At 41.7% G+C, this 62,600-nt stretch overlaps 1 protein-coding gene across 1 annotated transcript; it reads left to right on the forward strand.

Annotated features, from left to right (window-relative positions):
* The first annotated feature begins 7,300 nt into the window (after positions 1-7,300).
* Positions 7,301-60,685, forward strand: ADA (adenosine deaminase). The gene is made up of 11 exons (XM_084853997.1): positions 7,301-7,444; positions 18,133-18,194; positions 21,203-21,325; positions 25,778-25,921; positions 30,029-30,144; positions 47,049-47,173; positions 50,708-50,779; positions 51,624-51,725; positions 53,930-53,997; positions 54,503-54,632; positions 56,208-60,685. The coding sequence occupies exons 1-11, from the start codon at positions 7,409-7,411 to the stop codon at positions 56,310-56,312; spliced, it is 1,083 nt and encodes a 360-aa protein (XP_084710123.1). The 5' UTR covers positions 7,301-7,408; the 3' UTR covers positions 56,313-60,685.
* Positions 60,686-62,600: the final 1,915 nt, after the last annotated feature.

Consider the following 62,600-nt stretch of genomic DNA (forward strand, 5'->3'; position numbering starts at 1 on the left):
GGCGTTGACGTCAAGCATCCAGCAAGCCTACTTCCCTCACTCTCTCACTGCCAGGGTCACTATCTATCTCAGGAATGCTGGCAGGAGGAATCTCTGCCAGCTGCTGTGCCTGTGAGAGATGAGCGAGCTCCTCTCCCACGGATTGCTGTTCCTCCTCAGAATCAGAACTGCTCTGGGGTTCTATTGGCTCAGTTTCTACCCTGACACCAACTACTGACCCTGCTTAGCTTCCGAGATCAGACAAGCGTGCACACATCCAGCCCTTTGGTTGTTGCTGAGGAAATGTTGAGTGCTGAGGAAATGTTGAGTGCTGAGGAAGCTATGCAATCAGTAGCCGGAAGATGACATGGGGCCATCGAGAGCTGTGATTGGACAGGAGGGAAAAACAAACATCGCTGTAGATGGACAGGTGTGGGAGGGGACTACGACCAGATACGCTAACGAACATGGAAAATCAGAGCACATTAATGGGAAATACCAGGATATCAGGGTATTGAAAGCAGGAGCACGGAAACGGGAAATTCCGGTTCCAATTCGAGGCAGGTACTGCGTAGTGTGAAAGATGGGCAGTGAAACCTCATTGGAAGCGAAAAAAAATGTAAGTGTAGATCGGCCTGAAGTTGGCAACAAAAACAACGTTCCCCCCTCCTTTGTACACATGCCAGGGAGGGAGGGAGGCACTCCCTCAGCTCAAACCACGTGGCTGCCATGTAAAGAAGCCCTTCCTAATCCTGCAAAGAAACAGAAAGCAGGAAGCTCCGGAAAGGATGTGGGTTTTTGCTTAATGTAGAAACACCCTCAGTCTCTCCAAGATATATCCAACAGTGAATCTGGTGTGGCATCAAGTGTGGCTTGAGGGGCAGGGGGATGGAGTGGCCATGATCACTAACAGGAGTGGGTAACTTGGGCCCTCTAGATGTTTGGTCCCAAAACTCCTATCAGCCCTAGCCAGCATAGCCCAGTTGTTGTGAAGGATCATGGGAGATGTAGGCCAAAACATGTGGAGGGCCACAAGTTGCCCACCTCTTGCTTTAGATTGATACATCAGCTACAACCCTGTTTAGACATGTAGGATTTTGGCTCAGTAATTCATGCCCTGGTCACATCCACCCAGACAGCTTCGGCTATTGGGCATTTTGGAAATTAAATATATTTTTTTTAAAATCCAGATTAGACTACTGCAATGTGCTTTACATGGTGCTGCCTTTAAAGATGAGCTTCAGCTGGTTCAGAATGCAGCAGCCTGGATTTCAGGAGGGGCAAAATGTTTGGATCACATGACGCTAATTATTTTACTGCTTTTCTTGTTTATTATTGCTCTTAATGTTTATCTTGGTTGTTCTTTTAATGTTGACATAGGGTTTTATTATTGTTTGTATTATTTTGAGTACAGTGCTTTGGGAAAATTTGTATTTTGAAAGGCTGCTTATAAACCTTATAAATTAAAATAAATAGATAAATAAATGTAGCCATGTCAGACCATTCGGGTTTATTATTTTTATATATTATTTATCACATATAATGTTCCTAAAATGTACTAAGAGCTCAGAAATTAAAGAACAAGACAGACCCTGTCCACAGGTTTACAATATAAAATACATGATACTCCACCTTTCCCTTTAAAAAAAAAAATACCCAAGGCAAATTTTAAAACCAAAACCATCACAGAAATAAAACATTTTTATATATTATAAAAGTTTTTGTGATTTGTCTGTTCTGGTGCATCAGTTGTAACTTGTTGAAAGTGAGGAACTTTATCTTTTTATCCTACATCAGTGGTTCCTAAACTATGAGAGAGATTGATACACACAACCTGAAGGGAGAGCACAAATCACCAAAGAGGGATAAGACCTTGAGGCAGGTTGTCTTCATCCTCCAATCTGCCAAAATCTAGGTGAACTGAATGCCTCCTGGCAGACGGATTTCTGAGTTGACTACACCCTCACCATCTGATAATCCCGAAGTAAAAGGGGAAGGGGGAGGGGAAGGGGGAGGGACAACTTGGAAAGAGCGGCAGCTTTCTTATGTCTCTCTAGGCATTATTTTAGGAAAAGATCATAGATGTTAGCCTTCTTTATTATGCTTTTAAGGGCGCAATCCTATGCATGTTTAGACAGAAGAAAGTCCTACAACTCCCAGCATTCCCCAGCCGCATAGCTAAAATGTTAATGGTTTTATAATGAAATTTTATTTGCAGCCCCTGAGGAAGAAATTATCTTTCCAAAATATGTTGGGCTTATTAAAGCATTTTTTGGCACTTGAGAACACATTGACCTGGTTCGCACATAACAGCTGAATTCATCAGCAAATTAACCCATGTCACTTCTGATTTACAGTAACTTATGAATGCCCCATCTGTAGGTTGTTAGTGTGACGGTCAAACCCAAACACATTGGGTTATTTGTGAGTTAAACAACCCATAGTTAACTCAAGGACAAACCATGAGGTGTTCATAGGTTCCTGCTGCAAATTAGAAGCGGTTTGCGCACAGTGTGTGTCCCCAGAAATTGTGGATTTGCTTGTGGGGTTTGCTGCTGAATGCCAATATTATGTGCAAAACAGATATTTCTTTCTGTTTTTTGGCCTTCTGCTGCAGTGTTAATCCTGTACAGGAAGAACTTTGGCCTTTGGATGCTGGAATGTTATTGCTTACCTACCATAATTATAAGCAATCCTTCTGTTCTTTTACTTTGTTTTTTTACTCTGGCTTTTTCTTGTTTTATGATGCTTCTTACTACAGTTGCTTTTAAACTGCTTTAGTGCTAACTTTTATTGTTTGTTCCTTTTATATATTGCTGTTTTATTTGGGTTGTATTTTAATATCGCTATTGTGTTGTATTTTACTATTTCTGTAGGCCATCTTGAACTCTATGAGGAAAGGCAGGGTATAAATATTTTAAATATTATGAATGAATGGTCCAGATTGGGACCACAACCTAGGCGGGTTAAACCTTTTCCCTTCACCACTTTCCCAACCAAAATTGCCTCTCCCTCCAGAGCTGCTATTTGCCACGGGAGGTTCCAGGTAAGCCACTCTCGGGGAGGGTATTCCACAAGTCTCTCTCTCCTGTAGCCACCCACACCTCAGTTGGTGGGAGCACTCGAAGAAGGGCCTCTGGAGGTCTTGATAAGTACATGTGAAGAGATATGTGGTCCTTCAGATATGCAGGTCCCAAACCATGAAAATCCTTAAAGGACAAAAACAGGCAGCTTCTTATGTTCCTATGCCTCAAGGTGCCTGGAGCAGCTCCATCTTTGTCACTGCTCACCTGTTTCCTGAACAGTGGATGTAGGGATTGTGGAAAAGGGTGGTTCACACACACACACCCCGCCCCCAGCTGAGCAGGATTGAAGCTAGCCCAGTTGGCGATATATTCCAGTCTGTCCCTGCTTTGCCAGCTCAATCAGCTGTGAGAATGAATGTGTATAAATGGGTGTATTGATGTGTGTGTATGGAAGAGGCCTCACCTTTTAAAGGCCTGATGAACCCAGAAGGTGAGGGCCAAAACAGACATGACTTTAAATCTGTATCTAGCAGCTATCTCCTTTTCATTTTTACTCTAGAGTAGGCACAGGGCCCCAATCCAGATCTTAAAAGTCTCCCTACCACCCATGCTAAAGCCCGATCTGGATTAGTTTTAGAGAACAAGCAACATCCTGAACAATAAACTGCTGTTTTACAGGCTCAAAATATATGTAAGTGCAATCTTATGAATGGCTACTCAGAAGTAAGTTCCATAGCATTCAGTAGGGCTTGTTCTCAAGTAAGGGGTATTGGATTGCAACCTAAACATTTAGTGTTCTCTCATTCTCACACACTTTCACATGCGATATTGCCATGTCTAGATAATCGGGCCACAAGTAAGGAGGTAAACAAAGGGAAATAAACAAAGGTAAAGAATGCCCAATCAATTGCCCAGTTTTGCAAAACAGATAAGGCCTTTTTGTGGTCTGGCTTAAGCAACACACTGATTAGGGAACTGATGAACAAAAACAAGTTGAAAATTAATATAGAGACTGTGTCTATTAAGAGTTTGCAACTCCATTGGTCTGTAATAAAAACAAACAGGGTAAAACCATTTTTAGGACCAACCACAAAGTTACAAAATAGTCAGCAAGCTCTGTAGGAATGCTACAGGATCTCCTTCTACAAAAGTTGGTGTAAGGATTCTAAAAGTGCTACAGGATTTACGAGGAATCCATGGTATTCATTTAACACATGTAAGTAGGCCCGGAACTCTAATGTATTTTGCAATACACCCATTTCATTTCAAAATACTTTGGCCTCAGGACCATATTGCAGATTTGTTTCCTAATCATATGCACATCTACTAAGAAGTAAGAGTTAAGTTCACTGAGTTCTAGGAGTTCATTGAGTTCTAGGAGTCTTACCCCCAGATAAGTGTATATAGGATTGCAGCTGTAAATAGTTTAAGAGGCTTCACTTCTGATATAAACTGATGAGGGTGACCAACAAGGAAAGAGATCCTGAGATCATGGATATATAATTGAAACAGTTAATTCATTATGGTAAAAAAGGCAAAGTCCATGCTAGGAAAGGGACTGAAAATAAAACTGCCAGAATCCATAATGTCTTTATATAAATCTATATGGCTGCATTTGGAATACTGTGTACATTTGTGGTCTCCGTATCTCAAGAGTTATATATACACGAGAAGAACGTTCTTACAGAAGCATTGGAAAAAATGAGACTAGTATCTGCTTAGAAGCTAACGCCTACCACTCTTAAAACACAAAGGCACATACAGTGAGACAAAAGTTTGCTAATGTGAAGTCTTTTTACAGAAATATGCCACAAACCAAACAGTACAGAATCAGGAAAAGGTCAGCTAACTGTGACATAAGCTACAAGAACATATCTTTTCTTTCTAATACAAATGAGGAACATTTCTAGAGTTGGATGACTCTTCTAATTAAACATTAAAAACACACACAAAAGGCCTTTGATAATTCAATCTCATTTGAAGTGTTGTTAGTTTTATTCACATCCTTTATATTAAATAGCATTCTTAGCTGTCACTTAAATTGTAAATAGTACCACATGTTGTTGAACGCACCTCATAACACATAATTCAAATATCTCATTATGCATTCGTGTAGCTGAAACCTGTTCAGCTAGTATCCTGACAAATGACATACCTGCTGTCAGTGCCTTACACTTTTCCTCCCTATAAAATTTCATGACAAGTTCTGGGTGTTTTATAATTATGAGTACTGAAATAACTGCAAAACTAAGTTTCTCAGCACATACAAAACAAAGGTAGCCATGTTGGCCATAAGCAAACTCAGGAAGTCCATATAGTGTACTAGCTTTATTATGCCAACCAAAAGATCACCAAAGAAGTGAGCAAGCTTTCAAGATCTCCAGCAAACTTCATCAGGCAAGATGTTACAAAAAGCAGGGCAGGGGAAGAGGAGGAAAAAAAACTTACTTGATATTGAAGTCTGGTGTCTGCATGATCACAATCATGTGATAGAATGAGGGAGGAATGGTCTGCAGGCATTCAAATAAGCTAGTCTAGCAGGTGAAGTCATGGTTTCACCTACACTTGCTGGAGCTGCCCAGGGCTGCTGGGAGAAAGCGTGGCTGGTGCAGTGCACTAGCTTGTGGAGCTCTGCGCAAACACAAGCGCACCAAAACCAATCCCTTGGAAAAATCTGCATAATCCTCCATTCACTTCTCCTTCCGTTGTCATGGAGAAAACCCCCTTGTCATCACCTTTTTGCCAAAAGAGGATTACAAGATTGTTGTGTATCCTAGGGGGAGTATGGTGGCTTGGTTATTGTTTTGAACCTTGGCAGTTCCTGTAGTGCTGGGAGTAGCAAAGGTGGGTTGAGCTTCTGCTAAGTGTTCAGTTCTGTGTGAGAAATACAGAACAGCTGTGTTTGAAGCCTGCTGAGTCTTACAGTCATTCCCTCTACCTGTACAACAAAGAGAGTGCTCAGAGGACTGAGATCCAGATATCAATTTTTTACTTAGAAGCTTGTCTTGAAGTCCCAATTATTTGACCTAGAAGCTGTAGGTTCTGCAGTTGAGAGGGAAGTGTGGGGTTTCACCATCAACAATGGGTAGGGTCAGGCATTTGCAAGCACCCAACTACAGTTGAGGGCCTCACATTGATCCCTATTGCTAATCCACTTATGTGGACTATAATCAATCATGCACATTATCAGCAGGAAACTGTGGTTGCAACCCACAGCTGGCCAGAGAAGCAGCAGCTGCAGAGAGCTTTATTTGCCCCTCCCTGTCAGAAAAAAACACTTGGGGACAAACTACTTGTTACTTTTATGACATAGCTGCTAGCTACATCCTGGGGCTTTAAAAAAATTTTCTAAGGTGAGTGTGGAGGAGGAGGTAGGGGCTTAACTGTTTGCCCACACTGTGTGTGTGTGGTGGTGGGGGGGTGCGTCTGTAATTTATATTGCCAAAAAATGATCCCCATGTATCAGCCAGAGAAGGAACAACAGCTTGCTTCTCCCTTTCCTGCTGGAAAGAACACCTGTAATAGTTTTATAACTAAGAACTAGTGCCTGAGTTTGGCTTTTTCCTCCTCCCTCCCAACTTTTTTCCTTTTGCGTGTGGACTTCTAAATGTAAGCCTGAGGGCAAGAACTGTCTTACTAAAATTTGTAAACCACTTTGGGAGCCTTTTGGGGTTGAAGGGTAGGGTAAAAATGCTGTAAGTAAATAACTAATAACGTTACTCATGCTCAAGGAGGGCATTGCCTTTTGGGTTTTGCACATGTAGGGTCAAAATGAGAGTAGGAGTTCCCACTATTCCTTCTCTTTCGCCTGCAAAACCGTGGAAGCACCTCCAGCCAGCGGTGCGAGAAATGAACTCTGTGCGTGCTCAGAGGGGCATGCTCCACCAACTCTGCAATTATTGTGTGCGTCTCTGGCGTTCTGATAGCTCTGGTTCGAATTGAGCTCAAAAGCAGAGGTGGGCAGAAGGCAGATCTCCAGATGTTTGGGGCTTCAACTCCCAGGAGCCCCTGCCAGCCTGGCTAATGGTGAGGAATGCTGGGAGCTGCGGTCCCGAACATCTGGAGATCCGCTTTCCGCTCTCGAGGGTCTCGCTCCCTCGCACACTTGCATACCTACACTACACCCCCACATATTCGTGGTGAGGGAAACCCTCCTTGCATGCGTCGGAGATGAGCAGGATTTGCTGAGTTGGAGCGCTTGGCGGTGGCCGTGATTGGCGCCCTCTGCTCCTGGCGGGGAAGCAAAAGCGCGGGGCGGATTTTCGCTTTCGCCGCCCCTCCAGCTCGCCGAACACGAGGCGGGCCGGTCCCTGAAGAGACCGCTGGGCGGAGCCAGCCCTGCAAAAGCGCGGCGGGGCGAGCTGGCGGCCGCAGAAGCCCTGGCTGGCGGCGGAGGCGGCGGCATGGAGAGCAGCCCGCCCGTCTTCGACAAGCCAAAGGTGAGCGAGCAGCTGGGCGCCTGAGGCGCGGAGGCAGCCCCGGCGGCTGTCCCGGAGGGCGGAGGAGCTGCCCCTGCCCGGGCGAGGGGGCTTCAGGGGCTGACGCGCGTCGCGCCTGCCCTCCCGAGGCCACCCGTGGCCCTCCCCTGCGCCGCCGCCCCTTTTGCCCTTCCGCGGCTCCTGGGCGCCCCGCGCAATCCTCCGAGGCGCGTTTCCTCGGGAGAAAGTCGCACTGTGGCTGGCTCACTGGGGGCGTAAGCGCGCATAGGGTGGTCGCCTCGGGCGCCCTCGTCGCGCTGTCCTCCACATGCTCTCTCCTTTCTAGTTGATCCGAGGCAGGGGCGCCGCTCCTTTTGCTTTACCCCAAGCAGCCGCCCCGCCCCGCCGATACCCTACGCACCGGCCCCCAATTTGCTTGTACTCGAAGAGCCCTTCGCTTCGCCCCCTCCTTGCCCCCGGGCTCTGCCCGTTTCGCCTTTGCCCAGTCACCCTCTTCTGGTCCACCCCGGCTGGAAACCTGTCGCACGGTGTTCTGGTGCCCGAGTCAGATAATCCCAACGGCAACCCCACCCCAAGTTCGGTGGTAAAAATAATGCGCCCTTTGAATGGTGCCTCGAGATTGCTGCCAGAGGTGAGCTCCCGCATTCTGCCTGATCTGCCCCTTTATTAACCTCTGCATAAGTTCCCCTTTATTTTTCATATTTCCTACCTTAATTGTCATGCTAAGACGCCACCCGCTCTTGTCTTACCCTTTGCCCCTTCCTTGCCTCTGTTACCCTTCATTTTGCCCTGCCTGCCTGAGTTACTTCACATCTCTTACATCCTATCTGCATTTGTACAAATTCCTCTTGCACCTTACTGTTCCAGGCACATGTGTTGTTTTACTTTATCCATCCTATCAGTGCTACTGCCCAAGAGCTTTCCCCCTAATCCTTTCCCTTACCCCTTCTTTGGCATCCAATTCTCTTTTTTTCCCCAGAAGGGTGGTGTTTTTTTTCTAAAGCTTTCTTTGGATTTCTGCCAGCCTTGGGGCTCCTCGGGTATGCTGATACTTCCCTCATGTGCATGGATGGTACTGTTTTGGCTACATAAGGATAGGCACTTGAGAATGTATTTACTTTTAGTATATAGGATTAATAAGTAATATTTGTTTTATTGAGATATCTTTATTATGTGACTTGTTAGTTATTCAACACATGTAGGCTTGACAAAATTCATTTTTTAGGCCAGGTAATCTGCTTTTGGCCAGTGATGTGATCTGAATGTATGCCTAGACATTCGTGTGGATGTGTATATCTACATTTTATAATGTGGTGTGAGTCGGTGAGCATTAATCTAGAATTGCAGTACCCTTTTTGTGTGTTTTAGCAGCTTCTGCTGCATCTGAACTGAACCTGCTAGCTTCAAGCATATAACTTTGCATGTATCATTTAGTTGAAACAGTGATAAACATATATTTTTCTTTGTCTAATATATGGATTTAATCCATTCATCCACTGCTGATGGTCCTGCAACTTTTTGCTGGATCAGCTGATTTATCTTCAACATGGCTCTGGAAATGAGTAGGAATATTTAACAACAACAACAAAAGAATCCATGTTAGTCTAAGCAATAATTATGAGTTGTATCTCTGACACTTTCCTTGTTTAACATTCAGTGACAACACATCCTGTCAGTCTGTAAGTTTCCAAATCATGGCAGGAGGAAGTTAATATATATAATACTAGCTTATAAAAATAACACATGTAGTAAGTTTACACATGCAGTAAGTTTAATCATAAAACAAAAACTATTGTAATTGCCATTATGAAGCACAGGATCTTCAGGTTTCTGAACAGATCTGATAAATATGTTGCTTATTTATAATAAATAATAGTGCCATCAGCCTAATACATAGCATATATGAAATTACATTTCAGTGGGAGCAATTAAACTTAGAGGTTGTTTGGTTGAACTGAGTTGGGATGGTACTGGGTTGTGTCAGCCCACCGCACTCCTTTGTTTGTCAACTTCTTCCGAAGTAATCTGAGTCAGTATATAAGGTTAAAACCTTACAGTTCACAAAATAATTAAGTTCACTAGAATTCAATAAGTACAATGTTAATTATTAAGAGACAGCAGTATTACTAAATCCCTAAAGGCAACAGATCACAAAACTTTTAAACCACAGCAATAAAGCGAGCAAAGAGCAGGAAAATAAAAATCAAATGAGAATAGGAGAAAAAACAGGAGTACAGGAAACACTTGTTTCATGGGTCAAACTACACATTATGTTACATGTTTTTACTGTAGAATTGTATTGTTTTAAACTGTTTTATTATATACTTTGTACATCGCCCAGAGTGGCTGGGTGACTAGCCAGATGGGCGATTAATAAATTTAATTAATAAATATAAATAAATAAATAACATGCAGTTCCCTATGTGTTTTTTCTTTACTCAAAAGCAAGTGCAGGGGACCCAATCTGAATTGGAACCACAATGCACTGGGAGCAGAGGTCTAATCCTTCCCTCTCCAGCCATGGCTCCACAAATAATTCCCTCACCCCATGGAACAATTAGATATAGTAAAAAAAAATAATAAATCCCATATAAAGACGGCAGAGTGGCAGCTGCCTGGTCGTATGTTATGCCTACTTGGAAGTAAGTGCCACCAAGTTCAGTGGAAGTTATTCCCAAGTGAGTGTACATAGGTTTGCAGCTTTTGTGTTTTTGGTGGGCAATTGGTCATTGTCCACCAGAGATGGTGGATCTCTGTGGCAGGGACACGATCCTTATTGGTGGAATTCCATACTGCCAATAGTGAGTGTCAAGGCCCAAAGTTGCGCCCCTAAATGCATGTAGTACACTGGCAATATTCCATTGTTGGATTCCTCAATTCCAAGTAGTCGTGCAATTCCACTATACCATGGTGGTTGTGTAATGGTATATATAGAAAGGCAGAGAAAGAAAACCCCCAGGAAAAAAAAGCATGTGTAAAGGATCCGATCTTAATCCCACAAAGAATCCAGAAGCAGAAGCCTTGGTAAAGTGATGGATTAAAAGCTGTATGTAGAAAAACCCCAAATCTTCTGGCTGTGAATTTCATACATTTAGGGAGCAATCCTATGGCTGCTAGTCAGCAGCTAGACAGCCATAGGATACGTTGGTTTCCAGGAACTGGCCTCGGAGCCCACACTCCGAGATCAGTTCCCAGAAACAAACTTTCCTCTGTCTGCTGCGCTGCCTTGCAGGCAGCTCGGAACAGCCCCATACTCGGAAGACGAGTTCAGAGTGGTGAAAACAGGGCATTCGGGGTGGGGAAGGCAGAAATGCCAGTATGACACATCCTCTGTGTTGTCCAGCAGCTGCTTCTCCTGCTCCACCTTCCTGTGGCTAGACAGCCGAAATCGGCTGTCTAGCTGCAAATGCAGGGCAGTTGAAGTGCGGAGGGGATGATCCCCTCTGTGCTTTTCCTGCCCTGCATTGGATAGGCGGTCACCTCCGAGTTCGGAGGCGGCCGCCCATCCCGATAGGATTGCGCCCTCCATGTATGTGAAGAAGTACTTCCTTAAGTCTATCTTGAATCTGCTTCCCATCAAGTTTCACTGGATAACACTGAGTCCTAAGCCCTATTAAGGCATTCTATATCTGTAGAAAGTGAACACATGAGGAGGGAGAGTGCGCTAGCCCCACCCTTCTACTTGTGGATGACTTTCTGAGGAAGAGAGCTGCCTCCTATTTGTGGAGGCTCTCCATGTGATTGAGAACCCTGATTCCCTAGCATTCTCAATCATGTGGAGAGTTTCCACAGATACATGAGGCTCTTCTCTTCAGAAAGTTGCCCTCCAATAGAGGACAATAGAAATGCATGTGGAGGTGGCAGGGCTAGCACACTCCCCTCTCCTCATGCACCTGCTTCCCACAGATATAGAAAACCTGAATAGGGCTCTATAGAGTTCGTCAGAAAGGATGGAACATTTCTTTTTCCACCTATGTGTTGTTTATAATTTTATAAACCTCTCTTCTTCCTTAGTTGTCTTTTTCCTTATCCTAACTTATAAAGCCCCAAGTTCTTTAAGCTTTCCTCACAGGGAAACTGTTCAAACGTCTTGATAATTTTAGTTTCCCTTTTCTGCACCTGTTCCAGATCAATGGGGAATGTACAAAAGAAGCAACCAAAACGTTGAAGGGACATTTTGGAGCTGTATTGTCAATCGTAAGAGACCTTGAAAGATCGTTTAGCTCTGCTTTACACCACTTGAAATGCAGGATATAAAAGAATGTTTCCACGTGGATGGTTTTTTTTCTCTGTTGGAACAGTACACACTCTGAAATACTAGCTGTCTTTAATGGAAAACAAAGAAAAAACTAGTTTATGGGATTGGCAATATTGTCAGACTTTACTTAAAGAGATTGGGGGTGAATGTAGGTCCTAAATTGTTTTCTTGGTTGAGGATCAATTAAGTAAAATATGTATGAAGCTAATTCGTGTAAAAAGCGTTGGCCGTGGTCTTAAAAATGCACTTACACCTTGCATTATTCTTGGGAGTTGTCTCATTGACGTCACGAACTAAGTAGGACTCATCTGCTTTCTGCTGATACTGCCTCTCACAGACTGAGTGACGACTAGGAGGCTCAGGTTAGTCAGTATGCACGTACAGGAAATTTCAGGGTCAAACCTCACTTTTCCCTGTTTATGTATATCATCTAGGAGTTATTGGTCTCTGCCTTGGAATTTCTTTATAAAAAAAATTGTCCAGTATTAGCAATAGTGCCAAGGTAATCATACATCGAGACTTTCAGACTTGTACTGAAAATGGACAGTTGTTTGGCTACAGTTAAGAGAATTTTAACAAGATTACTCTTGATTGTCTTACAGAAATTTAGTATGTGGCTTGGAATGCATTTCATGAAAATTCTTTATTTTGGGATTTAATTTTAGTACAAATCCATTCAAAGCAGGATTGTAGATTAAACTATAGAGAAAAGAAAATGATGTATCACATGTATATTTGGAAAAAGACCAAAATAATTATTTGGAAAAAGACTAAAATAATTATCTCACTACAGAATCACAGATGAGATTCCTAAGGGAAATTATCAAAAAGCATTGATTATTCTCATTTATCCTCTTGTAGCATAAATCTGGGACAAATGAAAATTTGCTTTATGTTAGATCACTTAGAGCACAATACTATGCATGGTTATACAGAAAAAAGTCCTACAACTCCCAACATCCCTCGGCCAGCCATGCAAGTGAGTTTCCTCCCTCGTGATTTTGTTCAGCCATGACATTCCATGGAGATCTCTCAGTCTGGTATAAGCCAAGCACCCCAATCCTTTGCGTGAAGTCTTACTAAGTTCAGCAGTGCTTATTCCTGAGTAAGTGTGCTTAGGATATCAGTCTGAGATATGGTCCACCCCTCCTCTTTCCAGTGGAGAGACTGGAATGAGTGAATTGAGCTGTGTTGCATTCATTTCAAGAGGGTGGCTCCCCATCTTCCTATTGTTAACCAGCCATTCATTCTCAGGACAGATCAGGTTGTTTTGCAACCACTACATTCAAATAAGCACAGTACCTGGCAGTTCATTTATCATTTTCTTCCTGCTGGGAGGAGGAGAGTGTACGCAGGCTCAAGACAATAGTTGTTGAGTTCTCCCTGGAAATTAGTATCCAGACAGGCCTGTGGCAGTTCACAGGGGGCTTGGCAGTGCTCCTTTAAACCATTGGGGACCAAATGGTTGTGCCAGTTCATTTACAACATGCTGCTGCTTTCATTTATAAAAAGGCTGGGCATAGTTCTGTTTCAGCTGATCAGCCTGTGTGTATATAATGGAACTGGTTCAGTGGGAAAATTTCCTTGATTAATGATAGTGTTCTAGACCATGAACTATAGACCGTATGCTAAAAACTTGCAAGTATATCAGTAGCACGTTGTACGCTAGAATTGCTGTTCAGCTTTTTAAAGATGTCTTGTGGCTTCTTCAATCCCACCTGGCAACTTATGTTTTAGATACTTGTGATATCTTTCCACTGCAGGTGGTGCAACTTTGTGCATGCCCTGTGAGTACCATTCTTTAATGTGCTCCAATTTCTTTAATTAGGAGGGGGAGTGAAAATTCTTACATCACATGAGTTAGGGGCTATACGCTGCATCTAGTCCAAATATATGCTTATCAATTAGGGGCAATTTTGTACAATAGGCCATTTGATGTCAGGGTATCCCCCAAAGAGTTGGCAATAGTTAAGCGAAGTGGAGACATAGCTTAACCTAATCTAACCTGCTTTCTTGGTTTTATGAAGCACTAAGTACACCTGACTTCAGTGATTAAGCAGCTTCTCTGCTTTGCCAGGCATGAGCCTGTTCAGCAGCTTTGTACAGTATTTCAGGGAAATATGACAGGCAGGCCCTTCTGAATACCATGCAGAACGTACAGCTTCATTCAAACACCTGTGTGACCAATCTGTGTGGCTGCCCACAAAGGGACTTTGGACATACCACAAATGGGCATAGCACCACCTAATGCCACATGCCAAACAACTTTTGAAATGGAGACGATGTTTCAAAAGTGTTTTGTGATGTGGTATTTAGGAGGTGTCTGTTGCTCAAAGAGTTAAAAATCCCACAGTGTATGTCTTGGCTTGTACTGCAGGACAAAATTGTTGGGATTTTCTTTTCTTTTTCTCTTATAGCAGTTTAAGCATTGTATTGTGGACTTATCAGGCCCAAAGCAGAAAAAGTTGCTGATAGATGATCATTTCTATCTAAAGCAGCTTTGGTAGTTCAAGGGAGAGGATATTAGATTTTTGTATATATCCTAGTATGGGTCACTTGTAGACTGATTGATTTAAAGACAGGATTTCTGCTATTTCTAACTCACACCCTGTTCTCAACCTAGTTAAATTCATACTACTTCTGACTAAAAGCCTTTTATTAAAGTTTATTTTTTGACCTAGGAAGCTTTATCAGCCAGGATTGAACATGTCAAGGTGAATAGTATTACTCTAACCCCACTTCTCCAAGTGGTGAAAAGTTCCAGGGGCTATAGAATCATAGAGTTGGAAAGGGCTTACAAGACCATCGAGTCCAGCCCCCTGCTCAGTGCAGAAGTCCAAGTCAAAGCATCTTACCCAGGTTTAGTGTCTTTTGGAATGTTATTTGGAGGCTTATGGTTTTTTAAAATATCCAAGTGTATTTAATTTTTTAAAATTTATTGTAAGAATACACCACTTTTCTATATAAAATAAACTCGAATTAGCTTATAAAAATACATGAACACAATAAAACAGCTCACATTAACAATAAAAACAGTTCAAATTACAAAATCAGTTTCATACATTAAAACCAAGAACAGGATAAAACAGTACAGTATAAAAACAGGAAGACAAAACCTTAACCCACACTAGAAACTTGAGGAAATAAAGAGGTCTTAGCTTTTTGCCTGAAGCTTAAAGGAGAGGGGGCCTACTGAATCCCTCTAGGCATGAAGTTCCACAACTGGATGCCGCAATAAAATATACAGGATAAAGTTTAAACTCTCTGACAGACAGCCAAATTCCATTAGTCCCATATCATATCTCCAGAGAGAGACACAGCCAGTACCCCCCAAATGCTGTTAGTTTATAAAGCTCAAAACCCAGCTCTCCGACTCTTAGCCTCACTTAGACTGCAGCCTATCTCCTTTGTTCATTTATAAACACCAAGATTAGCTGGGTGTATGTATGTGTGTCCTTTTCCAATATTTTTCCTATTCAGAATATTCCAGAGTTGTCCTGTATCAAGAAGCAATTGTTTAACCATGTGTTCCTATAGAAACACATCACCTGTAGTTTCTCTAACAAAAGGCAACGTTGTCTGGCAACATTGCCGTGGGATTATTAATGAACAATTGTAGTCATTCTGGCCCCTTTAGCCCTCTCTAGTCTGACCCTCCCCACAAATTTATAACAATAGATTGGACTGGAGGATTTCCCGCCAGTTGTTTACCAGACGGGGAAGTTGCTAGTACACCCATGATGAACTGTGCAGTTTTTCCATACAAAATCAGATGACTGTTCACAATGGGCACTTTCAGTGGGGGCAGACAAGTGAACCAGGCCAGAGCACTGGGAATCTGATGTGTTTGGGGTTCCTTTTTTTTTTCTTGTGAAATTGCTACACATTGCCCAGCCAAATTGCTTTTCTCAAATTACTTTTCGTTGTTGTGTAAGTGGACAGAAAGATGAGACAGTTGTCCCTTTGAAGAAGAAAGTATCTTCCTGCTTGCAGCAGAAAAAAGAGGCAATTGGCTAGTGGGGTTAAGAGTTAGTGATGATAACTCAACACTTAAAGTCAGTTTTGCAGAGAATGACAAGGGCACTTTCTTATAAGTGAAATACAAATAAATGCTTTGTGAGGCTTTGTTTATAATTCCATGTGAACTAACAATTGAATTTAATCATTTGTTCTGTTAGACCAGGGGTGGTCAACAAGTGGCCTACAGGTCACTCCTGCTTGCTCTCTTTTGCGGCCTCCAGTCACTGCTGCTGCACCATGAAAATGTGGTGATGTAGCAGTAGCCGCAAAAACAAAGTCCCGACTTTGCTTGTAAACAAGGCATGCTTTCCCTGTGTGCCTTGTTTTCAAGCAAAATCATGAGGACTGGGGGCAGGATTGGTACTGCCGTGCCATTGAATTTCGGTGGCAGATTTGGCAACAAGAGCCAAGTTGTGGACCCCAGGGGGCAATGCAACTCCTTGACCTGCGAACGTTGCTCAGCCCTGTACTAGACCTGTCGTTCTGTAAAAAGCTCTAAATGTATCAGATCCATGTGAGCACGTGAATGAATCCTTTGTCACTGCAGTTCAGTCTAAAACAAGAACTCACGCTTGCCAGGTTTTCACGGATACCTTTTTCTCTGCCCGCTGCTGTTTCCTGCTCTTTCTCCGGCCATAAGATCTTCTGTGGCATGGCAACTCTGTTCCAACAGATCTGTCAGACTCAAGCCAGAATTTGGAATACGTTTCAGATAGTATTTTAGCAACTAGGCTGTAAGCCTGGTGATCTCAGAAATAAACGTGATGTTTTCAGCTCCCATACTTTTTGGATAAGTTTTAGGACTTGCTCATTGGGCCACCTATTTGGGAGGCACCAGTGGTTCCAGAGAAAATATTCAGTGATCTGAAGTAATGGGGCCTAAGGTCCTGTTTACATACTTTCCAGAAAGGCCCGTTTAATTTATAATGCAGTGAACATGTAACTATCTCTAATTTGTTGCAGGGGATCCAAGAGTGTGTTCCTCAACATATTGCTTGTATCGTGGGCATGCTGCAATTTCTCAGCACATATTTGTCACTTGGAAAAGGTCATTTCTTTCCTGGGTTGCACATCTGTAGCCATTGTGAATGCTGTGTGCAATATGTTGAGTGATACCAGTTCGCCCTTCCTCCTATACCTGTACCACTCTGAACTCTTTGGTTTTATTTTAATTCTTTAGAGGGCTGTTGCACTATTCGAGTGCAGAAGCAGTTGAAAGACAGAAAGCAGAAAATTATAGAATAGCCTGTCTGAAGAGGATAATTCTTCTTAAAATCAATGTATAGCTCAATGTATAGCAGAAAGACAAGCACTTTCTGTACCTTATGTCTTTTTCTAAAGCTGATAGTGTTATTGGTGTCTCTTTCTTGCAGAAAGAACTTCAGTGTTCACTTCACCTTGTTTAACTTTTCCTTTTTAGTTTTTACAAACCTGTTGCTTTTTATAAGTTTTGTCTTTATTCTTCTGAGATGGCAAATAGAAATTCAAATTTGTCACCCATCCTTTAATTTATACAATGCATCGTACCTAAGTTCTCTTCATTCCCTTTCCAGAAAAAATCCCATCATGATTCTGAGTTCTGAATACTTTATTGTTTCTCTGTTACTAAGAAGTTGTATCATATGTTGATTTGTAGGGATTCTCTGTGTCACCGTAATGGAAGCTTTAATATGGCTTATAATAGAGAAAATTGAACTTATCTGGGCTGGATGCTATTTATAAATCAGTGTATTTTCCCTGGATTTCAAGTACTTTTTGTGAGTGAAAGGCCAGATAGGAAAGAGGGGGAAATTAAAGATCTCCTGTGACTAATAAATGCCAATAAAGCTTTTTTGTATTAGTCCAAAACAATGAGGTAGTGAAGTAAAGTGCCTAGATTTGGGCCTAGACTGAGGAGGCTTGGGTTTAAATCCGTCCTTAGCCATAAAGGTTACCAGGTATCTCACAGAGTTGATGTGAGGATAACAGTTAGGAGACCATGTATTCTGCCTTGAGTTCCTTGGAGAAGGGTGGGGAGACACATTTGATAGACCCTGTGGACAACCTTTGTATCAAATATCTATGTGCTCTCAAGAGTGTGGCTGCATGTTATGTTCGCCCTGTAAAAAGTAGCCAAGAGAATTCTGAATGCTCCTCTGGAGAGAAGAGGGTCAGTTAATGTATGTGCAAGTAAATGTTTGTTTCTTTTTTGGCCTGGAAGTTCCTTGTACTGCTTCATAAGTGATTTTAAACTTCACCAGATTTCAAAAGTTGCTTGCATTTTGGAAGTGGGGGGAAAGAGTGCTGCTATGCGAAGAAAGCGAAAAAGCTCACTTGCATGCAAAAATCTGGCACTGATGTGCTTTTTCACCTTTATATCACAATAGTTTTCACAGCTATCTATTTTTACATTCTTTCATCTTTGTTGCAGGTAGAACTTCACGTCCACCTGGATGGAGCTATTAAACCAGAAACTATTTTATACTTCAGCAAGTGAGTGAACGGTGTTGGGTTTGGGTCTGTCCCCCCGTTTATAAAATGGTAGTACATTAAATAGTTGGTATTGGTTGCAAATTGTTCTATGATTATTCTGTTTCCAACAGCATTGATTTGATTTAAATCATGATTTAAATCGCTTCTCTGAAGGACTCAATTTTAATGATTTAAATTACAGTTTAAATCACTAGTGAGGAAGATTCTATCTAATCTGAATTTTTTAGTAGGCATACATTATTGTTTAATATAACCTTAATACGTATTCAGAGATGTAGGTTTCGTTAGAAGGTAGGTACACAGTGGAGGATACATGCAGCAGAAGTTTCCTCAAGAATCAGGACTGCATGTATATGTTCTGTTCACTTTTGGTTTCACTTTCTATTACCTTCCCTTCCCCTATTCTCTGCATTTATATCCAGACTCCTCCTCCTTGTTCAGATCTACTCCATCTCCCAAAATACTCTATTCATTGACCTTCTCTATCTTTGCAGTTAGAGAGAGGCAAGGCCTTCTGTACACCACGACCTGCAGTGCAGAATAGGACTGATCAGGTTATCTCCCATCTCCATAAACAGCTGTTAATATATTCATAGAACATAATTCGAAGTTGTATCATTAGTATTCATAGTGATATCTTTGCCTTAGACTCTTTTTTTACTAATTGTTTGAAGAAAATTTCAAAATTCAGTTTAAAAACCAAAAAAATCCGATCGTTTTGATTTTTTAAAAAAATCATTGATATTTGTCAACCCTGCTTTCCAAACAAATGAAATATAACCTTTGGTTCCACTTCCTTTGTAATCTGTATCATGTTGGTTTATGATTTTAGAAAGCAAGGTTCAATTGTTTAGAAAGCGAGGTTCAGTTGTTTTGGAACAAGCAAATGTGCTTTGGTAGAGAAAAGTGGATGAGCAGCACAGTCCTACACATGTTTACTTAAAAGTATGTCCTACTATATTCAATGGGGTTTGTTCTCAGATAAGTTTGCATAGGACTGTAATCTGAAAGTACAGTACTGACATGGTTTTCACCATCTGAACCATCCCTCAAACCACTGTCTCAGATGTCATCAGCGGTCAGGAAGGTGGGGGCGGGGTGCTGTGAGAGTCAGGAAGGAAAAGAAGCAAACCAAGGAGAGAGTGAAAGCCAGATCTAACACTAAAATTCCATTCAGTGACACTGGCATGATTGAAGACATAAGAACGTAAGAGCCATGCTGGATCAAACCAAGGGTCTGTCTAGTGTTCTGTTCACTCAGTGGCCAATCAGGTGTTGATGGGAAACCCATAAGCATGGCATGAGTGCAAGACCACCCTCCCACCATGTTCCCCGCAACTGGTGCACGTAGGTATTGCCTTCTCCTCCAGGAATGTGTCTAATTCCATAGTTTAATTATGCGCTGTGTGAAGAAGTACTTCCTTTTATCTGTCCTGAATCTCCCACCAATCAGCTTCATGGTATGATGCCAGGTTCTAGTATCATGAGAGAGGGAGAAAAATGTCTCCTCATCCACTTTCTCCACACCGTGCATAAACTTGTCCACCTCTTTCATGTTTCCTCTTACTCTCCTTTTTTCCAAGCTAAACAGTCCCAGATGTTGTAACCTTGCCTCACAGCAAAGTTGTTCCAGCTCCTTGATCATTTTAGTTGCTCTTTTCTGCACCTTTTCCAGCTCTACAATATCTGTTTTTAGTTGCTTTTAAAAGACTATTTCCAAATGTGAAAATCTGTTTAAAAGTTAAGGGGACATTTGCAAATACGAACAGATTATAAATATGATTGAGACGCACTTTTACAGCAAAATGCTACGTAGCATTCAGCTGATAGAAGGCAGTGGGAATGGGGCTTATGCAATTGGTGTGGCTTCAGTAACAACAAACAGTTCAGTTTCAATGGAAATTGATACCATCGTATAAGGTCACTGCTTTAGGAATGCCTAGGAATTTGCAAAAGGGTTATCTCAAGCCAGTAGTAAGATGCTTTTGTTTACTGAGGCACTATTTTCTATGACACAAAGAAATTAAATGTTCGAAGTAAAGGTCAGGAAACATCTGGCATGCAGGAGTGTAATTTGTTGGCAGTGATCCTCCGAGAAAGGAAGCATCTGTATTAATTGATTGAAGGTGCTCTGTTTTAAATTTAAGGTTTAGCTGGGGACACAGGCTCTACACTATAGTTTCCTAATTTCTTTGATCAGAAAACCAAAGCCTACATATGTGTATTTCACATATGTACCTTGTTCTACTGGTGTTTGCAAAATGTTGCTTTTTCTTTCTTTCTAGAGTTTGTGTGTATTTTGTGCTCTCATTCACTTCTTTCCACCCCCTACCAACTGACGTGGAATTGTTATGATTTATGGAACACTGATAGGGAGGAGCATTTGGACTGGGTCATGGGGGAGCTGGGTACAGTGTACTAAGTAGAAGTATACCTGCACACTCTTCAGTTTCTTTTAGGAGAACCACTGCCAGGCTGTCAAATTTGCCTCCTTTAACCTAAGGACAAGAAACTTTATTTTATAACATAAAAGTGAAGACTGTAGGGATTCTATACATCGAACCTAACATTGTTACAAACCCATACTTATAGGGTGCTTCTAGATGAGGCTTTTATCACGCCATTGCCCTGCCTCATTTACAAAGTTTTTTACAGGATGGGAGGGGGGCTGACGTTGTTGTTTTCCACTCATAACCATCCCATGCTTTCCCACCACATCATCTGTCTTCTTTTCTTACTGCAGAAAATCTGTTAATAGGAAAAAGATGAAATTGCTGCACAATGCCGTCTCGTTGGTAGTTCTAGGAGCCCTCTGTCCGGAAGCACCTGTAGTTTTCTTAGTACATAAGACAAAGGGGTTATAGACTCAGCCATTTGTTAGTGACTAGGTGACAAATGTCTTGGACTCTACGACTATTGGTTTTCTTCATCAGTGCACAAGACCGATTCAATTCAGGACTACTCCAGTCAAGCCAGCAGCTGATACGTGTATTTTTTTAAACTTCTAGGAAAAGGGGAATACAGCTCCCAGCAGATACTGTAGAAAGCCTCATAGAACATGTTTCTCACAAAGAGCCACTCAGTCTCACAGAGTTCCTAGCAAAGTTTTCACTCTACATGCCAGCAATTGCGTAAGTAATTGTTCCATCTTAACCATTGTCAAACTTTGGATGTTGCCAGCTTAATGATCTGTGATGTGGTGGCTGCCCTTTTTGTTTCTATCAAAGTGTTTGGCCAAAGAAGTATAAATTTCAATTTAAAATGTTGCCTAGAGATCAGTGGCATTATTCCTACTGAGAAAGTAACAGCTGATGCCTTGCTGGTGCAGAGTGACCCTGTACCCTTACCAGTAGCTAATGGAACAGCCCCTAAGGGCATGTGAAAACTTGTCTTCCTCTTGAAGCCCTGTGTGGGCAGTTGTAGAACAGCTGTCACAAGGGATGGGATTCATTGGGATCAGCACAGATTTTGATCTTGAGGCCAGTGCAGTGCTGGTACAGACTGTGTGGCCAGTACTACCAGGGCTTCCAGACTTGGCATTGTAGATCATGTCTTTTCAATAAATAGAATTTTTCCATTCTCATCCTTGAATTCTGGTCCACATTCCAGCCTTTCCCAACCGTGCATCCCCAGATCTTGTTGGATTGCAACCCCCGTCACCCCTGAGCATTCTCTGTGCTAGATGGGGACAATGCAAGTTATAGACTGGGTTCGCACAACATGAGAGCCCATCATGGGTAACTAGCCACAATGGGTTGTAGGGTCATCCTAACCTAGACCACTTCCCACAGGGTGGCTTATTTGGGGACAACATGCCACTCTGACAACCTATGGCTTGTTCTAGGGGTTGTTCAACTCACGATGGGTTGGGTTGTCATGTCATCCGAACCTGGCAGAGTAATTTCATTGTGGGGATCGGCTATTGGCCACTTGGTCAAAGCAGCAAACCCCCCTGCTACTCTTTCCAATCTTGCCCTTGCAGCCGCCAGTAGCAGCCTCTCCACCAATGCCCAAGTGGCACTTTCGAGCGGCCATCACTGGTTCACCACCCTTCTTATTTTTATTTTTCGGTCTGAGAAATTTGCACAAATCTTTCTGTTATTTCTTAAGTTATTATTTTTTGTCGGTCTTTCGGAAGTGCACAAATGTGCTCTTACAGCGGTGCACAAGTGTGCTCTGATACGTGGAGTCTTGCCTGGTCAATTTCCTAGTCTGTTTCAGCTGTCAAAGGGAGCAGGGAAGGGGAGGAGGTAAGGGACATGGAGAGGTTATGGAGAGCCAGTGTAGTGTAGTGGTGAGAGTGACGGACTGGGAGCCGGGAGATCCAGGTTCTAGTCCCCCCTTGGCCATGGAAGCTCACTGGGTGACTTTGGGCCAGTCACAGACTCTCAGCCCAACCTACCTCACAGGGTTGTTGTTGTGAGGATACAACGGTGAGGAGGAGGATAATGTAAGCCGCCTTGAGTTCCTTGCGAGAGGGAGAAAGGCGGGGTATAAATGCAATAAATAAATAAAGGGACATGGAGTTGACAAGGCAAGACTACATATAGGCTGATTTGTGCACACTTGCCAGAGAACAAGTGCTGAGCTGTCAATGGAGAGGCACCGAAAAGGGTGGGGGGGGGGACAGCAAAAGTAGGTGCACCAAAAGTGGGGCGGGAAGAGGGGGATCTCCCTCCTTTGGCAGTGTGATCCTGTTGTTTTAAGTGCTGGACTGACATTTCTCAGTGTCCACCACTTTTTCAACACTTCCCCAAGTCTCCAGCAACTTGGGAAAGGGTAGATCTTAATTCCCCCTCTCTTTTCACATCTCCTTTTCAGAGCACTTACTGCTGTGGTTACTGCAGTTCCCTGACAGTTCTAACCTGCCCCCCCCCCACCCTATGTGCTTCATCCCCTTCTGCCACCTCCTTTTTTTTTTTTTTTTAAGTCATTGAGATTTGTGCATTTGGGGGGACTAACAAATATATACCAATTTGATGGCTGGGAAGCAAATGGAGGAGAATTTTGCACAAATCTACTGGCTGGTAAGTAAATGGAGGGGAACTTTACGAACTTGCAGTAACTGCTCCTTTAACTTTGCGTTTAGCAAAGTGGGGGGCTCTTGTCCTTCAGCTTTGAACTTACTGGTGGGGGGGGGGGACTCACAGCTGATGGCACAGATCCCATATCCCATGGCATCAGTTCCTTCTTTTAAGCTTTTAGCAGGTATGTTCTTGTTGCAGCTTAAAGGGTCACTTGGAGGTGATTGATTGGATATGGAGGGAGCATTGCTTCATCAGATCTAACAACACCCCACTTAAGAGTATTTAAGTTGCAAAGGGGGCAGCCTCCTGCAGCTGCTTAAAAAATGCTAGAGTAGTGTGAAATCGGGGTGGTGGGGATGGATACCATTATGTGCACATTTTCCCAACCCCAATTTCCTGCTACACTTTCCTATACATCACTGGAAGGGGCTTAAATACCCTCCATACAGTGCACTGTATTGACAAAGGGTGCCCCAGTCCTGAACCTGGCTGCTGTTGCAGACTATATACTGTGACTAGAGTGGTGATGAGTATTTCCCATTTTTCTTCTCCTTGATTGTATCGATAATACTAAAAATGTAATGTTTTGGAAATATTTAATATTGAAACATGTACACAGATTATGATTTGTAAGCTAGTGCCCGGGGCTTCTTGACTAAATATTGTCTTGCTGTCTTATTCCCAAAGTCATGTTCTAGCATTTTATTCTTGTATTAAACCCTTAAAAGATAGGAGTACAGAACTGGATGGAAAATAGCAAAAGATAGTATTTGGCATTTGTATGGAGCATTTCAAGTGTCAGATATGCAACAAGAACTGCATAAATTCAACAAGTGTTACATAAACCTTCTCAATTGTGGCGCCTACCTTGTGGAATTATCTCCCCATTCAGATCAGGCGAGCTTCTAGTATGGAGTTCTTGCTGACAGCATAAGACACATTTGTTTGTCCAGGGGTTTTCCTGACCACTAGCATTGCCAGATACCCCGGTTATTTTAATGAGATGTAATTGTTTTATCACTGCTTTATTGTTTTAATTATTCATTTGATTATTTTATCATGAGTTTATCCTGTAAATGACTCTGGGATTTATTTTTTAAAAAATGAAAAACAGTACAGAAATTTTCTGAAGAAATAAATAAATAAAACATTTTTGTAGCTATAAACTTCAGGACAGCCTTCTCTTTCTTTTGATGGAGAAAATGCAGGGGACAAATGCAGTCTTTATGGAATCTGTTTATTCATGGAGTGAGATGGAAGTGAGTGACTAGCAAGGCCTTTGAGGAAGGATGGTGGCATTGTCATATAAGGGCCCCTATCCTGTCTCTGTGTGATTCCGTTCAAATGTAATACCAAACAGTATTTGTGTTATGTGCATGGGCGCTTCCCCTTATGCAGCACTGTGGTCTGTTGTTTTGTCCAAACTAGGCAAATTATGGTTCGCTTAAACCATGGCTTGACCACAAATCTGGGTTTGATCCTAGTTTGTGATCTTGGATTGGAGACAAATGATGGCTTGACCAAACTGTAGTCTGCACAATTCGTACTAAAAGGCAAATTTTGGCTTGCCAAAAACCTGGAACTAAGAGAGAATAAATTGAGGGGAGAGGGGAGCAGGGGGTGGGGGGATAGCAAATGTGAATCTCATGTGAGCAGTGTGACTCAATCCATGATTTGACATCTGAACTGGCACTGTATGCAAATGCTAATAACTGAGGAAGCAAGCCACAGAGCGTATCAACTGGGAGAAGTAACTGACATGTCTCTCTTAGGACCCACAAAACCTCTTGGCAACCCTGTAAGTTGCTTGCTCAGGCATTGATAGCATTGGCTGATACCATTATTTTTCTGAGGTTCTGATTTAGAACTGACTCATCTCTTGGGGATACTACGTTTAGAATTTAGGCACTCATGAGCAACAAATGACAGATTTTTATTAATAGTAGGAGGACACTGGCAAGTATAGTTAGTGTTGGTTCCAAATCAAAATCAGTGCAGGGCTCTGATCCAGTAAGGCCTGAGTATGCTTTGCTGTTTGTTTCACTCTTTTACATCTAGTGCTAAATCAACTTCCTGTGTGTATGTTAAAGTAAAACTGTCCGCCTTGACACATGGAGCTCAAAAAGGATTGGAAAGATTCCCTGCTGCAACTAATTGGCTACTTAGAATTTCCCTGTTAACTGTTAATTTGAATAGCTCAAGTTCAAATAGGGGAAAAAAATTCCCTGCGTTATTAGTGTCAAACATAGCTTAGCCATTGCATCATATTTTGGAGGCTGGAATTGGATCAGACCATGCTTGATCTATTAGATGATTGTAAGCCATCTCAAACCTTTTTTTGGAAAACTGGGATATTAATATACTAAACAAAAGGTTGTTGACCTGTGGTCAGATAAGGATTGCAAATTCGCAAGGACTTCAAACAGTGTTACTGAAGCTTAGAATTCAGTCTGCTGAGAAGCACGCACTCCGACAGTACTGCAGATCTGTGTTTTACAGGTTCTTCCTTGTTAATTGGCTACCACTATTGTAAAAACCAAGCTTCTGCATTTGCAGGGGGGACCGTGAGGCTGTGGAAAGAATTGCTTACGAGTTTGTGGAAATGAAAGCCAAGGAGGGTATAATCTATGTTGAGGCCAGGTACAGCCCTCACTTCCTTGCCAACTGCGAAGTACATCCTATCCCCTGGGACCAAAAAAAGTGAGTAACTTTTTAAATGTGTAAGAAAATGCATTACAAAATAGACCCCAAAGAAGCAAATACCTGATAATGAGGTACTACTGGCTGGCAGTGTGTGATTAAAGAAAATTAAATTGCTTGTTATGCAATACTTTGACCATCAGCAGTTCTGCATTGAGTCTTATCTGCAGTGACAACGTCTGGACTTTGCAACTTCTTCCCATGCCTGTTAGCACTTCACACCATACAAGAGATCACTGCACTATGTGTGTCTAGCTTTCTGCTGTGTAAATAGGAAAGAAGTACCTACTTCTTTGAAGGATTTTCCTGTGCATTTTTGGTTCAGTGTTGAAGTTCTAATTGCCATTTCTTTGCATTTGTTGTTTGCTGTATTATTCTCGCAGAATAAGAGAGAAAAGTACTGTATTATTCCCAGAGAATAAGAGAGAAAAGCACAATGCCCCTAAAGTTCAGCATTTTAGGCTACAGTTCTGTGCATGCTCTTCTAGGAGTAAGTTCCATTGAACACAATGGGACTTGAGTAAACGTGCAACAGATTGCTCTGTTAAAATCCTGTTGGTGTCAGTGGGGGGAATTAGGAACTTCTTAACTCTCCAACTGAAATCAGTGGCACTCTAAAGTGGTTAACTATGGCTGGATCATACACTAGTTAAGGTGTATCACTAGTTGTTGAAACCATCATTGCAAGCACTTGCACTCTTCTGTTGGAGCAGCTTCTGATGGGGAAAGAGTTTGTAGGCTTTCTAAGTTACATATAACTCTTTATTGGGCACAGTAGAAAGTAACTAAGCTTTCAGCTATGAAACTGAAGAGTTATTTTAGGAATATAAACACTCTTAATTGTTTCAGGTAGATTGTGACTAAGGCTGCAGTCCTCCCACACTTACCTGGGAGTTAGCACAATAGGATTTGTCAGTAAACATGCATAGGATTGCACTGTAAGTTGTAAAATCTTGTAGCACCCCAAAATATGGTACAACTTGTTGAATGTTAGATTTTTAATTAGCCAAGAAACAAAGATATCCAGTCACAATTATGGAGTTGTCACGACTTCCTCCTCCCCTTCCCTCAGTTGTAAGATGAATTCCAAGGGCTCATGGGGGATTTGGGTTTACAGCTGTGTTGGGCACTCTGTGCCATCAAATCCAGAGGATAGGTATATGTTTGCAAATAAAATGGCACACTGCAGGTTTGAATGAATAAACTGATTGTGATGTTCTCACAATTAACTGAATTATTGGCGCTTCCTTTGTGATTCTATTCTATTGAGAAGAAAATAATCCTGAAGTGCACTCCTATGCATGTCTACTTGGAAGTAAGTCCCATTGAGTCTAATGGGGCTTACTCTCAGGTAAGAGGGTATAGGGTTTCTAGGATTTCACCCCTAATGTCAGTTTTGGAGTATTTAATCCAAATTATTCATATGTATACAGTACATGGAGTGCATCTACAATTATTTCTCCGTTTTGGAATGTAGGACTACTGATTTCACAAGCCTGCCCTGTTTTTTCCTCTAACCCTCCCATAGCCCATTCTTTGAGACTGCTTCCGTGTTAGTGGGACCTCTTGCCCTGAGTACTTCATCCATCTTGCCTGTGTGAAGCAGCTGTAAGGGGTTTTGGCAAAGCTTACTCTTAACTTAGGAAAAGAACCAGAGATAAAACAGAAGCATTTTCTTCCGCAGCTTGTTTTATTTATTTATTTTTTTAACCAAGCAGGTTTAGCTGTCATAGCTACTAGGTTGAGACCATGCAGCTGATCTTCACAGATTTTAATTTGTTTAGAAGGAATCAGAGCTGCGTTTGACAATACATTGCTAATTTATACTTTAAACCAGCTTTGTGGAGGAGCTTCTCAAGGGGTGAGGGAGAATAAGACAGGAAGGAAAGTTTGCTGGTGGCTGTATTTCCTGCCAGGGTAGCTTGAAGCTGTGCATGTTAATAAGGGTTGGGATACTGTCCTCATTTGGAAAACACACACATTTACTTATAGATCTATTCCATGATCCTGCATGGGCATTGTCTAATATTAAACAGCTGGCAGCTAGACGTCTTGAACTATTTTGCAAAGTAACTCTCATCTCACCTTGAATAGAAGGCTGTGGAATGCTGTTTTTTTTTTCCTTTGCAGAAATAGAGTGGTTTTAAAGTATTAGCAACACATGCTAAATATTTGATTTAAATATGAAATACGGCAATTAGGCTTTTCTGGTATGCTTAGATCATCTGGAAACTACTGAATTTGAACATAGGAAATCTCCTTGGACTGACTTAGGCCATTAATCCACCTACCCCAGCATTATCTACTCTGCCTGTCGAGGTTCTCCAAAGTTTTGGAGATTGTGGAATTGAACCTGAGACCTACAAATAAATTGTGTAACTCTATAACTGAGCTAGACATTAGGTGGCTGACTTGTTTGCCATCTGTATACAGGTGTTTTGTTATGGTGAGCAGCAAACAGGCCTCTGGGTCAGCTCACCGGGCCTGAGGTTGCTCACCATGGCATCCATTCTGGTTGGACTCGATGGTCTTATAGGCCCCTTCCAACCCTACTATTCTATGTTTCTATAATCCTGTAATGTGTGAAGGGGAATGTGCATCCCCACATGTTCCCTTCACATTTTAGGGCAGAACATAGCTTGATGGGTGTTTTCTCTAGAGAAAAGCAACTTCAGGAGTTTGGAGCTGAGCACTGGAAGGAAGGGGTGTAACCCTTTCGTACCTGCCACTTTTTCCTACAGCTTGCCCCACAACTGTTTTCCCCCTGTGCTACGTTCCAGACATGTGTATCCTCAGCCTTCATGATCTTGTAACATGCATTTGTATGTCATTTATACTTTCTTTAGTTAGTCAGAATATTTTTGATTGCTCTCTGCTCAATGAGCACTCAAAACGATGCGCGATAAAAACCATTAATGATCACTGAAAGACACAGCAAACATGTGTGCCCTTTTAAAGTGTGAAATTCATTTGTTCAGTTAATTTGTACCCTGCCTTTCCCTCTAAAACATGGGTGAGTAACTTCTGGCTTTTCACGTGTTCTGACCTAGAACCCCCATCAGCCATAGCTAGCATAGCCAATGGTGAGGGATGATGGCAGTTGCAGCCCCCCAGTTGTTGTTGGACTGCAAGTTGCCCACCTTTACTCTGAAAGGAAGCCCAAAATGGCTAGGTTGTTTGTGTTATCAGCGTGTAGCAACATGATACAAAACGTTGAAAGCCTAATGGTATGAAAAAATTATCCAGTCCTAAGAATGTCAAAAAGAAACCTATAAATAAATGTTCAATTCAGTACTTACAAAAAACCAATTAGGTTAATACAAAATTCAGAAACAATACATTAATAAACAGGGTGATGATAATAAAATAAAATTGACCCTGAGATGCAACCAGTTTGATGTAGTAATCATGAAGCAGTATTTCTCCTTCCTTTAGTGTTGGGGAATGATGATATGCTAACCTAGGGGTCCCCAACTTTTTTGGACCCATTTGGGAATTTGAGAAACTGCTTTGGGCACCACCACAAAATAACTTCCATAGAGGATGTGGCTAATCACATAATGGCTGCCATGGGGGCCTGGATAGTCAACAGGTGGGGGCGGGGAGAGAGAAACAGAGGGGAAGAAGCAGTGAGGCTAGAAGCTGGGGGTGGGGAGGGGGAAATGGAAAACGTTGCTTCCTGGTCCTCTCAAACTTTTTCCATCCATACAGACCTTTCCCATTTGCTTGTTCTCGCTCTCTCTCCTCTCCATGCCTCTAGCCTTGCTATTTTTCTCCCCCAGCCGCTTTCCTTGGTATTTCTCCCCCTTTACTGTCCCTAGCCTTCTTTCTCTCCCACCCACCCCTTTATATTGCTGTTTCTCTTTACTCCCAGCCTCTAGCTATGCTTATTTCTCAGAACAGCTGATCAGGAGCAGGTTCAGGAAGAAAAAGGGGAACCTGGCGCTCTTAATGTTTTTCAGTTTTTTGTTAAAAAAAAAAATTGTGAAGAGGGCAAGGAGTGAAGAGCTGTGTGGGTGCAACTGGAGGTGCCCACGGGTGCCATAGCACCCCCAGGCGCTGTGTGGGAACCCCTGCACTAACCAATATCTCTTTTGTTTTTTGCAGGGGAGACCTCACTCCAGATGAAGTGGTTAGCCTTGTTAATCGGGGGTTAAAAGCTGGAGAGAAGGCTTTCAACATCAAAGCCAGGTCTATTCTATGCTGCATGCGCCACATGCCAAGTAATGTATTACAGCTCACCTGTGGCTCTGGTCCCTACTTTACTAAATCTGTCTTTCTTTCCTGCCACACACCCACCTGCCCGCACACACTGACTCTTCAGATTCTAATTCTTCTAAAATTTATCAAGAAGCAATTCTTGTGGTTTAAATGTTCAGTTACATGAGTAATTATTCCCACCGAAGAGTGGGTACATAGAATAAGTAGAAACATATGCCGGGTTTGCATGTTGCCAACAACCCACAGTTAATGAAGTGTAGGTTATGAAATGCAGTGGGAGTGAACGAGTGCACTTGTTGGTTCCCTCACGCTTCTGCTTCAATAAACAACCCAGAGACACTCCATCCTAGGTTTGTTTACGTGACTTCTGAACCCAGAACTCTGGTTTGTTAGAGGATGAAACCGGGGGTTGTTGAGGTTAAACCATGGGTTTCAAACTCTCCCAACAACCCAGAGTTCTGGGTTTAGACATCACATAAACAACCCAGGGACAAGGCATCCCTAGGTTGTTTATTGCAGTGGAAGAAGGCAGTTTGCAACCAGTGCATTTCCCACTGTATTTCCAACCACTCACAATTTCTTAACCATGGTTCGTTGGTGATGTGCGCCCACAAAGAAGCAATAGAAACAGTGAGACAGGAGGAAGGTTTCATCATGTAATGTCTAAGATAACTTGAGGTTGCTAATCATTCCAGGATGAGAGATTTGGTTGGTTTTGTAGTGTACAAAATTAGCTGGGGCTGTTGACAAGCTTGACTCAGCTGTGCAGTTGTGTGGGATTGGCTTTATTTAAGATTGCTTCTACACTCGCTCATTGTCTTCTGTGTACTCCTCCCGTGTTTTTTTAGATCTGATCTGTGGTGCTTTATTAATTTTTTTTCAATAAAACACTATTACAGTGGCAGTATGTCCAATGTGGACAATCGGAGTGCTATATAGGCTTTTAAGGGTTACTGTACCTTGATTATACTATTTTAGAAAACAGTTTATTGCTTCCTCTTAAGTGCAGCTGGGGAAATAGTGATGAATTGTCAGTTCCTGTTCCACTGGGGGTTGCAGGGAGGCTTAATTACTGTTTTCCTTTCACTTTTTTGTTTTTCTTTTATAGCAAAATCATGCTGTTGTGCTAAGAAAGAATAGAAAAAATAATACAAGGAAATCAGTAATGAGAGTGCCCCCACCACCACCACCAGGCAGGAGACAGGTTGATCAAATAAGGGGCAATCCATCACTAATCACCAAGCTACACTTAGCAGGAAGCAATAAAACGGGATGAAGCTAAAAGAAGGAAACTTTTAATTAACATTGCAAGGAACCCTTGCTGAGTGGGACAGTCTTGTGCAAAAACATTTGTAGGTGGATATAGGCAAAGGGAAGGGGCATTCCTGAATTATATAGTGCTGTATCAAGTGCTGTATGGAACCATAGCTAATAGCAGAAAAGCAGTGCCTCAGCATCACGAAAGGGCTATAGTGTGGAAGCAACGTAAGCAAAAACTGAGACACTATGCTTACCTATGGCTGCACATTTATGAAAGAAAAACAATTGTTCAGTCATCGTCATGTTCAGCCAGCTGAGTAATAGGTGTGTCACTTGTTGGTCACTTATTTCCCCAGTATTTGCAAATTTAGTGCAGATTTATGCCACTTATAGTCTGCATCAGTTTTACTGAGACCATCCTGCAAGATGCATCTTCTCTGAATTGCCTAAAATTTGTGCCGATTCATGTGACCGAAAGGTTTATAGTGAAATGTGGTGAATGACAGGCATATGTCTGCTTAATTTAAGTAAATTGCAAAGTGGGTGTGAGATAAAGCAGATTCTTACCAGTCTAAGCCAAACCATGAATTGTGAGATCCCTTATCGCAAAACGAATCTGACGTAATGCAGCTGAAATTAAGCAAGAAGACCATCTGGTGACTACCTCCCCCCACCCCCGCCCTTTACTAGTAGGCTTTTTGCCAAAGATGCTTCCCAACTGGAAAACAACCATGAGAAAACATGACTAGTTCCTTCTCTGGAATTAGGCCTCCCTTAAAAAAGATAAGGAGGAAAATGCATCCCAGTATAAATCTGTACAAAGTTTTAACTCATTCAGTTTAAAAGTATCTTTCACCTCTGATTCCCTCATGGAGCTTTAATAGTCTGAAAGTTTGTGTTTGGAAAGTCATCTTTATAGAGCATGCAGTTATGTTTGATAACCAATCCTAAAAATGTTTACTTGGTCGACTTCTTAACTGTGTTTAGGATTCTGACCCTAGTGCTGTTCCAGTAAGAATAAGAAGGATGTTTGTAATTATGTATCTTGTAATCAGTCTCACGGAACCATCATTTATAACTATATTTTAAATGTTTTCCATTTTTCTAGCAAAAATAATGTATCTACAAACTGATCTCATTCTTGACCTTAAAGTAGCTTAAAGATCCAAGGCCCAGTTGTTGATCTTTAAATTTGCATAAATAATTCACCCATGCAAATAGAGTGTTGACATACTTAATGCTTGTTTATGCGTTTGGTAATAGACATCTAAAACTTCATCTACTTTACTGTGGCTATGCAGTTGTGATATGCTTACACATTAAATGCACCTGTTTCGGTGCTAATTTATTTGTTTATTTGATTTGTACCTTTCCTTTCTACCAAAACTCACTACTAAAACTGGATAAAAACAATAATAAGCAAATATATTAAAATACAATAAAACACAACAATAACAGAGTAAAAATAGCATCCAGTTCAACTGTCCCACTTACACGCTAAAGGCCCATTTGAATAAAGCGGTCTTTGCGTGCCAGCAGAAGGACAACAGAGAGGGAGCAAACCTAGCTTATTTTATGCCAATATAGTTCTTCGTATTGAAATATTTAATTTGAAATTGTCAGAGTTTATAGTTCACAAGTGAAAGACAGTGGGTCCTTCGTCTTGGATCCCTGGGGCAGGTTACCCCATGGGTCCAGACTGCTCTGTACCCATTTTGCAAAACGATCAATAAAACTTTGTTGGTTCCACTGTCGCCTACCTGGCCCTTCATTTGACCAGAAGCAAGAACTTTTTCTAACACAAGCTAGCCTTGAGTTGTCTAACTGCTTGGTGGAATTGGATTATTTTAATGGCAAAACTATTTATTTCAGGGGTGGGCAGAAAGTAGATCTCCAGATCTTTTGGACATAAAACTCCCAGCATTCCTGACCATTGGCCATGTTGTTAAAGGTTTCTGGAAGTTGAAATCCAGAATAGAGATGTAAAAATTCCATAAATTTTGAGGCCATGGGGAAAAAAACAGTTTTTTTCCAATTATTTTCTGGGGGGAAATGGAAATTTTGCGAAAAATTGAAAAATAAGCAGTCCTTATTTTTTAAGCACTCCTTACGGATCTGAAGTCACTTTGTTGCTTTAAGATAGCCTTCCCCAACCCGGTGTCCTCTAGATATTTTGGACTTCAGCTCCCATCAGCCTCAGACAGAATGACCAATGGTCAGGAATATTGGGCACTGTGGTCGAAAACATCTGGAGGGCACCGGGTTGGGGAGGGCTGCTTTAGCAACATAAAGCAGCCTTTCTGTTCCTAAAATTACTTTATATATAACTTGGTTTGCTCATAAAATTATGATTATATTTTAAAACTTTTACAAGCAAACTCAGTAAATTCGTAATTACTGTCTGAATAGATTAGAACTACATTAAGTGACTGCTACAGCATCCAACCAGAAACACAGGACTTACAACACAATCCAAACTGTCAAGATTGTACAGTTACTGTCAAGAATGCACAGTGGTGACTCTGATGACATGTGGGGAAACTGAGCATAATTGTCTGTCAGTAAAATATACTTTAGAACAATAATTTAGAAAGGAATGACAGAAATAACTATGCTGAGAATCTTACAGAGGATTAAAAAAAAAAAAACATTTTTCCTCATGGCTTCATTATTTCCAGACTTTTTACTGGAAAAAGTCCAGTCTTTTTCCAGTCTTTTTTACTCCAGTCTTTCTAGTAAAGTGTTCTTATTACATAGTTTTTAGCAATCATTTAGGGGGAGTAAAGGCTGAGTAACGCTATATAAGTACTTTGTCTTAAATTCTAAAAAAAAATTCATAATCCAAAGCTGTTCAATTTTTCAGGAAAAAAATGGAAAAAACATTATTCTTTCCATTTATTCCAGGCCTCCATATCCCTAGTCCAGAACATCTGGAGGTCTTCCTTCTGCCCACTCCAGATTTAGTTGGTTTGTACCCTACCGTTCTACCAAGAAAATAGCACTCAAGGCAGCTTACAATCATAGGAGCTATAAAAAATGTAAAATAAAACTATATTAAAATGATAATAAAACAAATACATTCAAACACATTTAAAAATAGAAATAACTTTCTGAAATCTTGTGAAGCAATGCACTACTTTCTAGAATAACGTGATTTAGACTGATTTAGAGAAAATTGCATCCTGAGAACTAGAATTTGCTAAATGTACTTGATGTAATGAGTGTGTGTTTTTAAGGACAAAACAGACACCATTCTTAGTGTATAGTAGGAGCGTGCTTAAAGGAGCACTTTAAGCAAGTTAATTGTTAATTTGCTATCTTATCTTTGCTTCTTGCTTTCTGCCTAGCTGAAGTATGCCATTGGTTTAAGATTGGTTATGTCCTAAGCTAGGGTCAGCATTTCATCTTGATCACAGATTGGTCTGAGCTAATGAGAATTTTCTGTCTCTGAGTTTTGTGAAGGCAGCAATAAATTAAAGATAGAGTTAATGAAACTTTGCCCATGTGATGAAACCTTGGAAGACTTTATAGATTTGAAAATACTGCCTGACACCTAGAATGGCCTCTTTACAGCCCAGTCAATTGCATTTGGCTGCACCTAAGCCTATTCGCTTCCTTGGGCTTTGGCATACCCAACTCTACATAGAAGAGTAGTACATAGAATAGAAGTTGAAAAGGTGCAAAGGTTAAGAAATTCAGATGGGCCTCTTACTACAGATAATAGATATTATCTTTGGCAAATGGTTGCTATTTTTAATAAGAGTTGGAGCACAGGAACTGGACAATGTACAATATAAATATGTACTCTCAATAAGCATGTAGGGGATTTAGAGTTCACCATAGTAATGTGTAAGTATGAGGTGCAGTCTCTGAGCCAAACACCTTTGTGGAAATAATCTCCATAGGATGGATTAGATTGGGCATAACGTAGTTTAAAGCCTTAGTTTAATGTTGCATGAACAAGAATGCTCCTCTCTCCCCTTTGGGGGCTTATTATGCCCCTTGGGAGGAAATATGCTCCACATGATGTAGACCGCATGGTGTGGGGAGAAAGACCCTCCCTTGAGTTTGGTCAGAAATCATTTCCCATACTCCAAATCAAGAAACAAAGTTTATTAAAACATCAAATAATAAATGAGATGGAGAACAAGGAAGGCACAGGAACGAAACATAAAACTTACTAGCCTAAAGTGACTCAGTAGAAACAACCTCTCCCTCCCCCTGCCCCCCAGCCACATAGACTCACCTGGTGACTGGAGTTTGTTCAGAGAGACAACATAAGTTCTAAACTTCAAGGTGCTGGTTTAACCTTTGAAGCCCTGAAGAGCCTTTATCTTGAGTATCTCAGGGAGCATCTCCTCTATGAACCCCACTGGGCACTGAGATCTGCTAAAGAAGCCCTCACCAAATATTATGGAAGTAAGTATGCAGAGCAGAGACTTGTGCTGCTCTGACTTGTGCAGTGAAAAAGTCTCAGAAGCTGTTCTGAGACTTGTTAGGCTGGAGTTAATCCCATTTCTGAACTGTACTGATTTGAGGAGAGAGGGTCAGATTTTCCTGTGTGTATGGGTGTGTGGAATCTGACAGTTCTGACATTGTGATTATCGCTGGCTGGAGCAAAGCAAGTTTGTGAGTCCACTCCATTCCTGAGCCAAAGTAATTGGCAGTGTAGATTCAAGCACTTTCATACCTGTCTCTCTTATTGCTCCTGTGATGATCCCTAAGGCTGGTGCTCTGCTTACTTAGCACTGTAGGTGAACAAATGAGTATTAGTGCAAGCCAAGAGCAGAATTATGTGGTGAAAAGCATATATAGTAAGCAATTAAGAATTTCTCCCAAAAATGTCTTCCTGAGGAAGTCTTCTCCAATAGAGTCTTGCCCAAATAGTTGGGTCTGTAGCAGCAATTCATGACTGGGGAAGGCAATGGCAAACCACCTCACTACAGTCTGCCATGAAAATGCCAGCAAAAGCGGCGTCCCTCTAGGAGTCAGCAATGACTCGGTGCTTGCACAGGAGGAACCTAGCAGCAATGCGTTTCTGTAATATAGCTTTGCATCTGTGCTATAATCAGCACCCCAAAATGTTTGGACTACTAGGCCAATCTCATGTGAGGTGTTATCAAAACCAAAAATTTGAAAATATAACATACTCTAAAGTCCACAGTTCCAAATATTACAACATTCTAGGAGGAAAAAAAGGAAAAAAGAATACACATAAACTTCAGTAAAAGCAGACCAGATATCCACATCTAAGTCCATTCGCAAGTGATGCCTATATACCACTCTTTCAAACGTTGCTAGTGTTGTTAAGTCTTCAATAGGTGGTGAGCTCTTATCCTTCCAGTATTGTAGGATCTGTCTTTTAGCAGCCAAGAGGATGTGAAAGATCCATTTACTCTGAGCGTGTGTTACATTCCAAAAATCAGGTAAATAGTTTAAGAGAACATGTACATCAGTCAGTATTAAAGAGCTTTCCAATACAAAGTAACCATATGATAACTTCCTCCCAAAAGGAAGCAACTATTGGGCATTTCCAAAACATATGAATAAAAGAAGCTTTAACTGCATTACACCTCCAACAATTAGCTGAGTTTGACAAACCTTTGTTAAAGAGATGTAGTGGCGTCCAATAGCCCCGAAATAAGTTTTTGCTGAATAAAATGTAACCGCAGGTCAATAGAGATATCAGATACAGCCACCAAAACAGTGGTCCATTGATGAGACAAAATAGGACATTCTAATTCCCTGTTCCATTCCTGCTGCAGACCCTGTGTATCATATTTATTCACTGATAACAAGTATTTATAAACATGAACCGTGGGTCGATATACTTGAGCAGCTTCAATAAGTGTTTCCAATAGCAAAGGAGACTCCGAGGCAGTAAAAGCAGCAGGACCAAATCTAGATGCTAACAAATGTTTCAATTGCAAACACTGCCGTTCAGCTGTAGCAGGCGAATCAAATTCATCTCACAACGTTGAAAATAGCAAAAATTCATTATCAACACCCCATAATTGATCCAGGGTCTCTAGTAGCAATGTGTTGCTGTAGTATGGCTTTCCATCTACACTATAATCAGCACCCCAAAATGATTGGACTACTAGGCCAATCTCATGTGAGCTGTTACAATTTAATCTTATGAAGTAAATAACTTTTATGAAGAAGCATATTGGCGAAATTAGCCTGTGAAGCATAACTTTTACTGTGTGATTAACTGTCATATGAACTGTTGCCTGAAAAGCAAAATATCTCTACATAATATAAATGTTCCATTATTTTCCTTGCTGCTGGCCCAAGGTATTGGTCTAATCTCTTTGCAACTACAGATTAGATAAGGAGATAAGGATCCCCTTGTTCTTCCAAAGACCCAGATATATATATAACCCTCATACGTTCCTTCAGTGTAGGAAAGCATGCAAGCTGTTTACACTAGACAACTGCACACGTTTTGTTGCTTTTGTAATTGATCTTTAAGACAGAAGAACTTTAAGATTTTTAATACTTGTTAGCTATATCCTGCATGCCCCAAGTTCAAAAAGCATGCAAAGAGATGTTCTTGCTAGCTGTTCCACAGTTCTGAACCTCTGGTCCCCTAAAGATCTTAAAATCTCAGCATTGCAAGACCCATCCCTTTTGGCTAGCATTAAATAACTGAGGCCAAATGAACATAAGTACCTTTAATTTCTATATCATATTTTTTAATTAGTTGCTTGGTTTTTATTGTGTGTGTTCCTTGAATAGGTATCTATCAAACTCTCCTAGGAATTGGTACAATAGGAACAAAACAACTTGAATAAAACTGGATTGTATTTACTAACGTAGTATTTACTTGGAACATCTTAGTTTTTTTAAAAGTTGATAAGGTAAAGGAGAAACTGGTTGCTTCGTCCCCAGCATAATAAAGTTAATATCAGATTAAAGTCCTTAAAATGTGTAGCTTTTAAACTATGCCTGAGGAATGGCAGACAGCACCAAGGTACTGCAAAGTGGAAGCAAAGTTCCAGAATTTTCCTGGCTATGCCATGGTCCAGTTCAAACATTAACTTGGCATGTTTTGATTAGGAATGCTTTCTCACTGGCTGTTTCTTCCAATGATTTGAAAAATTCAGAGCGAGTTTTTAGAGCTCTGTATCCAAAAGACAAAATGTATGGTTGGACAGTAGTTAGCCCAGCTGGGAAATACAAAACTAGCAAAAAGCTGAATTGCTTCAGTTCCACTGAGAAATTAATTGCACTGTCAAACTACTCATATTGCATTAAGGCCAAATAGTCAAGAACAGTTCACATAACTCTTCAAGGCTGTGACAGCTGCAGGTTTTTTGTTAGCTAGGGCTTATGGAAAACACAGCTGCCATGTGCTCAGAAGGATTCTGTGGAATAGGCTTGGTGAACACCACAGTCCACAGATGACACTCAAGCCATTGCAATGGGAGAAACAGAGGTAGGCTCATTAAATTCCAATAGACCTGATGCAAAAACAAAAGTGAAAATGATGATGGTTGTGGGACTGCATGTAATTAGCTATTAGAAACCTATGTATGATTTATGGAGAGAGTGCAGAGGTTGAGCAAGATAACTGGTTTCCAAAGCACACCATATGCGAGCACAGACTTGCCCAAAGTATCGGCCTGATTATTTCATTGACCCATCCCTGTAAGTGTCTTGGTTGACCTAAGAGGCAGAGTGCAAAAAGATTTGTGCAAATCAGTAGAATGTTCCCCTCCAGTCAGTTCTGATGTGACTGTAAGGCAATAATCTTTCTTTTAGATTTATCTAGGACTGTTCTTAGGAGGACTTTAAAGCAGGTTGTATGATCTCATGCAGTCATGCTCCTTCTGCTTCTGTTTGTATGCCTGGGGCTGAGGGAAAGAGTCCTCAAAGTGAAGGGAATTGTCTTCCTTACAATGGGAGGCTTGTACAATAATCATCTTTGCTTTTCAGTGATTATGTCAGCATTTGAAAACATCTGCATTAGGTGCTACCTGTTAAACTAGGATTAGATTGGTAGAAAATGGACATGGTACTCAGTCATGGCCTCTGATCTTGCACCTGTTTCCTCTAGCAGACCCTTTAGGAGTCTATCACCTCCCATTGCTTATCAAAGTAAAGGATCTCCGAGCTGAATCAATAAGGAGTGTCTAATGCAGGAAAACTCAGGAAGCTTTTTAGTTTGTTCAGAGTAACAGCAAATCTACATTAGGCAGCAGCTTCTGACTCCTGCCAGAAAGCCTCCTCTGTGCCAACCTTTAATGTAGGGGAGGGGAGCTAAAAAACTGAGGGACTGGAAAAAAACCCACTCCCACCTGGCCCTGCATAGAACAGAAGATGTTGGGGGCATCATTTGGTCCCCAGCTGGTGCTTCAGCTAGGGATCCAACTTTGCTGCACATAGGCTTTCCTAGCTGCTCTGACCGAGGCGCTGGGTGGAGGAGCACTTCTCGAAACAGGTGCAAGATCAGAGGCCATGACTGAGTACCATGTCCATTTTCTACCAATCTAATCCTAGTTTAACAGGTAGCACCTAATGCAGAGGTTTTCAAATGCTGACCTCAGCCAGGCACCTGGCTTTGATATGGGCAGGTTTTCCCCAGCTGCGGAAAGTCCATGCACACTGAAGCTATGCACCCTTGGTCAAGGCAGCTTTGCCTGCCACATGCCTTCCCCTATTAGGAAGGATGTAGGCCAGGTGAAGCACTTCTCAGTTGGGAGGGCAAGTGAATATTTGCTGTTATTTCCAATCGACAAGCTGAGATAACAGTGGGGATTCCTCTCCTCCCTAGCCTGGAAGAAGCAAGGGTGAGTGGCCTTGGCTGAGAACTCGTGGGCCAGATGGGCCAGTCTGGTGGGCCAAATTGGCATTTGGGCCAGAGGTTCCCCATCTCTACTCTAATGGAAACAATGTATTTAACATACAGGTTCCTAATGCTCATTTCAGTGGCTGTGGCTTAGATTATTGATGCAACAGTTTTACATTCTTCTCCCACTCTTAATTATGGGTAACTACAGTTACCCATACATGAAGTAGCACAGCAGTTATAAGAGAGATATTATAGTCTTGTAAAAACAAAAGCTTGTAATAATGCTGCATCCAGGGTATGAGTTTATTTGTATGCAAAACACACCGTTTCTCAATGCAAATGGAGTTAGAGGCCCTTGAAAACCAAGCAACAAGGTTTGTGGCTGGGGAAACATTCCGCATTGCAGCTAGGGATGGACGAAAGTCCCTTACCTGTTCTCGAAGCTTGCTTCGCGGTGGGGGGGAGGCGCTCCGTCCCTCCCCCCGAAATTCTGGCCGGGGGGGCGCCCTGTCCCTCCCCCCCCCCGAAATTCTGGCCGGGGGGGGAGGCGCCCCGCCCCTCCGGCCACGAAACCTCGTCTCCTGCCGGGATGCAAATGGCGGCGGCCGTACCCGCTGCCGTTTGCGTCCCTGGCCTGCAGTCAGCCGTGATAGGCTACATAAACGTTTACGTAGCCTATCACAGCTGACTTAAAAAAAAAAAAAGCGCGTACGCAGATGGCAGCGCCCATGGGCGCCGCCATTTGCGTCCCTTATTATAGCACATGTAAACATTTATTATATAGCACATGTAAACATTTATGTAGACTAGGGCGAAAATAAGGGGAACGCTATTTGCGTTCCCCTTATTTTCGCCGTAGTCTATGTAAATATTTACGTAGACTACACGTGTCATAATAAGGAACGCAAATGCATACGCGCTTTTTTTTTTTTTAAAGTCAGCCATGATAGGCTATATAAACGTTTACGTAGCCTATCATGGGTTTTTTTAAAAAAATCTAGCCGTGATAGGCTACATAAATCTTTACGTAGCCTATCACGTTTGTGTTTTTTGGGGGTTTTTTTACTTGGAAATGGCAGCGGCTGGTCAGAAGACCGGCTGCTGCCGGAGCCGCCGCCGCTGCCGCCAGGGACATTCGAGCAAGGTAAGTCCCGTCCCAGGGGGGGCGGGGATGTCAGAGAATTTCACCACCAATTTTGGGGGGCCGAATGCGCTGGCAGTCGGCCTCCCCGAGATTCGTGGAGAAATTCTCTGACATCCCTAATTGCAGCATAGGTTTCCCAGCAGTGTTTACAGGTGTACAACAAACCAAACACTCGTAGCCTACCTCTACTAAGGTGACCACAATATTATACAAGAGAAGCTTGGACTTTCCCTCCTATGTGTTCCACATTTGGTCTGGCAGCCTACTCAATTAAATTGCTCTTAACAACATGCCTGGAGTTCCCTGAACTCCTCACCTCGAGACCTTTCAACTTTTTTCTCTTGTAAAAAAGAGTTTTCTAAAGCTGAGTACTTAATTCCACGTGTTGCTGTTGTTAAAATGTTTCTTTATTTCACAGAGGACCATTTTGGGGTTTGTTTCTTCTTTGGTTTTGGAGAATTTTATTGAGCCATGAAAAGTGCTTTATATGGAACCCTTTTTTATTGATTCCTATAAAAGTAAGCTGGGAGAGAAATACTCCTCAGATAGTAAGTTTGTATGCTGTTTCTCAGCATCTTGCATTGGGTTGCAGTCCTTATATTAGAAATTGAAGGGGCCATCATAACTTTTTAGAAATATTACTTCACTTTGGTTTGTAGCTGGCACATTAGATCAGATGGTGCTATTCAAAAAGGTACGTTTTTTCTTATAACAGGTACTTTGTTGACTAGGGTGGATGAGCCTAAAAGTATGCTGAAACATGGGCTAAGCTGAAGCACATGATTAAAAAAAACAATGTATTGGCTTCACTGTGCATTCAGGTCCCTGACTGTGCAACCTGTAAGGACGTTTTACTTTATTTCTGCCAACAGCTGGTCAGCAGTGATGGGGGCAAGGTCTCTGTGCATACTGAAATGTTGGAATTGGGTGTGGTAAAGCAATTGCATGATTGCTTCACTACTCACGTAAACCTGGTATGCTTCCAGGGTCATGTAATGGGCTCATTCACACAACTTTTGGGTGTACAGATAGCTGTTTATTTTTTCCATCTGGACATATTCTGGCATGCCCATGGTGGAAATGGTCATGATCTCAGTGTTCTGTCACAGATGGGTTCTCAGGATGCAAAAAAAAATTGTAGGAAGCCGTACGTTTCGGCTTTTTCTTATTTTTAGACCTTCTTCAGGGAGCTGCCTGTAACAGATCAGATTTCAGACAGGAATCCCACATTCTCTCCATGCATTTAAGGGAAAGAAGATACCCTGAGCCTATAATAACACAGGGCTTTAAAAGGCAGAAAAAATACCATGGGCTGAGCTGTTAGTAGATACAAACAGAACATCCTCAGACCGAATTATCTGTGCTTTAACATTTGACCATATTTCCAACAAATTCCAAGGGAGCATAAAAAGATATTGGCATATAATACAACATATTTCAGGTTGCCAAGAGAAACTGCTGATTTCTTTTAAAAGAACCAGGAATATCAGAAATTTTCTGTTACGTGAATTTAAAGAACACAACAGAAGTTTAGTCAGTGTCTTGCCAGGTACTTCCATGCCTAGGGGCCATCACCCATGCATACACTGCAGCTATTGCAAGTATACCTCCGAACCTATAGAATTTGAAAATCCCTCCAACCAACAGATATACAGTTTGAAGCATTTCACTGCCTGCAGTAGTGCCTTTGTAGTTTATACTGCAAAGTATAAACTACAAATGAGTTCAAATCTCCAGGGCCAGATGAACTGCATCCTAGAGTCATAAAGGAACTGGCAGAAGAACTCTCAGAACCGCTGTCTATTCTCTTTGAGAAATCATGGAGGACGGGGGAAGTGCCAGATGACTGGAGGAGGGCTAACGTTGTCCCTCTCTTCAAAAAGGGTAAAAAGGAGGAACCAGTCAGTCTGACATCAATCCCTGGGAAAATTCTGGAGCAGATGATAAAGGAATCCATCTGGAAGCACCTTGACAACAATGCCGTGATTACTCGAAGCCAACATGGATTTGTCAAAAACAAGTCCTGCCGCACAAATCTAATCTCATTTTTTGATCAAGTAACCTCCCTTGTAGACCGTGGGAATGCTGTAGACATCATATACCTCAACTTCAGCAAAGCTTTCGACAAAGTGCCCCATGATATCCTGAGGAGCAAACTAGCTGAAAGTGGGCTAGATGAAACAACGATCCGGTGGATCCACAGTTGGCTACAGAATCGGACTCAAAGAGTGCTTATCAATGGGACCTTCTAAAACAAGGGAGAGGTAACGAGTGGGGTACCGCAGGGCTCAGTGCTGGGCCCAGTGCTCTTCAACATTTTTATGAATGACTTGGAGGAGGAGGTGCAGGGAATGCTGATCAAATTTGCAGATGACACAAAATTGGGCGGGATAGCTAATACTTTGGAAGGCAGAAACAAAATTCAAAGTGATCTGGATAGACTGGAGCGCTGGGCAGAAAACAACAGAATTACATTTCATAGGGATAAATGCCAGGTTCTGCACCTAGGAAAAAGAAACCAAATGCACAGTTACAAGATGGGGGATACGTGGCTCAACCACACTACAAGCGAGAAGGATCTTGGAATTGTTGTCGATCACAAGCTGAATATGAGCCAACAATGTGATGTGGCTGCAAAACAGGCAAATGCTATGTAGGGCTGCATTAATAGAAGCATAGCTTCCAAATCCCGGGAAGTACTAGTTCCCCTCTACTCAGCACTGGTTAGGCCTCCTCTGGAGTACTGTGTCCAGTTCTGGGCATCACACTTTAAGAAGGATGCAGACAAACTGGAGAGGGTTCAGAGGAGGGCAAAGAAGATGATCAGGGGACTGGAAACAAAGCCCTGTGAAGAGAGACGGAAAGAACTGGGCATGTTTAGCCTTGAGAAGAGAAGACTGAGGGGAGATATGATAGCACTCTTCAAGTACTTGAAAGGTTGTCACAGAGAAGAAGGCTAGGATCTCTTCTTGATCATCCCAGAGTGCCAGACATGGTATAATGGGCTCAAGTTACAGGAAGCCAGATTCCGGCTGAGCATCAGGAAAAACTTCCTGACTGTTAGAGCAATATGACAATGGAACCAATTACCTGGGGAGGTGGTGGGCTCTCCCACACTGGAGGCCTTCAAGACGAGGCTGGACAGCCATTTGTCAGGGATGCTCTGACTTGGATTTGTGCATTGAGCAGGGGGTTGGACTCGATGGCCTTGTAGGCCCCTTCCAACCCTACTATTCTATGATTCTGTGATTCTATACTGTCCAGTGTAAATGCCCTAAGCTTTATGTGGGAAAAACAGTAAGATCCTTAAAAAGGTGGATAGGGGAACACTTGAGTAACATTAAGAACAACAGACCAGGTGCTCCACTTCTAAGCCATTTTGCAGAGCAACAGCATTCTCCCACAGATCTAGTATTTTGGGCACTGGATAAGCTTGACATTAAGGAAGAAAAATAGCTGTTGAGAGAAGCTGAGTGGATTTTGAGACTGAACACTCTCTCTCCATGTGGTTTAAATGAAGACCTTGAATTTTTACCATTCCTATGATGTGAGGGTGATTTGCACACACTTCCTAGCTACCACATTACAGTTCAGTTTTGAGACCTTGGCTGGATTACATCAACATGGAAACACCTGATAGAGCTAGGAAAAAATGGACAAAAGAATATAAGATTCAAGAAACATCTTTTACAGTTGCCAGTAGATTAACACAGGAGACAATCTTTTGCTGAAAAAATTCTGCAGACTTTTTTTCTCTATCATCATCATCATGGCGATCACTCGTGACCGAGTAAGATTGTCTTCCAGGGGTAGAGTCTTAGCAGTGGGTCTGTGGGTGGCTCTGAAGGCCAATTCCGGATCCACACAGCCTCCCACAGTGAGGACATAGGTTTCCAGGTGGAAGGCGATCACGATGAGGATTTGCTTGATGTGCCTTCCGCTGAGCTCGTTTCTCCCTTTCGCCCTGTACTTGTGCGTCTTCAAAGTCCATAGCACCTTTAATATAGGCTGACCTCCAGTTGGAACGCTCATGGGTTAGCTTCCCAGTTCTCAATGCTTACGTTACATTTTTTTAGAATAGGAGCTTATATGTTATTCTTAGTAAATGAGCAGGTTTTATATGGTTTTTATAAGAATGTTATACATGCATAAGCCCTGGTGGCAGTTTGTATTTTAGTAATGTTTTAATGTGCATTGTCCTATTGGTAATTTTTATTACCATTAATATTACAGCCTCCTGAAGAAGACCTAAAAATAAGATAAAAGCCAAAACGTGTTGGGCTTCCTACAAAACTTTTTTTTTTTTTTTTGGCATCCTGAGAATCTGTTTCTCTTCTTCGTGATTTACTTTGCATGCTCCCCTCCTTCTGTTTTCTTTGTCATAGATGGGGCCAAACTTTGATTTAGTCTACTGCAGTTCAAACTAGTGTTGTGTGATGTGTACTTAATTTCAATTTGTCCCTGAAGTGGAAGTGCTAAGATGAGTGCTTTGGCACTTCACGAAAAGACAGATGCAGCATAGGGTTATATGAATCAGTACTGAATAATGCATTTATTACTTCATTTCTATACTGCCCAGTAGTCGAAGCTGTCTGGGTGGTTCACAAAAATTAAAACCATAAGATGCAGCATAAAACAATATAAAATATGGAAGCTTAAAACCACAATACAACAGTGTAACCAGAATAAAAACTAGCAGCAATGCAGAGTTTTAAAATACAGATTTAAAACAATGGAGCTAAGAGACCAGGAAGCTAAAGTGCTAAAATACTGGGGAAATGAAAAGGGCTTTATCTGGCACTGAAAGGAGTACAATGTAAGCACCAGGTGAACCTCTCTAGGGAGCTCATTCCACAGCCGGGGTGCCAAAGCAGAAAAGGCCCTTCAGGAATAAGCCCAGAAATAGAAAGGAAAGGGGGAAGGGAGATACATGGGAGTTGTAGTAGGATGTATCTGTGTGTGTCTGTTCCTTTATGAAGCATTAGGTTCCAGGTTTAATCCCTGGCATCCTCAGGTAGAGCTGGAAAAGGAACCTACCTGAAAGGCAGGAGAGCTGCTGCTAGTCAGTATTTACAATATAAAGCTTACATAGTATTTACTGTGCAGGGTTTACATAGATAATTGTCCAACTATAGCTCTTGCGTTTTGTGGCTATATGACTTCACTGTTGGCAATTTTTTCCTCTATACGCATAGAGGTACATACATGCATGGCTGACTACTGAGGATAATACTTCATGCATCTGATGCTATAATAAATCTGCCAGTCTTTAAAATGCCAGATTTGTCATTGTTTATACAGGATAGGTGACCTTCAGAAATGCCTTGCTGCAAGGAGATCCTTTTATACCATACAGCTAGTATAATACTGCAAAGTGTGGTTTGTGTAGGTAACTCTTCATTTAAAAAAGAGCTGCAGTATATAATTAACTTCTGAAAGTTTCAGGAGCCACAGCTGAAGTGTCCCATGCCCAGAAGTAAACTCGTTTATTAAAAATCTGTAACTCTTTGTCTCTGTCGGACTATTTCCAACATCTGCTTGATGTTCTTTGGAAGGACTTGTCAAGGGGAAAACCGAAGTATTGGTTTGGTACGTCAGAAATGTTCCTATGAATGCCAAATTTTATTTAAGCGAGGCTCTGGGGGCTGCAAAAAAAAAAAAAATCCCCATCTTTACTGGTGTTTTTTTTTTTTTTTTTTTCCCAGGCTGGTCACCAGAAGTAGTGAAGCTGTGTAAGAAGTATCGGAATGATTCAGTGGTTGCTATAGACCTAGCTGGAAATGAGTCACTAAATGCTGAGACCTGTCCAGACCATCAGAAGGCTTATGAGGTTTGTTCAATTTAATATGGACAGTCAGCCAAAAGACCAGTACTGGGTGTGGGACAGGCAGCTTGACACTCACCATGCCCTATAATTTGAGAACAACAACATTTAATACTCTCACATAATAGTCTTTAAATAAGCATGTACTTGGAACAAAATTGGTGCATCTCTTGAGTAATAGTGGAGTACAAGAACCAAATCCCAACTGCTAGCAAAACCTAAGTCACAGTTTGAGACTTAATAAAGATAAGAACATCTCTGGCTAAAGCGTTGCAAATAGGAGATTGGTGTCATTATTCCTCTCTGTAGTTTTCACTCCAGTATTGTTAGATATGCTTTGTTACTGACAACAGTGTGAACAGTTATATATGGAGTTGGGAGAGGTAAGAGTTTTGCACTCACACCTCCCCCAACTTTCTCCTCAACCACTCTGAAGGGTCACCAGCTACACTTCTGGGAAAGACTGAAGGCTATTGGGGGCTGAGAGAGAGCAACTATCTCCTCTGTTCTAACCCCCCCCACACACACACACACACACTCTCTCTCTCTCTCTCTCTCTCTCTCTCTTTTACTTTCTTGGCATTAAGTCTCATTGATTTGGCATGTAGTCTCTCCCTAGAAACTCACACACCCATTCATTTCCTCTACAGTATAACTGTCCAACAAAATGTATTTTCAGAACATGCAGTTTCCCATTTATTGTCTCTCCCAGAAGATTTAATGATAAGGAAATACTAGTTAAGTAATATGTTATCAGTTCTAATATGCTGACGTTTCCTGCCGTGAATTATGCAAGTGTAGCATTGTAAGAACTGGTTGTTGAAGCGTATCCATTAGTTTTACTGTCACATAAGCCAATGCTGGAAATTCCTTTGAGACAACAGGAAGGAGGAATATGCAGCTTCTTTGTCTTGGGTATCAACATTCAGATTGTTTAATCTCAACTGATAAAGCTAGTGGTGTACTTGGGTCCAGTACATCAGAGCAGGCCAGACTTCAAAACTCCTGGATCTACTTTGTGTTTTTTACTAGAACCCAATGGCGGCTGGTGACTCCAGTTCCAGAGGGGTGGTGATTCTATTCTGGGTTTTAGTTGCAACCAGCCAAAGCTCCAAAGGTGCTATCAAAGGCACTGAACCTTATCCCCAAAATGGCTTCAGCACCTTTAGAGCTTTGGCTGTTTGTACCTAAAACCGAGACTGGAATCACTGCCCTTCTGGAATTGGAGTCACCAGCTGCCACTGGTAGAACCCAGCTAGAGCCAGGTGCCAAATAGTGGCTTAAGGCACAATCCTGTGGATGTTAGACAGAAAAGTGGCCTATAACTCCCAGCATGCCCCAGCCAGCATGGCTAGCTGGAGCATGCTGGAAATTGTAGGCCTTTTTTCTGTCTAACATCCATAGGATTGCGCCCTTGGGGGCATAGGCATGCACTTCCATTAAAGAACAGGGTACCTCTCAGTGCATGCCCAGGAATTTGTTTTCAGTATCAAAAGTGTGCTTACAGTTCTTTCACATAAAAGTCCAGGTTTCTGCCCACACCTCACATGCTTTTTTTATTTAGAGTATACTAATTTGGAAAGGAAAAAAAGCCTTTTAGTTGTTGAATAATGGGGAGACAGAAACCCTTGGTGATCTACTGCAGATCATCCAGAGATCTATCAATAGATAAATCCCAATCTACCTTCTGCCTACCCCAGCAATACATGGCTGGGTCTTTATTCTGCCTATTTTAGTTCATTGCTCTGCTCCTTGCAGACAGGGGAGGTGTTTTAGTGGGATGTTCTAAGCAATGTTTTGTTGTATATATTGTTTGCTTCGAGCCAACAATAGCAGCATACTGCTAGAACTCCATGACCAAAGTAACATAATGTCATTTACACAATTAGTAATTGCATGATTTTTTAAAGTAAAAAGCAGGAAGGGTGTGTGAGTAGGACTGAGGCATAGGGTGAGAAGGCTTTAACACTTTGCCCTGATGTAGCCCTGATTTGGATGTGGCCCCTCCATGGCTCCTATTTGCATCGGGAGTGGGTGAGCTCTCATGGTGGCCAGTGGGAGCATCCCTCCCAGTGCAAGCTGCCTGAGGGGGCAGGGCTGATCTGACTGGCTGTGTCAGGGGCAAAGGGCTAATGCCCCCTTGCCCCCACCATAGCCCAATTGCGCGCGCGCATGCACACACACACCCCCTACCCGCTATTTTTTCTTTTTTTAAATCATGCCGTTATTAATTGGACAAATAAGCATGAATGGGCCTGTTTCTCCCTTTTTTAATAGCCTCATGCAATGGCATTTGCATGACAGTTCTAGGAAAGGCAAAACCTGATGGAACCTTCCTTCAGGATTGCGGCTCCAGCATAGTTTCCTGTCTTTGTAGAAAACTGTAAATCCCATTAGAGCCAGTGAGCCATACTTAAAACCACACAAATGGGTACAGAATTGCAACTTGGATTTTTAAAGGTTTGCTCTACTTTTTCATTTAACATACCATTGGGTCCCTTTTCCTCATTCATACTTAACAAAACAGCTGGATGTGCCAGGTTCTGATCATGACAACATTCCATGAGCAAAAGAAAATGGTGCGAGTGTATTTTGTCGCAAGGTTGATTAAAATCTCAAGAGTACCATCTCCTCCAAGGTGTGATATACACATAGCACATGGCTCCATACTAAGTTTCTGATTACATCCCTCCATGTTGACACTTCTGAGAAAAGACGCATACATTTCTCTGTTTTGTTGTTGCCTTCCCTATTCATAATAATACCACCTAGTCTATCAGCACTGGAGAATCTCAGGAGTATTGAGCCAGAAGGTGGGAAAGTAGGAATTGGGGATGGAGGAATTGAACTACAACTCTAGGTTTATTGAAAAACCCAGGTCTCGTTGCTGCCTTCAGTTATAATATGAAGCCATGACACTTGTTTCGGTTACTGCATGTTAATCACAATGCCATGGCCTCCTAGTGTACCTCCTTACCAACCAATTGGTAGTCTTTGCAGAATGGGTTTTCTCGGTTTATCAACTTGCAGGGCCACCTATTGGTAGAGTAATGTGTTTGCACTCAGGAGACCATTCTTGGCATCACTATATAGTATATACACATACAAGAATATGGCAGTGTCCTTATTCATTAATGTAGATTGATCAGCCAACTTGTTCCTCTAATAAGTAACGTCTGAAAAACTCAGTGAGGGTTATTCCAGGTAAATGTGCATAGGATTGCATCCCTAATAGGAAAAATGAAATTCATCACACGATTGTTGTTTGTTTCTAGCCCAGCCAAAAATGGGAAAAGTCTTCATTTTTTTCTGCACATATTTTAACAAAATAACAGTTTTTCCCTTGTTGGGAGAAATGGCAATCCAAGTAAGGATTTTTCTGTTGTTTATCTATATTAGACAGTTATTTTAAGTCTACAGCCAAAGAAAGATAAGGTAGTAAATGGAATAACCAAAAATTGTTGTCATCTCTGATATTTGCCAGTCACAGTTCTATACACACTCTCTTCCTCCCTCCCCCTTGTGTTGCATTTTGTTTAGGAAGCAGAAAGATGTGGCATTCATCGGACTGTTCATGCTGGTGAGGTTGGGAAAGCCCAGGTCATCAAGGAGGTAAGAAATTGCTCCACAGAACAATTAAATTGGATGTTCTCAGGAAAGCTGTCAATTGACACTGATACAGCAAATTGTAGAATATGCTGTCCAGAATAAAAACTGCATCCATCAGAACTCTGGGAATGCTAACTAACTAACTAAATATAAATATATATATACATGTGTGTGTGTGTGTGTGTGTGCGCGCACGTGTGTGTGTTTCTAGTTCACCTTTTGAAGACGTGAGATGTGCCCTGTAACCCTCAGTAATTAAAAGTCCTCTGCATGAAGCTTTTAGCAGCTCATGGGTGTGACATCTTGACACATCTTCCTGACTTCCATGGAATTCATTCTCTGCCCCAATCAAACTATCCCTTAATCCCATGGATTGACAGCCTTACAACACTTTCACTATTTGAATGGGTGGCATTTAGACACCACCTTCAAATGGACAGTTATTTGGATATTTGGTCCACTTTTATTGAAACGCATGTATAATTGCTAGAAACTTGTATCCAACTTTCCATGTATGTATATTTTTTTAAAAATGGAAAAAAATCAAAAAATCTGGGTGCTCATGGGCACTACATTGGGGACCCATTCATGGGCACCATTGCAGGTGCCCATGGGTGCCGTGGCATTGGGAACCCCTTCCATACATAATAGGACCATATTTCTGAATAGCTTTTAGCACAATGTGCGACATAAAGATGAAATAATAGAAGTAATAGATTCAGAACTATATTAATGAAGCCCCTCTAACCTTGACATTTGAGGATGTCATTGTTGTGTTAGCTGCAGATTTCGAAGTAACCTTATCTACAAATACCTGATTCTTCATATCCTTTCCCCTCTGTCATAGGCAGTTGGCATCCTAAAGGCAGAGCGAATTGGCCACGGCTACCATGTCTTCGAAGATGAAAGTTTCTATAAACAGCTGTTGAAAGAAAATATGCATTTTGAGGTAATGGAATATCTTACAGGCCAAGAATCTCTACAGCTATAATCCTGGTGTAACGGTTCATAGGAACATAGGAAGCTGCCTTATAATGACTAAGTTGGCATGGTAGGTTGTTATCATGAGTGGTCACAGACCACAGTGGCTTAGCATGACATCTGAACCCAGAGTAGTTTTGTTATTGTGGACTGCTTTGCGCAAACAAACCTCGATGAGAACCCATGGCTTGTAGTAGGGTTGTTTAGGGTGGCTTGTTCTCAGGGTGGCTTAGCGTGACCTAGCACAGTGATTTTTCCATTGGTTGTTGAGAGCAGCTAGAGAGCCAGGTGGCAAGAGCAGCAAAAAACCCTGCTGCTCCTCACAGTCTTGCTAGTGCTACTGCCATTCTCTTTCATCCCTTCTCAGCCTCAAGATGGATTTCAAAAAAAGGTTTTGTAGGAATTTTGAAGCAAGGACATGGTCTGGAAAGTGTTGGCTTGTTTTGTTTTGTTCCTGTGCAAACGTGCAGGAGCAAATGACCACTGCTAGGAATTTTTTGTAATTTTCCCCTCCATGGTACTGCTCTGCCATGAGATTTTTGCGATTTTCCCATTAGTTTTACTGCTTTGCTATGAGATTTGCATATGCGTAACAATCCCACCCACTGTTCTGTGACCCATATGTATGGGTTACAGCTAGTACCTGAGAGCAGTGGAGGGGAGTAACAAGCATGAAGGGAGTGGGGAGCTGAAAGCAGCTGGCAGCTGCAGTATAGAAGGTGCTTTAGGGGCAGGTATTATTACTTCAGTGTAACATGAAGCAGCCTTTAAAAAGGGGGTTTTGCTAGCAACAGAGGCGCCAAAGTGGAGGACATTGACAAGAGGGGGATATGGGTATGCTTGGCTAAATAGGGGACAGGCGCTCTTGCAGTCTTGCACAAGACACCCCTCAAAAATCCCTCAAAGTTTGTGAATGTGTTCCTGTGTTCATAAGGGCTCGGAAAACTATTTTGTTTTGGAGTTTCCCCCATCATCCAGTAACTGCAGGGAACCAGTTGCAGAAAGGGTGCTGATGTAGGGAACGAGCAAAGGAGGGTTTCTGCCACAAAGCCCCCTGGGATACATGCCAGCCGTGGGCTGGAGGACTGAGAGGGGCTGAGGGAGAAACAAGCCACAGGAAGCTGCCAAGCAGGTGATCGTCTGTCAAGAGTAAGGGACAAGCCGACCACCCACCGTGGTTTCTTCTCAGGGTGGCTTTAACGTGACTTGTGAACTTGCACACTAAGTCTGACTACTTCTGTATTGTCTACATTGATTGGCAATGGCTCTTCATGGTTTCAGAGTCAGACAGGAGTCTTTTGCTACCCTACTGGAGATGCTGGGGATTCACTAAAGCTGTGAGTTATGTTGCAGCACAGTTCTCTAGATAGGCAAGTGATCATGGCTCTTCCTTTCAGTGGAGAAGTTCTAGCTGTATAATACTGAGATGCCTTCTCCTTTTCAGCTGAAATAAAAAACCTGGTTATAGAAATTCTGACTTCACTTGAAAAGGGAAACTACTCGCTGTTCTATAAGTCTAATCAGCAGATATGGGACATACACTAAGCAAGCCAGATTCTTAATTGTCATGATACATGCAATAGATAAATTCTTCTACAATATTTCTATTGCACGTATGTATTGTGAAATGTTTAGAGAAATGTATCAGGCGTTCAATAAATTCAGTGAATAAATAGGACCTCCCCTTTCCTAGTGCCAAAGAAATTCTAAATAAACGCTGTAAAAGAACGTTTAGTTCCTTGATCTGTATCTGAACCACCACAAAACCTTTCAGGTAGCTATAAAAGGATGCATCTTGATGTACAGTGTATAGTGTAATCTTCTCTGTATGCCACAGTTTATTCTTCCCTTTCTGTGTTGAGCCGCAGGAACTGACCGCACAGGCACTGCCTACTAATCTTATTTTGCAGAAATGTTTTCATTATGCTTACATTTTTTACATAGCAGTGTCTTCACAAGCACACTCTTTCATAGTGAGCAAGAGATACAGAATGTTTTAGCTGGAAGTGCAAGGATGAAATTATTTTAAGCTGTGATGAGCTTCTGTATAGGAGCAGATCCTTGTTCCCAATGTAGCATGCTCTGTTCATTTATAGTAGATTTCTGTATTCATTTTAAAAGGTTCTGTATTGATTCTCTGTGTATGTGTTTTTTTTAATGATAAACATATAGCTCTGCCCATGGTCTAGTTACCTCACTGGTGCGTGTAAAGCAGACTTCACGAAGCATCCAGTAATAAGGTAAGGCTATCTTTTTTACTTATTATTTTGAAGTAATGATCCTACATTCCACCTATTTGCATTATTCTTCAGTATTTGGAGCAAATTCTTGAGCCAGTTATCAAAACATTTTGGTTTTGTTCTCTTTACTACTGAAATGGGTTGTAACCACCATAGGAAATATGCCGCAGCATGTCTGTTTGGGTGTAGTGTAAATATTTTTGTTCCATCTGGAATCCTACTATCAAGGTGGGCACTTGGGATTATTGCCCAAGTTGCTATGCTTCCCCACCTGCCTGGCCCTTGCTTTTCATCCAGAGCATTCTTTCAAGTTTCATCTAATTGTCTTTTTTACTATAACAAAGAAAAGCAGCTTGCAGTTGTGCCATTCAGACTGTAGCACTGGAAGATGTGTTGTTGAATGCGAAAGTTTCTACCCTGGGAAAACTGCCTGCACCATGTTTTTGCTCATGGGAAAATGCAGGCTGTGAGTCTCTTTAATATTGTTACATTTCTGATTTTCCAGGTTTATGAAAGATGGTGCAAATTATTCCTTGAACACAGATGATCCACTCATTTTCAACTCCACAATTCACACAGACTACAAAATAGTTCGGGACTATATGGGCTTCACTGAGGAGGAATTCAAGAGATTGGTAAGTTGGTCTGCGTTTTTCATGTTGGTTGTGCTTTCCTCTTGATCCTAAACCTATTTGCTTGGAAGTAAGAGTTTTACCTCCAAGTAAGTTATGTTTTATTCTGCAGTAGAAGTCAACCTTCTCAAAGTCACATCTCCAAAATAAAGATGGTCATGTAGGAACTTAACACGGTGGAGATACAACCACATGTGGAGTCTATTCTCCTCCACCACCCCCAGACATGATTAATAGATGTAGCTGCAGGGTATACATTCTAAGTCAGACATCTGAGTTGTAGTTGAATGGTGAAATTCTTTTTGCAATTTGGGCAGGCGCTGCAGATAGTGTAGCTCCTCACAAGATTATAGGCCAGTTGTGGTAAGATACTGCTTTGTAAATTGCCATCTGTTTTTACCACATACATCAGCATATTTTCACAAGCTTTGTCACTGAAAACTGTATGAGAAGCTGATCTACCTCAACCCATGCTCAGTCTCTAATAAAAATTACGAGTCTCATGGCTAATCTATCTGCATGATTCTGGAGGATTTATTAGCCCTGTTTCTCCTGTTTTGTGTTTGGTTTTTGTCAGACTTTTGTTAAGAGCCTCCCATAATATCGCCACTTCAGATCAACTTATCTCCTCTGTCACTTTTAAAACTATCAATGCAGGTCCAGAAAAAAAAACTGCCTTGGATTCTAGAGATCCCCTGTCAGCAGTTAGATAATATTAGGCTAGATGGATCATTGATCTGACTCAGTAGAAGACAGATTACATTATATTCTTAAATCAACTGATTGCCAGACCTCCAGCATATGGAGGGGGTTGGACTTGATGGTCTTATAGGCGCCTTCGAACCCTACTGTTCTGTGATTCTATATGGCTTTAGGTGTATCGTCTTAAGTCCTGTTCAGACATTAAAGTGAATGTAAGGGGGGTCAAAGTGGGGAGGATGGGGGGGGGTGTTCTCAAGCCTCACCCCCAACATCCCCACGTGTGCTGGCTTCCACTTCAGACCTTTGTGCATTGAGCCCAGCATTTTGAAGAGGACTTATAAGCACATTGAACTAAACGCACTTAGAAACCTCCCTGTGATGGGAAACCCTCCGGGTTCCCGGTTATGGGGAAGTTTCTAAACACGTTCAACTGAACTTGCTTAGAAGCCCCTTCACATCTTTGTGCTGAACACTTGAAGGTCTGAAGTGGAGTCAGCTCACATGGGGACATCGGGGGCTGAGCTTGTATGCACCCTCCCCACCCCATTCTAAGCCCACATACATTGAATTAGACAGCTGAATATGGCTTATCTTACCATGCAATCCTAAGCATGTTTACTCAGAAATAAGTCCCATTGCAAAAGTTCCATTGCATTCAATGAGTCTTACTCCTAGGTAAGTGTGTATAGGAGTGTAGCCAAAAAATTTTTTTTAAAAATCCTTTTCTTTTTTTAAAGGCTAAAAATATAGGCAGTCTCAGCTACTCATTACTTTCACTTAAACTTAGCTATCAGTGCATACCCAAACACCAGTGGAATCTGATACTTCCTGGAATATAATCAGCTTCACCTCCATGTTTGTTCTTCTTTTTTTCAGAACATAAATGCGGCCAAGTCCAGCTTCTTGCCAGAGAAGGAGAAGAATGAGCTTCTCCACAAGCTGTATGAAGCCTATGACATGGTAAAAAGCACAGAGTTCTAACTGCTGTTGTGCCTGCCAGCCAGCTGCAACCTCTTCTCCTGACAAATTTCCTGACGTTTATGCTCGTCAGAGTCGTCTGTTTTGCTTCTTGGAAAAAACCGCACAAACGTAGTATTACTATCTTGTTTACTATTACTGTCCACAGGGTCGGGGGCATGCACTATATATACACAGAACAGTATTCCTATGATGTTTGTATCGTATCTGCCTACAGCACCCAAATCTCATAGATAGGATGGGTACTGTGAGTTTACATGCTCACTTGCAGTCATCTTTTCAGAGACCTGAAGGGTTGGAAGAGGGATTGCTGTTTATAGTACTTAGATTCATCTCATTATATTCCACTCGGATACACAAGTTTTGCAGGCTGTTGATTATTTCAAAAACCTATGTGGTCAAAAGTGATAGTGGAACAAAAGTGTGTGTGTGTGTGTGTGTGTGTGTAGACACACGCGCATGCGAAAACAAAAACTCAAAGCATTTCCTCCGTCTTAGAAATGGTAGAGATTTCTTTGTAATTGGTCTGTGCTCTGTTTGCCCAACAGGTGGAAGAGTGAGAAATAAAATCACAAACTTCTACCACCACTGACACATTTTTTTAGAGGTTTGTCATCTCTTGGAGGAAAATCTCCTATAATGAACATGTCACTTCATCCCTAGATATCTAATCTTTGGCCATGATTATAGATTGGTTTCAGTCTGTACTTAATTCTACTGAATGCCAACTCAATGCTTTTTTTTTTTTTTTTTCAATTTCATCAAATTCTGTAGAGCTGATCTCTAAAAATAGTAGCTCTGATTCAAAGATAGTTGTCTGCACTTTGGAGATAGGATTCCTGTCTACAGTTCAAGAAAACTGGGACAAGAAAACTGAGAAAATGCATCACTATCCACATAGTGGAATGTGAACGGGGACCACACTGAATCTTCTCCAGGTGCACATCTGCATGTGATCTGTGTACATAATTCCCATCATAACAAGGGATTGCATGAAAGCCTGCTTTTGCATGCCATTCTTCCCTTCCTTCTCAGAATCAGACTTGCCTAAAATATCTTAAGCTGGGTGAGTGCAAAGAACAACAAAAAGGGTATTTTAAAAATATAAACTTATTTCACAGAAGAAGCGAACCTTTTAATTTTTATGCGAGTATACTTGCTGAGACAATTGCCTTGTCTGCTACCTGCACTATGGAAACTGCCCTATTTAACTGGCAGTTTTGATTAATCTATGTTATATATAGTATACTACTTTTTTCTTGTCTGTGACCAACAGCAAGGTAACATTAATGGTGCTAGACTATCTTGTTTTAAGTATGGTAGGTGCTTAATATGCTGGTATGCAACCCAGTTTGGCTGAACTACTAGAATTCAACTGGATGTTCTGTTGATATTCCACCACCACCCACCCCTCCTTCCTTCCCTCTCCCTCTCCCTCTCCCTCTCCCTCTCTCTCTCACACACACACACACACACACACACACACACACTGACTCACACGGGACTAATTTGGATTAAATGGAAATACTTTGGCTTAACTGAATTATGGGTCAAGCTCTTTAGTAATATGAAATAATATGGCTGTGGAATAATTCTATTTTGTGCAGGAATAGTAAATACAGTATCAAAAGCAAAATGATATTGCAGCAGTACAAAGCCAGGAGGCCTCATTCCCATGTAAATATGTGGGATTTCTTTTAGTGATTATAGTATCTTTATTTGCACTACTTTTTTTGGAGAGTGTTAAATATCTATAAAGTCCCTATGCATCTGATCAGGGACCTAGGTCCTTGTATTTTATGTTATAGAAGCCGTGTGTGTGTGTGTGTGTGTGTGTGTGTGTGTGTATGTATGCAAGGATCAAGCTAGTGTACTATAAAATTTGCTTTCTAGATTCACAGAAATCTTTCATTCTAGAACTTAACAGTCCAGGTACATGGGCTTGGATTCCTTAATGTCCTTCTGTGAATGGAACAGTACACAGAACTGGGCTTTTCCTTCTTTCTCCTTCTGCAGCCCCTCAAAAATCTCCTCCTAGGAATCAGGGGAGTCTTGTAAATAAGGTATGAGAACCCAGCCTCACTAACACACCATGGTTTGTTAACCACAAACAACCTATGAAGAAAACCCATGGTTTGTTGTTGGGTTGTGAACTGTGGGTTGTTTGTGGTTAGCAATCCATGGTTTGTTATCACAGCTGAGTTTGGACAACATAACCCATGTTTCAACGACAACCCATACTCAACCCTTGAGTGGGGGTTATCGTGTTGTCTGAACCCAGGTGTGGAGAACAGCAGGTGGAAGGAGTTCGTGGAAATCATGCCCCACTCCCACCCTTTCATGTAAGCAGAGGAGAAACTTAGGTTCGAAAATACAGTATTCAAAGTGAGCTTTTAAATTAAAAATGTTCAAGCTTCCTAGAAAAGTGATTCACATTTGCAGACCACTAGAGATGTTTCAGGATGCCATAAGTGGAGCAACATGAATGGTTTGTTCTGTGGCTCAACTTATATTAAAATAGCTGGATTTTTTTATTTTTACTTTTGTGCATCATTCTCAGGAATAGTTGCTGAGGGCCCAAGTAAACATGACAATAAATATACAGCTGCTCCCTTCACCCTCCATAATGTATAATAAAACTCAACTAGTGTCATGACATTCTGTTTCCTTGCCCTTGCACATGTCAGGCAAGATGGTGGGGGGTTGGGAAATGCAGACTATTGTGACATAATGACACAGGTAAGTACTTCGAAATATTATGGAAGAGAGGGTGGTGGCTAAACACGTGAATACTATTTTCAGTAGCGGCTATACATTTAGCACAGCCTTCCCCAACCTAGTGCCCTCCAGATGAGTTGGACTGCAATTCCCATCATTCATGCTCACTGAAAATAAGTTGCAGTCCAACATATCTTGGGGGTACCAGGTTGGAGCAGGTTGATACAGCGTAAAATCTAGTTTTGCCCAGAGAAGCAAGTCTTCACCCACAGAAGAACAGATTCACACAACCTTTTTTTTCTTATCAACAAGAGCTGAATTTGCTTGTTAACCTGGTTCAACATTTGTAGACTTATGTGCTTATGAATATGGGTGGCCCACAGTCTGAATGTGCATTAAGCTATTCACAACAAATGAATATTGAATACAGGTTGGTTGAATAGTTAAGTGTGAAAAACCTGAGAAAAGAGGGTGTGAATCTAGTAGTGCTGCCAGTTCTTGAAACACATAATTGGGAGTACTCCCGTATCATTCAACAAGATTATGTGTTAAAATGTCAGAGTGTTAAAATGCTAGCCAAATTCCTAGCCATTTTGGTGTTTCTCATGTGTGGCTCTATGTCCAGAAGGAGTTCATTCTTGTTGTCTTCTAAAGCCAATGTGTTAGCACCAGAAGCTCATTGTAAGCCTTTACCCACCCTGAAAATGGGGCTGTTGCCCTTCATAACATAAACAAGATTCTTGTGCTTTTATTTAATTAATCTGTATCAAGGAGCCAGACTTGCTTTAAATACTTCTGTGAACAAAAAAATCTCTAGAGACCTTGATCTGTTAAACCTTGTCTCCAACTAGCTCTAGATGTTGGGACTTGAGATCCTACTTAGGTCTGACTGTGAAGTCTTACTTTTGTAAGACATATGCAACAGAGCTAACTGTAGCTGTTACAAACTTGAACAACAGCACTTTTTGGCTTCACTCCAGTGCAAGCAAGGCTGATTCCAAAGTACCAGGTGTATCTGCAGGCTACATTCTGGCTCCCAAATGATCGTGCTCCGAGTGCCATAGAAAACAAGCGGCACAGGTGAACCTTCTGAGTCAGCATTATGCAGGGGCTGTCTGTCGCAGAACTCTGACATTGTTAATACACTTTGTATATAGAAATGGTTGTGGTTTGAGTTTGCAATATGTTATTTAAAGTTTGTAAACCAAGTTGGGGAAATCATACAAGTTGGTGTTGCCTTGTCTCAGATGGTTATAAAGGCAGATATTACAGAGCTTCAAACAAAAAATCTGCTTCTGATGAATGGCTTCTACTTCACTGTTGTATGCTCATTTCAGAAAACAGTGAGCCAGCTAATAAAGTCTTCTATTGGTGGTAAAGAAATATTCTTAATGTAAACAAAAATGTCCATCTATATATACCCAGGGCTATATAAAGAGAAATTATTTTATTTTTGTAATGCCAATAAAGTTATGCTGCTTGTAAATGGTTCTAACGTTGATATCCCCCTTGCTTTGTAATATCTCTTCAGAATTTATTTGTGAGGAAATAGTTCACATCCTGAAGAACAGCACAGAATGTGTCTCTTTGTTTAATGAAATAAAGCGTACATGCATATTTCATTTTTGTCGTGAGCAATAAATCCAAGCCAAAACCTGTAAGTGGTGATTCAGTTTTTAAAAAGGGGGAGCAAGGAGATTTCAATGAAAGGTTGTTAAAAATTTAAGGGCAGGTAGGAGCAATGGGAGGGCAGGCCCCTGTACTCCACCTGGGCTGCAGCGGTTATGCAGAGCCTGTTTGGGCAGCGTCACCCATGCCATGAATATGGACTTGAGCACGCTCCGGGAGAGAGCGCAGGACAGGAAGGCCTGGTGTGCTGTGGTCCATGGGGTCGCGAAGAGTCGGACACGACTGAACAGCAACAAAAATGGACAAAAGGAAACTAACTGAAATAGAGGACCTCTGCGCTGGACGTATGCTTAGAGTTCCTCTTGCATAATGTAGGAGAAACTGGAGCTTGTGCTTATCTACATTCTTGTGTATCACATCTAGTTTGGCCTCAACTAGATGAGTGTCAGCAGTTCGTATTTATTTTTCATGAAAAGCCACTTCGGGTGGCTGCAAGTTTGAGTAGAGAAACTAGTTAGGAGGGCTGTCTAACCCTTTCCTACTGTTTGCACAAAATCATCTGCCCCTGGCAGCTGTTCTTTCCATACCTTTTCCCCTGTGAGGTGCAATTTTGAGCTGACTAATGACAGGGGAGGGAAAAGACAAGCCCCCCCCCCCCAATGCCACTTGTCTGTTCCACACTTGCAGCCTCTCTGGATGACTTTTCACTTAAAACAAGCCATAGCAGGATATCCCTGCCAAATTCAGTGACAAGGACTAGGTAGCCGGAATTAGGAAAGACCCTTCCCTGTCAAAGACCCCAGAGACTGTCTCACTCAGTGTAGTAGGCAACCCGGTTCTCTCCAGATGTTTCCAACTATATCTCCCATCAGTCCCATCATGCATGGCCGATGGTCAGGGATTGCGGAAGTTTAGTCCAAAACAACTGGAGGGCATTGGGTTGCCTGTCTCTGGTGCAGATAATACTGAACTAGATGAATTACTGGCCTGATTTGGTATATGTTAGTGTTGGACTAAAGTATTTGGGCCAAATTTCATTACTTTTAGAGATGAAGTGAAAATGCCCCTGAAAGAGAGTGTTAGAGAGTACATCTGGGGGTGGGCTCACCTTAAAGATGAAGTAGCCATGGGTCATGATAGGATTGTTCCCATGGGGTATTCCATCCTATATAACACTCCCAGGTTGCTAAAGGCAGCCAAGCCTCAAAGCAGCAGTAAAGCTTGGGTTGGGGGAACACCATGGTCACCTTGTATTTAAGGTATGCCCACCCTCAACAGAAAGGTTTGTTAATTTGTCCATTCCCCCACCCCCCCTTCACAGAGGACTAATGGTCTTGCAGAAGGGGTGGGGACTATTTGGCCCAATCTTAGTATAAGAGAACCTGCTATGTTTCTATCTAGTTTGGTTCTGAGTAATGCAATTTCAGTAATGTCTGAAACTGAATTTGTGTCTCTACAGCTAGATACGCAAGCTCCTTTACTAGTTTTTGGTGGTCAGACCATAGCAAGAACCTGAGTGTTACAACAGAACTTGGATACAATAAATGCTTGCAGTTCATTCAGTGGGAGCTCTTGGTTTCTCTGTGCATCTAAAAAAAAAGATGTTACATGATTTTAAGACCACGATCTTTCAGCGCTAATTGCTCTTAACCTGTTCAGTCACCAGTGAAACTATGCTGACCTATGTTGAGTGCATCTTACAAGCAGCTCACAGGGGATGTGGCTAAATATAATACTTAACCCAGTCATACCTAGCAGGCTAGAAGCACTAAGATTAGCACGTCTCCTGTGATATTACAGTTACCAGTGAACTTCTTACTGTGTCTCTTCCTTTTGGGGGTGCATACAGGAGATGCAAACAAAACTTTTTAGAAAATGGAATTGCTTTTATGTTTTAGAAAGATCATCTTTAACTGAAATAAGCCCCCAACCCCTCACCACAAT

Source organism: Heloderma suspectum, chromosome 4 (assembly GCF_057233095.1).
Source record: "Heloderma suspectum isolate Gila_16-S chromosome 4, 16-S_ref, whole genome shotgun sequence".
NCBI classification, from domain to species: Eukaryota; Metazoa; Chordata; class Lepidosauria; order Squamata; family Helodermatidae; genus Heloderma; species Heloderma suspectum.

Coding starts and splice junctions, on each gene's coding strand:
- ADA (XM_084853997.1), top strand. CDS start 7,409: ATGGAGAGCAGCCCGCCCGTCTTCGACAAGCCAAAG. Junction 47,174..50,707: donor ACCATCAGAAGGCTTATGAG/GTTTGTTCAATT, acceptor CATTTTGTTTAG/GAAGCAGAAAGATGTGGCAT. Junction 53,998..54,502: donor ACGAAGCATCCAGTAATAAG/GTAAGGCTATCT, acceptor CTGATTTTCCAG/GTTTATGAAAGATGGTGCAA.